The sequence below is a fragment of the Lagopus leucura genome, unplaced genomic scaffold, assembly GCF_019238085.1.
Source record: "Lagopus leucura isolate 7727_CA_CO unplaced genomic scaffold, USGS_WTPT01 Super-Scaffold_100047, whole genome shotgun sequence".
NCBI classification, from domain to species: domain Eukaryota; kingdom Metazoa; phylum Chordata; class Aves; order Galliformes; family Phasianidae; genus Lagopus; species Lagopus leucura.
The window spans coordinates 560,222-621,169 of NW_024962293.1; the positions used below are offsets into that span (position 1 = coordinate 560,222).

Consider the following 60,948-nt stretch of genomic DNA (forward strand, 5'->3'; position numbering starts at 1 on the left):
GGACTAGAAATATGACTAAAATTCAGTGACACTGGGAGCTCAGCTCCCTGCCTCCTTTGAAAATCTTGGCCTTCACTTTAGTCCTAAGAACTTTTTATCGAAATCCAGTGTTCCCTCAAAATGGGAGCCTCTCTGAACCACAGTGGGTGAATCCTCTGATCATTTGCAGAGACACAGAAATGAGCATCAGCTTCAAAGACTGCATGACGGGGTGGCTGCGGAGCATCATTGAACTGTTTGGTCCAGAAGGTTGGCAGAGCAGTAGCACCACATGTGTGCAGCTGTGTATGCTGCATCTGTGTGTGCATGAGAGCCCACGAGCTCGGGGAGCCAACGTCTGGATGACCTGCAGTTCTCAGGGCCTGGGACGTTACTTTTGTTTGTGCTTAAGACTGAACTGATCATGGTCATTTCCTTCCTATCTGGTAGAGGTGCAGGGGATGTCAGCTACCGTCGTACTCAGGCAGACTTTCCCAAATGCAAACCAATGCAGCCCTCTGCCAGGCAATGCTCCTGTTGGTCAGGGACCCATCCCTAATACTGTGCCCTGCCAGCCCCTATGGAATGTATTTAGACAAAACTCCTGCACTGAAAGTGGCATTTCTCTTTAATTCTTTCTCCCCCAAAGTTTCCACTGGATTTCCATTACAGACAGAATATTGGCAGCTGTTCAGATTAAACACCACAGTGAATTTGCTTGGCTCCAAGGAAGACATTTCTGTGTCGAAAACTAAATTATGTTGCTGTTTTTCCACCTGTTAATGTGTGGATTATATAATAGAGATATTTTTTTCACTATATTTTTTTTAATTTTATGATTGCACTGATGTAGAAGGCATCACGATTTTTTCTTTTTTTGCTTCACAGAATGATGCCAATTCTTTCATCAAAAAACAGAAAAAATTGTATTTGAAACCATAAGCATTCTGCTTGCTGCTTACAGAGCAGTTTTCAGTAGTAAATCTTACCAAAATTTTTAGTCTAAAGTCATTTTTAAGGTTTAAATCTTTGGCAATATAAGAGCTCAATTCTAACATTTGAATGGTTGTGGGTAATACTGTTGGAAATGCAGATGTTTGGGTCCCAATTTGTGTGTGTTTTGGGTTGCTTTGATTTCAGGGTAGCCAGCTTGCAACATCTTTTGAAACTCCCAGCTTTGTAGGATGGTGTAGTCAGAATATTTGAAGATCAGCCCCATTGTATAATGAAAGGGCAAGTACAAGTGGTTAGATACCTAAATTGATGGTCTTGCCATGCAAGTCAATAACAGACCATGCTATAACCACTGTGTGATTATGTCCTTCAGTGCACACAAGCTGCACACACTGTAGCAGCACAGATGTCACACACCGAGTCCAGTAGTGCAGCTGGCATTTATATTTTCAGACTGCTATTGAATTCACAATGGCAATTTCTTCTTACGTTTTAATCTCTCCTTAAGCAAAGTCACAGTTCTTACAAATCACCTCTGAGACGGGGAGAGAAATATTTTGCTAACAATTACTGCAGCCGGCTCAGCTGGCCATTTGAAAGTAACTGACATTTAAAAATATACAATAACAGTAATCTTTAAAAATACTTTATTTTAAAAAAATATTATTTGGGGAAAAAAGTCCTTATTCTCTTTTCTTCGGCAGGAAATGCCCCACAATTACTTTTATTTTCTTACTGTTTGTGGGATGAATTGAAAATCATTGTTTTAGATGAATTTACCTAGCAGCAATTAATATTTAATTTCCTTTAAAAACATAGAAACATGATTAAAATGCCCAATGGGGGGCTCATTTCTCCATGATTGAAGTTTGAAATGGATAAAAAAAAAAAGTTGACGTCCAATGCATTAATCCAGAAGTATGAGAATGAAAACTTATCTTCGATATTCCAGAACTAAACTAAGAAGTGACTTAGAAACTGTTTTTGCTTGTTTTGGTTATCGAGTACAAGTGCCTCACATACGCACAGGGGTGGCTGGAGCCCACTGGGGCTGTGCTCTGCAGTGAAAGGCTGAAGCTCTCTTCCCACCGAACTCAGGGCGCCTTGGCTTTGGAACGGCCAGAAGGTGGACTGATATTTGTAAATTCAGTGTTTCATGATTCCTTCTGTGAAAAAGGAAAGAAGGGACTCAAAGATGACAACCTGAGATACTCAAATTCTAACCATACTTATGAAGACATGTATTAATGTATTGCTTGTTACTACAATTATCTGACACTAACCCGCCTGTGGCTGTGAGTTCATATCCAGGAGTTGCTTTGAAGGGTAAATAATTTTACATATGTTTTCTCTCAAAGGCTCAATGGGAGATTTATGAAGGCTGCTGTATTCAGTTGTCCTGCACTTAGAAGCCTTACGAAGATGAATAATAATTTTTTTTCTATTTTCCCCACTAGTACCTGGAGATCCAATACATTACTGAAGGCTAAAAGCTGAAGCAAGTCCTTTTTTATGGCAGTGATTTCAACAACAGTGACTGTGTATGAACAGCTTTCTTTAAGCCAGCGAAGAAGAGCAAACAGCTAGAAAAACAAAAATGCAAATTGCTTATGCAAAAATCTGTCGTGGACATCTGGACCACCCTTATCCTGCTCTGAAAAAGTAACAGTCATGCCTGTAACCAAAAAGAATCAATTGCACTTTGTGTTTTTGGAGGATCAAAGGTCCCCTGGCAGCTCTGAGCTGCGGGATGGGCAGCTCCTCGCAGCGCTGTCTCCTGGGGCAGATCTCTGCCATCCACATGCAGCTGCATCACAAGGAGTGTCAGCAGTCCTGTATCTGTGGTTTCCTAGCATCCGTGCAAGCAGGCAGCTGGAAAGTGTGATGCTGCAGTGGTGATACAGTGAAAGAGATATGCTGCCACTGAAAGTCAAACAATTCAGTTTCTTCTGTGAAAGCCTGATTCCTGAGCACGACGATAGCACTATTTCAACTCACTTGGATAGCAAGGTAAAGAAATGGAGAGTAATTTCTCCTTAAGATTCTAGGCTTTCTAGTGAGGCAGTATGGAGAACAGATTTATAATCATTTTATTTTGGAATATCTAAACTGCCACTGATGTGATAGACTGTATTGGCTGAAAAGGATTGATACGACTAAACAGACAGCCTGATTTAAGATGAGGTATTTCTGTAAAAACAAAGCTTTACAAAACACAACATGAGAAGAAATTTGCCATCTTTATAGCCCAAATACCAAAGAAATCTCTTTCTCTCCAACACTACTGGGTCAAGACATCTGTTTTTCATGCTTAAAATACAAATGGTGTAGCAGCAAACCAGTTCACAACTGTAGGAACTGAAGCCTGTTAGAAAGAAGAATAAAACTGGCTTGTCCTCTAAGGCAAGCAAAAAGTGGGAGGAAAAAGCATCTTGTAATTAATGGTGGAAAATAAAATGAAGTTTTCGCAATTATTTTGGCCATATATAAAATGGACTCCCTCACCACTGAAGACACAGGCAAAACGTAGTCTGGAGCATTCTTCACACACTGGTCCCTACAAAACTGGCAATGATTTTTGTTCATAAGGCTTTCTGCTATGCCATAAAACTACATCAGAAAATGCCAAGGCTTTGTGTTCTTCTGCCCCACACTCCCCTCCCTCTGGACAAGGCGGTGCATCTGGTCAAAGAGCAGTCCAAACCCAAGTCCCTCTTCACCTGTCTGAGGTTACATCCATCTTCCCTCAGGTCTATTCTTTGTATAATGAACTAAGCTGTCTGCAGACTGAATCCCCCTGAGAGTCATTGACTTACAGCTTCAAATGTAACATGGATAACATGAAAAGAATCATCTGTAAAGAAATACATATGGCCCAATTCACAGGCTACCCTGGACAATGTTCCTTTAAGTTTAAAGCCTCTATTGTGCTAAATACCCAGATGTTAACAATCTCTTCTAAAGGCTATTGAATGCAGGAAGGACATGTTTTTAGCAATTAGAAAAATAATAGTACACTTACACATGGCAATATTTAGCAGAGTTTGTTTGGTTAATAGGTCAGCAGTTTGGGACAGTTGATGGTTGTTCTGGGGCAGCAAGGAAGGTTTCTGCAATGCAGCATACGGGGAAGCACACTGAGCTGCCAGATAGCACGGAGTGCTCGCAGATGGAAGTGTGCTCTGTAATCCAAGGCACCCAGAAGGCATCCCTTGTTCCACCCCTGGTTTGATGCACACAGTGGAATAATGTTTCAGGCATACAAGGATATGCCAGAAAGGATACTAATAAATAAGGCTTGAACTGAAGTTTGTGTCCTTAAGTACCTCTCGGGTAGAGAAAGAATTAAGCAAGTGATTAAGTGCTTTCCTGAATGGGGCACCACTCCTGGCTGCTGCTCTCCTGAATAGATGATTCTCATTCTTTGCAGAAGCAGAAAATGCAATGGATCTCACTCAGGGAGCAGGTGTATGCTAACATTGCTTCTAGAGGAGATGTGTCTGCTGCAACGATTTATGATGCATTCCTCACAGTAGCATGAATTTGGCTGGTGGCCTTTGTAATTTATCTTTGCTGATATCGTTATATGCCTTGAGAACATTTATCTTCCTGAATGTGAAGAGTAAATGATTGTTCTAATGAGGAGAAAACAAGCCTTATTATAACAGCCCTAGACTAAGGACCACAGAAAGGCTTGTATTTTTAACACACTCCAATCTGATTTAACAGCTGCCTACTGTTTCTATAGGCACTGAAGAAACAAATGTTTTTTACCTTTCTTTATTGATGGCCCAAGTTTCATCTCCCTCTGTGTTTGCAGAACGGCAGAGGCCACAGACCTTTGCAATCAGCTAGATCTGTGCAGTTTTCTGCATGTAGTGGTGCAACTGACACTTCTTACACTGAAATCTTACACTGAAAATTGGATTACATATAAACATGAAAAGAAGGGCTGTATCCAATCTAAATAATCCATCCACTAACCTCAGTGGTCATTTCCAGCTTTTTAGGATCCATGGATCTTCATGGAGTCCACTGACAAGAGACATGCTTTCTTGCTTCTTTATTGCTGAACTCTTAGATTTAGTTCAGTCACCACCAAGGTCCATGGAAAAGAGACTTTAAATCATACATCTACAGTATTTATAAGATGCTAGCACCTACATTTCTGCAGTCCTAATGAGTGAACACTAATAAACCTTGAAGACGTTTTTTACTTGCCTACTAAACAGACTAGATACATGATTATGCTTGCTTTCACCTTCTAAGCCACATGCTGCCATAAAGACACTACAGCCTACATCTGTACGTACACAGTATTCTCTCTTCTAGCAAGGCTCAGAGTTGGTGGTGATTTTGCAATTCATAAGAATGAAAGCAATTTCTTTCCAGATTGTTATTCTTCTCCCTTCCTGGGTATGGGCAGAAATGGAAGAGAACGGGACGTCCCACTTATCTGAAAAAGCTAAGCCTCACAGTATTTAAATGAAATTTTAATGAGGAATCAGGGCTTTGGAAGAGTCAAGTGTTAGAGCGTGGCTGTCCCGGCTCTCATGCCACTAGAAGGGAGAACAGAAATTAATGTTGGGCTGCTGGGAATGTGAAGGAAGCAGCATAACCACAGAAGCAGCACCAATTTTTTTAATACAGGCCCAGGTTTTGCTTTGGAATAAGAGCTTGGACTCACATGAATTATGTGGGGGCTCGGCCTTGAAAAATCAATGGGTGCTCAGTATCTGGCAGGATCAAGTCCATGGTGAACGAGAAACTCGGCCCAGATGTGAAACAACACTTCTTTCCAGCCCCATGGTGTAACCACCAGACCACAAACGTCTTCCCCACTTTTTGCTTTTAAGAAGGAAGCGTCAGTTTTCAAGCTTGGAGAAACGTGGTGGAGTGAGGGCAGGAAGGATCTGTCATTCAGAAGAAAACCTGGGCTAGAGTTTCAAGATCTATTTTAATTTTAAATTTCCCTAATGCTGATAGAGTCTGGGGGCAGAAGGTTCGTTTGCCTGTGGCTCTCAGTGCAGCATGCAGTGAGAGCTCTCCTCTAGCTGCCTTTTAATAACTAAGGACACATTTAATTTCTTTACGCTTTGGAAAACAGTGGCACCTTGCACAAGATAGAAAGCTGGCTCATTTTTTATGCGTTCTTCTTTCCTCAGCCTCAAAACAGACCTTGAATTAATGTGCATTCCCCATTAGCATGATTATATAAATCACAGCAAGCTGCTTTCATGTCGAGATGTAAAGCCAGCTCTCCACAGTGCCCTGCAGTACGTGTACTCTCAATAACTTGCAAACCAAAGTTGCTTCTGGTATAATGTGCTACACAAACTGTTGCAATTATCTCCAAGGATGTGGGAGATTTATCTCCTTCAAACCTTTGCTCTTAGACATTATGAAGTTAATTACAAAATGTGCCAAGGGGGAGGCGAGGAGAAACCTTGTTAACCTTTTCTTTCTGTGGTTTCCCCCCCTCCCTCCCTGTTGCATTTACATTGGCCTTGAAGCACTGGGACATTTTGCAGATGGTTTTGGGTCTATAAATTCTTATTTAAATCTACATGAGCCAAGTATAACAGGTAGCAGTCCAGACTTCTCCAGAAAAGACAAACCCTAGCTAAGCATGTAAATAATACTTCAGTGCTTTTTAGCATATAAATACATATACTGAGCCAGGTATTCTGGAAAGTTTAAACACATTTTTTCCTATTGTTACTCTTTAAAGTGGATTGGGTATTTGCTAAATGACTCTGCAAGATTTTTTTGAAAGCTCCTTCTCAGTAAACAGATCAAAGCTAAGGCTGAAGGTTGGTGACATGTCCTTCTCCACCAGCTCCACCAGCTGAAGGTGGCTGACAAAGGCAGCCAAAACAGCTGCAGTCAGTGTGTATCCACCACCAGCCTCGAGTGGCAGTGCCCAAACAGCCTGCAGCCAGTCGCAAAATGAGCAAGAGGAAAGAACCTGCCTGATAACCAAGCTGGCAGGAGGAATAGAGGCAAGCAATGTTATGTTTTCTTTACTAATGTTGAAGAGAGTGGCAATAATACAGCACATTGCACAGCAGGGGAAGTACTATTCTCTGCTGCACGCTGCAGCTGAGCGATGTCCTGGGGCTGACACTGATGACACCAGCTATGTGTTTGGAAAATTATATCATCTCGGGATCCAATGTCCCCGTGGGGAAGATAATACCAGTTCCATTTGGCCATGTTGTGAGAGTTAACAAATAAGGGCTCTGTACATTGTACTTCAGATGAAGAATCTTCTGGTCATATCAATTGTTTTTGTTTAAGAGTGAAAGAAAACGAATTTGCACCTTTTATTTATTTATTTTCTTCCGAGAAATTCAAGAATCCTTTTCAGGCTTCTTTATTTTTTAAGACTTTTTCTATCTTTTTTTTTTTTCTTTCTGTACCCACTTGCCAACACTGCATCACAGTGCATCTGTTGGTGAGTCAAAGAGTGTTAAATGTATATAGCTCCCTCCAGAGTTTCCCAGGGAGATCTGGTGAAGTCCTTGCCAGGAGGGATGCGTCGCTTTTCTCCCACAAGCCACCCCTGCCCCAAGTTTTACTGTTCAATTCCAACTGTTCCTGACTGAGACTTGACAAAAGCCGCCGCAATTTGAAAGTCATTCACAAACACTGGGAAAGATGTTGGCTGTGCCTTTAAACTCTGCAATATTAGAAGCAGAATAATATTTTATAGGTGAACATCCATAGCAGATTAAACGATCTGGTTGAAAACCGTCTGGATGTTAAGAAATATCTTTCTTTTTAATATTGTATTTTCCCTCATATTTTTGTAGCAGCCTTGTGCCTAAATATACAGGCTATTCTAGAACGCAGCTAGGGCATATGAATTCCCATCGTCCCATAAAATGCTCCCCCTGAAACTGAAATAGAGTGCAAGTGGTTCTACAGGGTAAACATTAGCTGCAAATGCACATACTCAGCACTTTCAGGACACCCAGCATTTTCAGCTCTGCAAACTCTCTATTCCCTGGTACCACCTCTTAGAGAAAGAATTTCAGAAGTGGAGTTGCTATGGCTTATGGCCATGGATTTTTGGGGACTTGAGTATCTACTGAGAGGATCTCTTTCTTCAGACAAACAGTATTTTCATGGCTGTTAGCCTATTAATCCTTGGTTTCCTGGCCTTCTGCCTTAATGTGTGGTTGCCTATCCCTGCTAGTCTGGCAAGGAGAAGAGAAAATATTTGGCCTTCAGGGGCTAGGCAACTCATTGCCCTCTATTCCTGACAAGAGTGCATGATTGTGAGTTCAAATATTCTGTACCTGTTTTGCACAGAAATTAGTATTACACAAGGTGCCAGGCAAGTGAAGCATAGCTAATGTAAAAACACCTTGGTCTGGTTCCCAGTTACCCCACAGCTGTGTTAGTATTTACAGCATAGTGAGTAAAGTGCTCCTGAAACAGAATAGGAACCATTTATATTCACTTTGAATGCTTGAATCAGGCCACATAGTTCTGTTGGAATTACAGGCTATTTGCAATCATTTGTTTCCCTCCACGTGCTTTGCCTAGTAGGTAGTCAGTAATTATTTGATAATAAAAATTACGGGCATTTTTACATTGCTGGTCCTCTGCAGGAGCTGAAGATTACCCAGCAATTTTTACACAAGTCGAGAATTTAAGCCTGATGTACTGGCAGGCTTCCAGGCTGGAAGATTTGATTGCCTGTCTAAACCCTCCAGCATTTCTAACTGGCTGTGGCACTCATCCTCGTGGGCTGATGCACAGTGGAGCAGCTGTGTTGTAGTGTGCAGACAGACCTGCAGCACCATAGTGGCAAGAGGAATCCTTCCAAAAGAAAACTGCCTGTAATGGTTGCTTTGATAAAGGCCTTTGGGAGCTGCAGGGATGAAAGGAACTATATGAATGAAATCTATCACTGTGCCTCCTTAGTCTGTTTGTTATGGGATAAAGCTTGTGATAGTTCACACCTGTGTGAAAGATGCTTTGAAAATGCTTTGGTTTTACTGCTTCCCTCAAAAAAAAGCCCCAACCTCAAACTATTGCAGAAGAAACGATGCAGATTAGTATTAGAACTCAGAAGATGTGAAGAATCGTAGGAAAAATACAGAGCCAGAAACTTCTGGTTTGCTTCTGGTGGAACCTGTGCCATCTGCCAGCAGTGCTTCAGTGGGCCGGGTCCTGCTTTGTAAAGGTACTGACTGTAAAATTACTCACTTCTCCCTGACATCATTATAAAGGAGAGCTTTTTTTGCCTATGCGTGTGATAATTTATGTATTTGTAAATACAAAAAAACCACAGCAGTTTGGACATTTACCGAGAATGACTGGTCTGGGGAATTGGGGAAACAAAAAGAGATAAAAACATCAGCTAGAGAAAGGAGTGCCTGCATTACAAATGGACTTTGTTATTTTTATCTTGGCAAGTATCATTAAACTCTAATTCTTTAGGCACCCAAGACAGATAAGTCTGTCCTACTTTGCATTAAAGATGTTATGTGTTATTTTTGACAAAGTAATAAAATTGCTGCACTCACTGAGACCTCACTCCAGGGCTCCAACGCCTCTGCTCAGCAAACATGGGAACCGGGCCTCCGCTTCTTCTCGTCACCATCTGCAGCATTACTGCTGTGAACTTGGAGACCAGCTTTTTTCCCCTTACTGTTTCCGTTTATGGAGTGAAACTGCCACTTTCATTAGGGAAAGCGAGTCTGCAGTCAAGGGGTTCCACAGTGGGCATGCATGCATTTTGGTTTGTGCCTCTCTCATTTGCAAAAACCGAGTCTAGTTTTTCAGTCCGGAAACAAGCGCTAAACCTCAGCCTTTAGTGCAGGCACTGGAATGAGTATTAAACTATCAAAGTCATTACCCTTCCCCTCACTGCTTCCCAAGGCATCCCAGCCCATACGTTACTGGGACACACATTGCTTAGCTTTGTTTGAAGGGCAGCAAATGACTGGTGTCACCTCTAGTCAGCATCTCATTTCCTGTTCATTGCTAATCACCAAGGCAGACAAGGAAAGCGTGTTTGATCCAGACGCATTTGAATCCAGATCTGAGCTGGTTATAAGCCTTCCATCCATCACGGCCACCCTGGGGGCCTAGCTCTGTAAGCGGCATCCACAGCCATGAGGGATGTTCAGAGTACGTTAAATTTGTTTTGGCTCTTCAGGGTGCACGCTGGCGTCTCTTGACCTCAGGTGAAGAGAACCGAGGCCTGATGTCCCTGAGGGGCCGTATCGCACGGCGGCCTCCAGGCTGCGCGGGATGAGCCCCGGAGCGCCGCGCTGAGGAGAGCGACTGTTCCTGCGCCCGGTGCGGCCCTCAGTCAGGTGGGCGCGATGCCCGCCGAGGGGCTGAGGCGCGGCCCGGGGGGCTCTCGCTCGCGGGGATCCCGCCCGGAGGCGCCGCGACGGAGCAGCGCTCCTCCGCGTGTGCGATGCGCGGCCGCGTGTGGGGCGCGGGCGGCGGAGTCTCCACCTCTTCTGGCAACTTGAACCTGTGGCTGCCAAACTCCATTAAAGCTATCAGCAGTCGGGGGGGACGCACTTCACAGCGTAGGCGGGATAGGTTGCTTTTTTTTTTTTTTTTTTTTATAAATATTTTTTTTTTTTTTTAACTCCTCTTCGAAAGCTTGTGACTGCTCCCGAGCCGGCCCCGAGCTGCAGCCGCGGTCCCGAGCCGCGGGCACCGGAACGTCCCATGGCCGCACCGCCGCGCGCTGCGCCCCGCTGAGCTCCGCGGGCACCGGCGGCGGTCGCGCTCCTCCCGCCGAGGAAGCAGAGCATCGTCCACCATGGTCCGGTGCTGGTGGCTCGCCGGGCTGCTCGTAGGTAGGTGGCATCTCTCAGAGCGGCGGGGGGTGGGAGAGGGCGGCGGGGAGCTGCTCGCCGCCTCCATCCCCACCGGTGGCAGGGAGCCCCGCGAGGAAGCCGCGAGGAGGGACGAGCTGCAGCACGGGGTGCCCCGCTGCACAGCACGAAGGAGCCTGGCGCTGCCCCGTTGCCCGCTCCGCTGCGGCCCGGGGGTGGTTCCGTGCCGGGGGGTTTTCAGATCTCCGGCACCTGCCCGGTAAAGGAGCGCTGCAGAAGCCGTCTCCCCCCGGCACTCGGCTGTGGGAACCCTCCGGGCGGCACAGGCTGCGTCTTTGCAGCCGCCTTTCAAAAAGGGCTTCGCTTAACCACCCCACAGTTCTTGGAGCTGTTTCAGAAGTAAAGGTTCTGGCTGAAGAGATCGTGTGGGAGAACAAAGACAACAGAGCGGTGAAAAAGGCAAAATGATTTCTGATGGTGACAGAGGGCAGAACCCGGGGAAGGCTTCCCCATCCTCACACGGATGTTGCCCTGGGAAATGTTTGGGAGACCCCTGGTTGGAGCTGCGTGCCCCCAAACAGGTGAAAGGAAGGGGGGACCGGACCCCCATGCCCCTGTGTAGAAGCTGGGTTTCCTTTTCTTCCATTCTTTTCTGCCACTTAGTTTGCTCATCTGAATCTGTGGGCAGCCAAATATCAATCACACTGACTGCCTGTGAAACTCTGGGCTCCACTTAGTGACCATTGCAGAGGAGTTGTGTAGTGACAGCTGTTGGAAATTATTTGCACTGAGAGTAATGGACCAGACTACAGAAAGTCTCAAAGCTTGGTACTGTATGGTACCATAGGGTTACTTGTCTGTTCCCTTATCTGGGATCTTTGTCAGACACGGTTCCCCAGATGTAAGATTCCACAGGTTGAGAAATACATATTCTGCCTCTAGAGATTTCATTAGCTCCAGTTGCGCTGCGCAGAGATCTGCTATACTGCATTATGTAAGGTTACTCATGTAACTCTAATTAGAATACTGCTTTCCTAGATTGTCCTGCAATTTTAGTCCAATCAAATTAAAATCCAGTGCTTTTCCATCTGATGTCAGTGACAGAATTTCCACCAATTTCAGTAAGAACAGAGGTTGGATCCTAAAAGATGTGTTTAAATAGCTAAGTTGGATCCAGAGCTCATTAAAACCAAAGCAAGGTTCGCCAGGGATTTCAGTGTGTGTGAGACTGGCATTGGGAATTTTGCATGAAATGAACATCAGCATGACACCAGTGCATAATTAGTTGAAAAAATGCTTTAGTTAGGTAACTGGACCTGAGTTTACAGTTTCTTCCAGCAAAGAATCACTCATTCTTAGAAATGTCCCAAGAGACTTACTAAGTTTTTACCTAAACTTTCATTAAAGTCTACATTCCAATAACACGACACCGATATTTTTCATGTGTAGCTTCTCCTGTATGGTTTTAACACTTTCAGAGTATATTTTCAGGTTAGAAAATGACTTGTTGGGGTAAGATAACATCAGCAGTTGCATTCAGTTGTAAGAATAGGAAGAGAATCCTCTACACAGTAGCACTGAATTAAATACAGACGTGTGCTTACATGTATATATCCACTGTTAAATTAACATCATTGTCTTTGGTTCAAGTGTTTGATTTGGGCAATATTTACTTTACTAATTTAATTTTTTCAAGTTGGCATTTTTTTTCTTCTCCAGTTCTCGAGTTGGCCAAAAAATCAACAACTAATGTATTATGCTGGGTTGTGTGATTTGACTCTATTTGTTCTTCCATAATTATAGCTTAGCCATGTTCAAAGTATGTGGATATAGATAAAAACAAGGCTGAGATGTGAAAAAAGCATAAGTGAAAAAAAATATCGTGTGGTTTCTATATTTTCCCCACAAGCACAAATTGTTGAGTAAGGAGATTTTCAAAAGCCAGAAATTGCTATGAAGAAAACCAAAGCTGGAATCCAATGCTAGGGGAGGCTGCATCTGGCAGAACAAAGTTTGGAAAGAGATTCTGCTTTCAGTGGGATCCTGTGTTTCCCCAGCATACACAGCATATGTCATCTGCAAAAACAACGCTTTCATGGATGAGATACAATCACCGCTAAAATCAAAATTAGGAAGCACCTACACAACACTCTCAGCCAGTTCCTTTGGTTTTCTTACCTGTTTCTTGAGGAGGACAAAGCCATGAAAACAGAGAATTCCTAATTTCATCATTTTAAGACAGAGCATCTCAGATACAATATTACCACGAAACTGACGGTGAGAAAGTGGGAATTTGAAAGTGTAACCCTATTTTCTGTAGGCTAAGATTGCTGCCAGAAACTGAAAACATGATTCATATGACTGCTCCCCCTCTCTACCCTGCTCAAATTGTGTAACATCTGAGAGGTTAGTAATCTGCAATCTGTTGGGATTTTTTTTCCCTTTAGAGAGTTTGACAGTCTCATGCTGTAAAGAGTGAAATTGGGAAAGTTCTATTTCTGTGTATTAGGAAAAAAAAAATCTGTTTGAAATTCCAAGACTCCAGATTGTTAAGTGATAAAAGGGTTGAAATCTATCATTAGCTTTAGCACTGTGATGGTGTGATAATAAGATCTTTCATGCTGATGTTTTCTCATTTTCATCAAAATCATCATGATTTGAATTGAACTGAACCTGGGAATGCTGCAAATGAAGCTCAGCTCCCATGGCCTTGTTAGAGACAGTTGCATCAGTTCAGTAACGTCTCTTGTCTTACAGTTGCTGTGCTGGTACATAAATCAACAGGAGAAACTTCAGCACTGAGTGTTCAAAGAAGTTTACTTGAGTCTAGCCCATAAATTAAAGCTTTAAACTTGAGTGCAACCATTTGATCAATCACTGGAAAACTTCTGGTTTCTTCTACACTAATATGAAGCACTGTCAAACATACGACATTTTGGTCTTGTCTGCATCAAAGAGCTTTTGCCCCTGTACTCTGGGATCAGCTTATACACCCAGCTTCCCACTGAGAGAAATGCATTTACCTGGGTCATCTCTCTTACTGAAGCCACAGGTGCTGGACACTGGCAGATTATGGCTTTTAAGTATCTCTTCTGACCTGTTAATACAAAATCATAATTAGACTTCATAAAGCTTTTCAGAGATTTTTCAGAGAGCAACTCAGTTTTCCTTGTTTGTTTTGCTGTGAAAAAAGTCCTACATTTTGTTAACTGTGAGTAGCACAAGTCCTGTTATTGGATTATACAGTGTGTAGGTTGAATGTCAACTTTGATTTCAGCATCTGTCGGCTGTGTTTAGGGGAGCTGGAACACATCAAAACTTGGCTGATTTTGACAGGCAAAACAGTAGACTGAAATTTCAAGCTATCTAGAAACCACACCCAGACCCCAAAACACATGTTAGAAGTAACTATAATTCTCTGCTTCAGCTGAACAAGTAAGCTTTTTCTGTGGTCACTTGTGATTCTTTGTTAAATGCGTGCGTAGTTCTGGTGTGGAACATGTATCAGTTTACCACCTATGTGCAGAACGTTTTTTTCTGAGAATACCCTCTGTTATGAGTGCTTTTGAATGCCTTCCTCATCCTCGTGCTTTGCGTGGGCCAAGTAGCCCCAGACTATTAGATCCCATTAGATCCCGTTTTTATTACTACAAACAGTATCCTTGCTGCAATGCCAAGACTCCTATTGTGTTAGGTGCTACATAAGGAGAGAACAAAAGGATCGCTCTTGCTTTAGAGGGTTTATAATCTAATTTCCTGGACTTAGGCTTCCAACAGTGAGTTGCAGGGACATACTGGGATTCCCAGCTGTGTCCAGCAATTAGAACCTACTGGAGTTGTTTATATCTTTATGTGCCTAAATGCCTTGGTGCCTCTGGCACGAATTTCTGAACCCACCGAGGCGATCTTGATGAGGAGGAGGGTGAACAATGAACTTACACAGGAGAGCAGCTGTCTCCCGTGGGAGCTGAGGACCGGGAGTGCTCCATGGCAGTGGGAGACTGAAAGGCCACTCTCAGCATCCCGCCAGCTCCCTGCCAAGAGCGGGTTATTCCCTGCTGTACTAAAGCTTTGTTCAGTCCTTCAAAATCCTGCCAAGCAAGTGGACTTGTGCTGCCTACTAGATTGTGCCTCAAGAAGTTCCCACTGATATACAAGGCACATTTTTTTCACTCTTCATTCAATCCCAACAGAACCTCTTTATTCGCTGTAAGGAATTCCTTCCCTTCCTTGGTGTTTATGCTTTGTGAATATTTATAGGCTGTTATCATGTCCATCTCTCTCCAGTTGTCACTCAGCCAGGCTGCATGTGCTCTGCTCTTTTAATTCTTGCTTCGTAACTCAATCTCTCCCACCCCCTAATCGTTTTCTGTTGTTCTGCTCTCAGCTCCCGCCAGTTCCAGTTGCTCATTTTGCTTGGGGGGAATGCTATATTTATGTTAATATTATGTGGTGGGTGGTCCTCTCTGTGCTTATGGTCCATGTGAGTGATTTAGATGTTTAAAATGAGGTTGGCATTTTATAGCCAAGCCATTGCCTGGTTGCCAGTTCCACTCTTCAAAGCACTCTGGGAGAAAATATGCTTAGCCATCACTATTAAAAGCAGCCACAATAGCCACTGGTAAAGTGTCTGTGCAGGGGTTGGAGGGTATTGCCAAAACTCCATGGATGTGCCACAGATTCAAAATGATGGTATGCCATTACTTTCAAAACCATGCGCTGTATTCTCTGTTAAGTTTTTATCTCGCCTAACTTCAGGAAGATAGATGTCCTATTTCCCATTTGGTTAGAATTGAATTCTGGTTAGAGTTTAACTGAGTCGTGGCTTTACCCCTGGGTATTGTTCAGCATGGGGCTGAGCTGGTTTGCTTTTCATTCTCCAGCTGCTCTCACCCATCTGTCATCCAGGTGTCTCACTGGGATCTCACCAAAACCAAACTAAAGTTCTCATCAGTGTTCAAGGAAGAAAAAGTTGAAGCATTTCCTTTCATCCTTCAGTGTTCTTTGCCTTTTCCTTCTACATTTCTCTGTGTCAGACACCTGTGGCAGTACTGCTCAAGACTGCACAGGTCACAGTGCGTTCATGCTGTCTGAAATAACATGTTTTTTTGGTGATTTACCAAAGCCAAAAAAGAAGGCACGTAGCAGTTATCCCATTAGCTCACACCTCTGCTCATAACCCTCGGTGCTCTGGCTGTTGGTTCCCCTGGCTCGGGTTGGCACAGTGCTGGCAGCAGGCAGGCTCTTGGCTGCATGCAGGCCGCTGCTGCCTGTGGGGGCCATGTGGTGCTGCTCAGCTGTTTTTGACCGAGTCTTTTGACGCTGGCTGGTCTAGGGGAGGAAGAGCACGAGTCTCCTCTTCCTGAGGCTGCCTGATGCCATCTGAGAGCAAGGAAGGAGGGAGAAGTGGCGTGGGGCAGCGGGGCTCATGCCTATTAGGGCAGTGAGCGCAGGGCAGGAAGGGCTCTGCTGGAACTGAAAAGTGTGGCATCGTGACCGACAGTAACTGCAGGAGATCTCTTGGGAAAGTGTACTCACATCTGCTGCCAGAGCTTTTATGTCTCATGCTGCCATAGTCCTCTATGCCAGCTGCGGTGGGCCCTGCTTTGTTTGCTCCATCTGGGGAGAGAACGTGTCATACCCCATTTCTCCTTTGTACTCCTGTATTCTTTCAGTGGAGTATTCATGCCAGTTTATGGGGAAGGGCACTTTCTGAATAAGGTCCTGATGCTGTGTTGTTACAGTCATGGGATCTTTCCTATTTATGACTCCAATGAAAGTGGGATCGAGCCCTGCAATCCTATTTACAGTGTCAGGTCTGGTTTTCTTCAGTGTAAACAGCCAGAGAGAGCAGTTTTAAGAGCCTTTTTATTTAAATATAGTTTATACTGAAGAAGATCTTTGACATGCAGGAGAGAATATCTTCTCCCTTCTCTCTTTCCCTCCTACAAGTTCCATTTGTCTTGTCATCTACCCCTGGACATGACACTTACAGGAGAAATAAATGGTTCCATGATTCCAAGAGCAAAATATTTACTTCTCTAGTGCCTTAAAAACCTCTAGACAGCTCACCACAAGTGCTCCACTATTTTAATTGTGGATGTGAGACAAATCAGACAATGATCACAGCCACAGAAGACAGGGTAGAGTGTCTGAACTTGTTTTCCAGTGTGCTTAAAGTTATGTGGTGAATTTATGTTTCAAAAAGTTCTTCTCCAAAACCCTGAGCTGCTTGGGACTTTAGAGTGAGCTGAGTTCCCTCTTAAGATCTGCAGAACGTCGCATGTGGTCATGTTCTGTACTGCACAAGGGGGTGCTCTGCAGTGATAGCTAACATATCCAATATGTTTATTGTGCCACTCTTCAAAGAACACAAAGAAACATCTGGTGAATTCAAAGCATTTTGCAAGTAGCACAGGCTGAGCATCAGTCTAGTGAAACAGCTCTATATATGCCCATTTTGCTGAAAAATAAGGGATGAATAATAGAAATACTTTTCCAGAAGCCAAACAGAACTCCAGTGAAAGCACTGGCATCGTCCCTCAACCACTTGACCACATTCTGGCTTCAATTCAGGGAGGCATTACTAATCAGGAAAAATGCTCATGAACTGGCTTAATTCGGAACTCGTGCTTAAGTTTCACTGAAACCAATTAGACTTAAGCATATGCTTAAGTCCTGTCCAAAACTGGGTTCAGATTGAATGTAGGCAAAATGCAAAGTTGTGCAGTGATACACTGCTCCACCCCCACTGGGTTATATTTAAGTTTTACAACTTTATAATATCATAAAATAAAATATATCTCTTCCCACAGAGTTGTTCTCTTGGGAATGCCTTATTCTGAGTGAATAGAAAGCACTGCTGACTTAATCTCCACACAAATGCAAAAGAAATTGATCTGCTCAATACAGACATCTTTGCTTTTGAAAAAATGCTTATTCCTTTAGTGGCTATCCCAAAATCCATTCTGCATGCTCTCAGAACAGAAAAATGCTAAGGAAACACTGTTTTGCTCTGTTAATGAAATCTGTGTGGATAAGTATGATTTACTTAAGCAGAATATATTGATAAGTTTCTTATCACCCATTTCATTCCAGTCTGAACATTCCTCAGAAAATATCAAAGGCTTTAGGTCATCTCTAAGTGAAGAAATCTGAAATTCTCCATGACTTCAGGCACTGATCTTATGCCTGTGAATGGGTGACTAACTGAAACATTAGATTTACAACTGGAAATAATAAATTCTGGCCATAGGAGGCAATAACATAACAGATTAAACAATCTAGCTCTGGAGAAGAGTTCATCTTCAGTAACTAATTTGGTGCAAACTCTAACGTATGCATTTTCTCCTCCATTTATAAAGGAATAGATGTGTGACTCAACTTTTTTCCAAAGTCAATCTGCATGGAGAAACACAAACAAGGTTTGTTTCCAACAGAGCATATTGCAGTATTTCTCTCCTGGATGGTATTTTTTTTCCTTCAAAATGGAGAAATGGATCTGAATCTGCAGCAAAGAGTACTTCTGTAGCACAGCTCCTGTGGCAGGTTCTCATTTCAGGCTTGGCCATTGCCTAGGAATCTTTCGTCCTAATTTTACCAAGAATTTACTTTGCGTAGGAATTTCCAGTTCTGCCTTTCTATCATTTGATGCTGTGGGTCTGATTTTTTCTACAAGTTGCTTATACAAATGAGAGTATGGAACAGTTGATTAGTATTTGCTACTGCAGTTGTCTCAAGACTCGGCCCAGTTTCTGCTGGTTCCAGGGATCAGCCTGGCGTTCCTAATTGCCTGAGTACTTGTGCAGCCCTCTTGCCTGGAGACCTTGGGCCAGTGCTTTGGATGCAGCACGCACCAGAAAGCTGGAAAAAGATCCTGTTTTGTCTAGCTGCTGCACTGAGGAGCTCTCTGGAAACGCTTGTGGTTAATCAATACAGACAGACAGGATAACGAGAGAATGGAAGAGATCACAGTTGGAGATTTTTTTTAGATTTTCCTATGAATGAGTATTTTTGTCTTGAAGATGAATTGTCATTAATTCCTTCCCCCCCACCCCTTGCCCAAGAACTCTATGAAGCAGTCAGCTTGTGTCTCTCTTAAGATGGAGACAGGAGCTGTGCTGATGTGCGTCCCCAGGGGCTGAGTAACAGAGTGACACGAGTGACACATGAGTGACACACGAGTGACACATGAGTGACAGCCACTTTATGCTGCTCTTGCAATCAAAATGTGGCCTAACTACAGATTTTAGGTCTGGAATTGAACTTTTCCAAGTTAAAACACACTGTTTGGATCTGGTGGGGCTGGGCTGGAGTATTTGAGAGAGAAAAGCAGCCACAAAATTTGGATACAATCCAGTAGCTTTTGGTTTGAGGATGCATTCAGCTTGGAGTCTTGTGTACAGTTAAGTAAGATAAAATCCCAAGGAATTCCCATCATGTCAAATATTTACATTCTGGAGGTTTTTTTATTTTTACTTTTCCTCTCTCACTTTTTTTTTTTTCCCCCCATGCAGTTTGATCCTGATTATAAAAATTCCCTTTCCTATTGAATGTGTCAAAATCTTGTGATCATGTTGCCACAGTGTCTGTGCTCTCAAATAATGCAGACTTTTCGTGTCTCTGCCAAAAGCAGCAGTAAGGGTTCAGTCAAACACTGAGGCTTCTGCCGCAATAAACACACACACAGCAGTTAGCAAGTTCAGCACGGGGCTGTATTCACTGCTGTTATTTCGGTATAACTATAGACTGCACTGACACCTCCAGAGCCCTTCTGTGGTTGTAAGCAGGAGCAAATTTGGCCCATATGATCTGTTACCTCTAAGCCAAATACAGCTATTTGTGTAGTTTACAGTTTTCTCTAAGATAATTATTTAATATGCTTTAAGTGTGGTTCACTCTGGATTGTCCTTTAACTGAAAGATCTCCAACAGCTTTGCCAGCAGTTAGGCCTGGTGCTAGGATGGGCAGCTGGAGCTTGGCTATTCTGCTGCTGAGTGAGAAAGCAGCAGGAGTGGGGCTCCTCAGAGCACAGCTCTGGCAGCAGTGGGTGAGAGAGCAGAACCACGGTGGTACCAGGCTGCAAACTTAACCAGCAGCCAGGGCTTTGTCATTCAGGTTTGTCTTTTCATGTGAGGGCTCGCAGGAACTGATTTTTAGGAAGCACAATGCAGTGCAAGCAATTGAGAAGGAGCAGGCTATCCCTGCTCACCCTGTCAGGCCCTTTACAGATGATTAAAACAGAACAATTGCGAGTCTGCTCCAGGAAGACCCCTCAGCACCAATAAAGCATCTTTCCAGGCAGTTCCTGCACTGCAGCGCGTGGTGAGGTAACAGAACATCCGCAGTGCTTTCAGTGCCTTTGGGTTGGTCGGCTGCTTGTTAACGCTCCCCTGCTCGGATGGGGCTTTGTGTGCCGTGCGCTTATTCCCTGTGGTCATTCCAGGGTCTGTGTGTTAACATCTGCACACATTTTGAAGGCGCTGTTCCTGCAATGTGTAAAACCTTCCCCCTGTAGAGAAGTGACCGAATTTGTGCATCAGTCTGAAGTTCCATGGCTGGCCGGGCTGCGGGACGGGCAGGAGTGGTGCAGGAACAGCAGCAGGGATGTGGCAGCTTTGCTGGGCCTTCGTTTCAAAGAGGCAAATCTCGCCTTCCTTCCTGAGGCAAACTCATCTGGAGGGCAGCGGGAGTTTGCCTAAGAGTGAATAACGCACAGGAATATGCATTTATGTGCGTGCAGGCAAAGGTCTGCAGCATTTAACCGCGTGCTCACACATTCCCATAGCCAATAACATCCGCTGTTATGGGAAATGAGGTAAGTGACAGAAGTGCTGTCCTTATGGAGGGCGACAGGCGGGCCGCCGTTCCCATGCCGTAGTTCTGTATCGGTTTGCGCTGCCGCAGCGGCTTCGGAGAGAGCGGGAACAAAGGGCTGCGCCGACGGACCGAGCGATGGGCTTCAGGTACTGGAGCTGGGAGCCGGCAACAGCGGGGGCTCCGCGCGTGTGTGTATCGTGTGTATGTGAGTGTGTGTATGTATATGTGTGTGTATATGTGTGTGTACTGACCGCCTCCCCGCCTTCTCCCCGCAGTGCACGCGGTCGCGGAGCGCTCGCTGCGCTGGGAGCCACGGTGCCGGCAGCAGCTCCGCCACCTGCAGGACGGCGCCAGGATCGAGGCGCGGCTCCCGCCCCGCCTGGAGGGCCATTGGGTCTCCACCGGGTAAGAAAGGCCCCGCGGGCAGCGGGAACTGCAGCCCACCCCGACCCGACCCCTCAGCCTCCCTCCTCCACTGGGCAGAGCGGGCTCCACAGCCCCTCCATCCCGTTTTCCCGGTGGGTACAAAGCGTCACGTCGCACCCGGTGACCGCCACCGTCGCGTTTGGCAGCGGCTCTTAAAGAAGACCTCGAAATCTGCCCCTCCCGCCCCTCTGCCCCCCGTGCCCCGCGTTCCCCCGGCCTCAGCCCCGCTCCCCACAAGGCGCCCGTTGCCGTTACCGGCGCTCAGCGCTGCCTCTGTCCCCAGGTGTGAGGTGCGGCCGGGGCCGGAGTTCCTCACCCGCTCCTACCTTTTCTACGCCAACCGCCTCTTCAAGGCCTTCCAGTTCTACTACTGGGACCCGTCCTGCCGCGAGCCCTCCTACTCGCTGGTCATCAAAGGCAAGCTGCGGCTGCGCCAGGCCTCGTGGATCACCCGCGGGGCCACCGAGGCCGACTACCACCTGCACAAGGTGGGCATCGTTTTCCACAGCCAGAAGGCCATGCGGGAGGCGGCCTCCCGCATCGACCGAAGCTCGGGCGAGGGCTGCGGCGGTTTCCTGCCCCCGGGCCGCGCCTGGAGCCCCGGAGCGCTCTACGAACTGCTGAGCGCCAAAACCGAGCGTGACTGCACCGCGGCTCTGGGCTTCGCCATGCACGAGCTGAGCCTGCTGCGGGTGGAGACGCACCACCAGCCCCTGCCGGGGCCGCAGCAGAGCGGCAGCAGCCTGGTGGAGGAGCTGTACCTGGGAGACATCCATACGGACTGGCCGGAGCGGCTGCACTACCGCCCGACGGGCTACCAGCGTCCGCTGCAGAGTGCTGTGGTAAGTGCGGGCGCCCAGCCCGTGGGCTTCGCAAAGCGCTCCTTGGTTTTGTGCTGTGAACACACCGACTGCCTGCACGTTGAGCCCCACAGACCCCAGGAGGAGATGGAGGTTCCCCCATCCCTTCCTGGTTGCTGGAGTGGGCTGCCTTGGCATGGGGCTGCAGTTAATGGCTTTTCTTTGGCTCTGCGTTCTCCTCGGAAATGCAGTTTCCCGGCTTCCTGCCCCACGGGCAGTGAAGGCTTCGGGCTGCACGCTGCTGCCCACTCTGCTGTTTGCCTCCCATCCCTCTCTGTTATGTCCTTCAGTTTCAGAGGAGCAAGGAAGCCAATGTCTGCCATTAAACTGCTGCTGCTCTGTGTAATGCCATTAGAGGAGGAAGTTGCTCTGAGAAATGCTATTACACTGAAACCAAGCGTTCTCTGTGACAGAAATAGAGCTGAACAGGAGCCCTGCTTGCTTCTTGTTTTGTTTCAGATGTTGCAGCAGGTTGCTTTATCTCCAGGAAAGCACATTTTCATCTGAATCATGTCTGATCCATTCAGAAATGACTGAGCAGTGAGATGGGGGGGAAAACCTCTCTGCATTTTGCCAGATGGAACTGAGTTAACAACAAAAAAATTCTTTTGGGTGCAGATTGTGGGGGGCAGCATTTCCCCATGCCCCAGATGACAGCAGCTGAGCTTGGAAAAAGAAAACCACAGAGCAGCACCCCCCTTCCTCCAAAGTAACCTTCCCAAATTGGTTAAAACTGTGTTATCTTGGGCCAAACTCATATATATGAGCAAAACCAGATGGTAAATATAAACACTTCTAAAAGTTAATTTAAACCCAAACTTAAAGATACTGAAATCCACTCTCCGAGTACAGCACTGTAATTAATCAGCTCACAGCTCTCCAATGCACCCGCGCATGATGTCACCACTTGGCGGTCATTAGAAGCTGCCATACATTAAGAATTCTTCACATGGCAGTGAGAAGGCTGAGGGAGTGCGACAGTTGGCTTCGTGTCCATAGTGATCAGTTCATTGGGAACAGCCTTTATTTTTTCTTTTTTTTTTGTCACTGGACTCATATTCCTTTGCCTGTGCTAGTGAGAGCAGCAGAGCTATGCTAGGAATTATTTTTTAACCCTCTTGATGAAAATATCACTCTTTTTCCCTTAAATTTATACTTCTTTTAAAGAAACCCATTCTCCCAAATTACCTTTCATTATCAAAGAATTTCCTGTCTGAGGAGAGCAGATACATTTGCCAACTTCTGGGATTATTTAGCCATAATGTACTGTGTACTGTCAGCACTCATTAATGTGACAGTAGCAGTAAAACAAACTGAAAATGACTAAATTACAGTAGGCTCCAATCAACTCGCATGTAAATTACCCCCTCTCCAGTTAACTACTGAGTTATTTAACCTTGCTGCATGCAGTGGTTCAGCAAAGATTAGCTCGTGTTCTGGAAAACGATACAACATTCCAGCCCTGCTTAATGAAAAGTAAAGCAGTTGTGATGCACGGAGTGCCAGAAAGTGTTCCAGGCTGCCCCAAACCCTCTGGCGTTTGACAAAGGACGGCGGAGGCGCGGGGCTGCAGCAGCTCTTGGCCTTGTCCAGCTCCACTGCTGCGTGCGAAGCCTCAGCTCAGGACGGCACAGAGCTCCTCATCACACTTAACCTACCGGGGTGTCTTGGATTGAGTTTGTTGCAGTCGAACGTGCTGGTGTGGGAGTGGGAGTGTGGGGTTTTTAAATATTGTGAGAAGGGTTTTTTTGGTCCTATCGATTGACATGAAATTTTTCTGTCTCCTGCAGCACCACATGCATCCCTGCCCGGCCTGCGGCGCTATCTACAGAGCTGACGAGCACCACCCGCCCATCCTGCCTGCCCAGGTTGAGCTGCCAGTGCAGCTGAGCGGCAGCTGGGTGAGCACCCGCTGCGAGGTGCGCCCTGCCGTGCTCTTCCTCACTCGGTACTTCATCTTCCACGGCAGCAACCACACCTGGCAGGGCTACTACTACCACTACTCCGACCCACTCTGCAAGCAGCCCACTTTCACCATTTACGCATCTGGGCGTTACACCCAGGGCGTCCCCTCCTCTAAGGTGAAAGGGGGCACAGAGCTGGCTTTCAAAGTCACACAAGCACGGGTGACGCCCATGGATCAGGTGACGGTGATGATGCTGAACTCCTCCGAACCGGGGAGCTGCGGGCTCGCAAGCTCCTGGAGTGCCGGCGTGGAGCAGGATATAACGCCAACCAACGGCTGCTTGGCTTTGGGCATCAGGCTGCCCCACACGGAGTATGAGCTCTTCAGAACAGAGCACGACCCCAAGGAGCGCAGCCTGCTGTATGTTGGTGAGAGGCCCACGGATGGATCCAGCCCTGACCGCCCCGACAAACGGCCCACGTCCTACCAGGCGCCCCTGGTTCAGTGCGCGGGTGCATCAGAGGAGTTCCCTAGCTACTATAGTCTGAAACATGTGGGGAAAGAGGGTGCTAATGGCAGTGAAGAACTGAAACCTCTGCCTGTGGCCCTCTTACTGTTGATAGCAATGCAGGTGCTAAGATGGGACTAACTCTCTATTCAGGTACAGCACAGAACCCAGATAGTCTTGGTGCTAATATGATTTTTGTAACTTCTAACTGAGCACATCTGGAACCAGTTTTACTTAGACTTGGAAACACTTCAAAAGAAAAAAAAAGAAGGCAAAAAACAAAGAACGCTGAATGAAGCCAAGAAGATGTGCCTGACCACGTACTGCCTGATGGCTTTGTTGCCTCATCTCCCCTCGTCTTTGCATACCAATGTAATGTAGTGACATGGATGCACTGCACGTTGCAATCAGTACTTCAGCAATGAGGGGAAAAAGAGCATCAGTTGCAACTGATGCTTTGAGCTTCTGGCACTGCTAAGATTTAATCAAGGGCTTAGTTCAGATGTAATTCAAACATCCAGAGTGTCAGCTGCTGAGTTTTTTTGAGGTTAAGCTCCCTCCGCCACAGTCCTTATTGCTGTTTGTGCAAATTTGATCTGCGGTGTCCATCAGCACCAGATACAGTGTCAGCAAGTGCTCTCACTAAGGACACAGCTAACGATGCCTCTCAGTTTATACATGTTTTCTGCAGTTTTCACATGTACATACATGTGGAGATGCAGAGCAGCAACCCCAGAGCATCACCTGACAGACAGCGATGCCCGACTCATCATAAGAAAAGCTACAGTAAATAGAAGAGGCTCCTGTGCATAGCGGTGCCAACTCCCAGCATTCTGTAGCTGCAGACACTGCATCCTTGCTGCACTATTTTGGCACTGCCAACCGCAGCTCCCACTCACAGGCAGTGAGCAAAGATCACTGAGGTCTTCTCAGGCCGTATATTTTCACTGTCTCCTCTTCTAAGTGCACTGGCTGTTAATCCAGCTGTCGTATCAGTTGGACTGTCACTGCCAGCCCCGTTCACTTGAAGATGGTTTATAAATCTGCCTGCAGTGAACAATGCGCTGAGGAGACGAGTCTGAGCAGCACTGTCAGACTGTCCAGAGCTCTGCTGGCAAGGAGGAGAGAGTAAGAAATTACATTCCCTTTGCTGCAGCCAAGAAGCATATAACATACCTGGGGAAGACCTCTTCCCAGTAGCTAAATCCCCTCCAAATAAGCCTATATATCTTACAAGGGATATTTTTGTTAAACCATCTATGCAATAGCTACTTCTTAATGCTGTTTTTACAAACTTGCAGCTTGTACTTAAATAATTTATGGGTTTTATAGCATCAAAGTACTTTTTGGGGGGAACTGTACATTAATAATTCAGATGAGATGCTTATTAAATGCATACAGTTGTGACACAGATGTTGTCAGCATGTTCACATGTGCCAGGCCCGCGTAAGCAGCCACATCTCTGATGTGCACAGTGGCCAAACTCGGCTCGTCTGCCTTCAATGCCATCAGTGGAGGCTGCTCCAGGGTTCAGCTCAGCAGGCACAGCGCCTCCCTTCGTGTCCAAAGCTTGTTGTGCTTTGTTGCTTGCTGCTGCATGGAGATGTGTGGGCAAACATTTGAAGAACTGAAGTGCACCGTGAGGAACAGGGCTTTGGTCATCTTGGGACACCCCGGGAAGGTGCAGTGTATGATTGAGGCATAGCAGCACTGCCTCTCTTGGAAGCTGCATGCAATTTTTTCCATAGCAGTGCTGTTTGCCATCACCAATTAATGCAGTGTAGGAGGTTATGGTACTCAAAACTGGAGAAAGACCCCCAGCTCCCCCGCAGCAGCCGTGGTGCTCAGCACAGCTCAGCTCTGCAGCACTTCACACTTTGGGAAGGAAAAGAAGCCATGAAAATGCTATCTGCATAAACATTGCAACTTTTATTGTTCTTTTCACAGTTTTGGGAGAAACATTTCTAAATTATACAGTTATTCTCTCAAGAATTTGTGCCTCTTTTCCAATCTGACAGTGAGTCTTGTTTTGCTCATTTTGCTAAGATCAAAGAGAGAGTGGTGTTTGCTATTTTCTGTGCGTGAAGGTAGTCGTGCACTGTCATCAAGACATTCTCAGATAAACTCAGCCAACCAGTTTTCTCTCTCCCTCTATGGCCTTTCACACTCTGCTAGCAATTTAGTAAGTTTTGAATCTCTTTTTGCATCTATCCCAATTATCCAGCTTCTCTCTCAACGTGCAAATATCCAAATTGCATCAAAAATGCCCGTCTCATAGCTGAGACATACAGAAATACAATCACTGCCAGGGATAATTCAAAACAAGGTGACCTTTGTCAGTTTTTCACCCTGGGACTGCACTGGGAGCACAGGTGCAGCTCTCATTCTCTGACTCTGAGCACAGAGATGTTCATCGTGTTACTGTTTCTCTCAGTGGTGATTTTAGGTATATTTTCACCGGTGATTTGGAAGCACTGAATTGTATCAGATCCCTGCAGAAGCCTCCTGTGAGCATCCCTGTTTCACTGCGGTTCTCTTGCAAGGACCACTTCTGAAATGTGCCATTTTCACAGAACGCCAGGCTTTGCTGGGGGCCCAGCTACACCCAACCCACATTAATCCCAAAGAAAAAAGAGAAATAAAGACAGGATGAAATAAGTGACTTACACGATGCTCCTCCGTTAGTGTTCATCTCCTTTTTCATCCCTTTCCCAGGGCTGACCAGCTAAGCAAGCACATACCCGGTCACCCCATGCTGCATGCCACCCTCATCAGCAGAGATGGCCCCAGACATCTCCCTTACAAGTACTGACAGAAGTTTTATAGGCTGAATTTGAAGATGTTAACTTTGAATGTTAAGCACTGCTAATGAATGACATCAGCTCTGCAGTTCTCCTAGCTCGTCACCAGCAGTTTCACCACCTGCATCCAGAAACAACCCTTATCTCCTGCCAAGATTTCCTCGGTACCTCAGCTCTTCACCCCCCTCCTCCCCCCAAGCACTCGAGCCCATTCATTTTTCTTTTCCTTTGGCTATTGCTTTCCTTATTAATTTTCTACACTTCATAACTCTTATCCTTCGTGTTGACTGCTGTCAGTTTCCCTTTTTCTTGTTTTATATTACATCTATTTTCCCCCTCATTCATCACTGAAATAGGATGGGCTTTTTGCCAAAGTTGTTCTCTTCCTTAATTGCCAAACTGTTGAGGTTGGGCCATTTCCTACCTTTCTCATAGAAAACTGCCAGTTCTAATTCTGCTTGCCATCTAATTTCTTCTTCACCAGCAGATTTAATGCTGAATTTGCTGAGCTGTGCCCTTTGGAAGCACCACGTAGGTTCCCTCACCTGAATGCAGGGGGGATCCCCCCAGGGAGCACCAACTCCTTGTGCTCCAATTCCTTTCTCCTCAGCCAGCACAACCAGGACAAAAGCAAATACCTTCATGCCTAACACTGTATTAAAATCAAGGACATTAACAAGCATCTGACTACTGAACTCTGTTTGGCTCTGAAGCACACACGTGCCTTCCTGCTGTAGCTGTGAAGAAAAAGCAAGCTGAGGGCTGTTTGTACCAGCTGGAAGGCAGTGACACAGCCATACGTGTCTCCAAAGCCTTGCTCTGAACTTCTAATGTAGTTAAAATGATGAAAAGTATTACCTCCAAAAACAGAAGAAAAAAAAAAGCAGCACACTTCAAGCATTCTGCATACACTCAGTTGCTTCCTGCACTGCGTCTGAGCATAAGTCTCACACATCCAGCCCCATCATTACTCAGATGCACGGCCTGTGATGCTCTGCTCCTGGGGCAGCACATTGATGTACAGCTGCCAACTCAGCCTTGGTCAGATCTGTTCAACAGTTCCATTAGCAGGAACAAACTTCTTGCACTGATCCACCCTTTGCCCGTGTTTAAAATGCCTCACCATGTTTTCTAATTTGCCCCCAAAACTGAGACAAAGCAGAAAGTTTTAAAACACTTCTGGATAAATCATTACGATCTGATAACTGATCCACACTGAATCTAAAAGCCTCCTATTGACTATGAGCACACTGCACTGAGGCAGCAGGGGACAGAAAGGAGATGGCTGACTGCACCCGGACACCAGGAGCAAACTGATCAGCACGGCAGTGAAACACAGCAGCTGCTGCTCCACCTGCAGCCCCACAGCACACAGCAGTCGGCCCTGACATACGGGTGGGTTCCGTGTTGTGCCACATTGATTCAGGTGACGTTTCAAAAACCACATTATACAGATCTTAAGAGACTTAAGCTGATGCAGAGCCAGGCTGTGCTGTTGCTGGACACCCCCTGGTCAGCCACAGCCCAGTGCTGCACTGGGCATCAGAGCCACCTCTCACTCCCTCCAAGCAGCCAAACCCGCAGCTCAGCTCTGTCATCTCCCAGCTCCTGACTTTGTATGGCCTTAATAAAGTCCTTCTGAAAGTAGCTGTGTATGGATAATTACACGTGGGAGTTGTGCCAACCCAAACAAGAGGGAGTTCAGAAGGCTCTTCTGGTCTTGCGAGTTTCTCCATTGAAGAAAAAAAAAAATTGATTAAAAAAAAGAAAGTATGGCAAAACTGGGGACAGCACTTCCCTGCAGGCTGCTCCTCAGCTCTTTGTAGGCACTTCAGAAGCATGAAAAAAAGTCACAGAATTAGGAACTTATTAAATGAGAATGAAGTGTACCAATGGAGAAATATAAACCGAAAAGCCAGATGTATGATGTCAACTTGTAATACGCAGGTTCAATTAATCCCTTAATTCATTTGTTTTCTTATCTTCTTTTGCTTTGCCATCTGGAAAAGGCCCTTCTCCAATGACACATTATAGGAGAAAGATCCAAGGTTCAAAATCTGCTTCAGGGGAATGCAGCCTTGTTTCTTTACTCACAGACTGGAGAGATTCATGCAGATGCTTCAGGACAAACCTGGGCCTGGACCAGGGGGAAAACATCTCTGTGGGAGCTTAGGACAGTTGTCAAACTTGTGCTCTCCAAGGTAAAAATGTGAAAGCAGTTCTGTAAAAGGAAATGAAGCCACGGGAACAGCAGAGCCAATGATAGTTATAATGAAGTAAAAATGCATATCAGAATGTTTCATGGAAGAGGCTTCTGAACAGCTCTCACTTGTGTTGTTTCAATGAAAAGCCTACATTTATCCAGTAAAAAAAAATAAACTAAAAAAAAAAATCAATCGATAAAACAAATTTCATAGATAAGCAGATTTGAGTAGCAGAAACACAACTACTTTGTCCTCGGAAGCTCATCCAAACAAGAGGCAGCAGTGCAATGCTGTGTCCCTTCAGCACTGACAGCCATCAGCAAAGTGATTCAGAGCACGAGGCAGTGGGGGTAACACAGAAATCGCTGGCGGATGTGGGCAAAGGATCTGCACTGCCCTGCTTGAACAACAAACCCCTCTGTTTGTCTAACTGCCTCTGATGGCTCACAGCAGCACTGCAGCCCATTGTCAGCTCTTAATGGAGCGAACCTGCAGAAGATTTCAGCCCGCAGGAGCAGGCAGCCTCGCTCAGTAGTCACTTTTCTTTCTGAAATGCCCACACACTGATCTATGTATTTCCTCATCAGTAAATCAGACTTGTAGAAATGCTAGAAATTACAAAGAAGAGTAACATCCAGGTATGGCATGTAACTAATCCCAGTCCTACACAGTCACCTTTTTTCGTATTTGTTTCTGAATAATAACAACACACAAAGAAACCCTGCACACACAGATGTGCACACTGCAACTCACCACCTGTCCTTTCTCAACCTGCTCACTTGAGGATCTGAGCAATGGGTGCTGACCCGTTTGCAAACAGAACTGAAAAGCAACTCTGAGCTGCTTCATGCTGCTCATGGTACTGCTGCACAGCACACGAGATCCAGAGGGCTGCTCCTATGTGCTCATCCATTGCAAACAGAGGGCTCTTTGGTTGTGCTTTTCCTCAGTTGCTTTAGATAGAAAACAGAATGTGAGATACGACATGATGGGACATAATGTAAAGCAAAGTAAGGACAGCGTGAAGAGCTCAGAATTCCACAGGTCACTACTGCACCTATGAATGAAGGAGGTGTTCCAATCAAACGATGAAAACAACACTTTTTTTTAAGAGGGATGACACAGAGAGCTTCTTGCATTTGGTGAGTGCAGTGTCAAACACCATGACATTAGAGAGCCCTTTTGTACCACATCACCATGTAAGTATACTGACTGCTAAGTCAAGGTTATAATAAGAATTGCAAGTTCACAAGTGCAGCAACTAGAAACCCTTTACGGTTTATTGGTGAGAAGAAAGTCTAGCAATTTGTAAAGTGAATTTCCAGCTTTATCCCACTAACAGCATTTCAGCAGAAAAGAAGTAACACAGAATACCATCACCAAGCCATTACAATCCTGTATTTTTAGAAAATTACATTATGATACATCAGTCCCTCTCAGCATTACATATGTAGTATTAACTTAACTGGGCCCTCGGCTACTTGACAAGAACCAGCACTGGGTGCCTGGCCTGCACACACCACTGCTGTGCATTCACACCGCACAGCTGCAGCGCACAGGGACGCCATCGCTCACACACGGAACGGTGCTGTAAGATGGGAGCAGCCAAGTGAAAAGAGCAGAAATGGTTTTCTCATTCACTCCTCAGCACGCTTCGGCTCTGAGATGTTTTAGAACTGTTTGCAGAGGCACCCAAATTGCGCAGACAGCAGTGCCAGAGCTCCACAAGGAGAGCACTGCCAAAGCAGCCTCTGCTGGCTCTTAGAAAAACTAACAGTGAACGTATCTGAACAGAGCAGTAAGGACAATAAGTAATAACTTGCTTTCTACTACCCTGTATCAACTACAGTTTCCTAGCAGCTGCTGCTGTGGGAGGACACCAGATGATAGTGTTATCCATGAGCTCTACACTTCATGCCTAAGATACACAATGCCCTCCAGAATATCCACCCCTTGTAACACCAAACAAAAGCTCTCCCAGCAGCAGCATCTAAAGGACGGTTTATAAAAGCTGGATTATTTTTGCAGCATTTCCACAGACTGGCCTTTAGGAACTGCAAGAAAAAATACCTTCACTGTTCTTTCTGTTGCATATGAAAGAAGGGTCTGGCTAAAGGGCAGGTAACAAGGATTCTACTCAGCAGTCATTTAAGTCCAGCAAAAGCAAAGCTACTGTCTAGGCTGTCAACAAAAACTGTTAGGAAAGACCTCGATTATTACTTGTTAAAGCTGCCAAAGATACAAAGTTAATTTAAGAGTCCTGATTAGGGCTGGAGGTGTGGGTCTGCCCCTCCTGCAGACTGCAGCTTTATGGGTACACCCTCAGCTTGCTCAGTCCTGCACATCTCTCACCGTGCCTTTGTAAGGCATTGAGCAGCACACAGAACTCTTCTTTGTGGGACTTCTTTATAAACCTGAGTGCAAACCACAAAGACAAACTTGCTCACAATGACTGGAAGTTCCAAACCATCAGCGTGGCTGTGGAACAGTGCAAGGAGGATGGACGTTCTGTGGTTCTGTGACTTTCTGCTTCATTCAAAGCTGCTGTGCCAGCAGTGATTGCCAGCCATATGGAACAGCTGCCTGGAGTGCTCTAACAGACACACTCACAAGAGATGATCAGCGTAAAGCTTCGATTCTCTGCCCTGAAAAGGTTGGTTTTTTGGTTGCTTTTTTTTTTTTTTTTAATACTTTTTGAGGCTGTTTTTTAGGGCTCTCAAAGCTAATGCTATATACTGTGAAGCAAATTAGGATTTCAGCTCCTCCAATAACATTTCTAGTGAAAACAAGGTATACACAGCCTCTTAAAGACACCGGGTAACTCAGCCTCCCTTCAGTGAAGAAATGTCTCAGACACATTCTTTAAAGCCAACAATTACCTTTTTTTCCATTATTTACAACTCATGTTTCTGAAAAGGCCCTCTCAACTGCTTCTGTAGAAGTCTGCACTCCTCTGCTCCTCTGTCTCATCCCTCAGCCCACTCTGTCACACTGACCTCTGTGCTCTGCTCTCCTGGCACAGCGCTGCAGCCACACTTCAGCTCTTTGTCCTTCCATCCTAAGCAGACAAGCAGGCAGTAACATTTTGAAGTAACAACCCTCTCCTTTCTGTCGCTACTTCCAGAGCTGTGCTCCTAAGGGGAAAACACCAAACAGTTTTTCATCCCCCCAAAGCCATTTTCTTGTTAAATCTCACATGAAGTTTCACTTTTTTGCACTTGAGAAACAAATGGAACAAATACCAAAGGCAATGATGGAGAACAGCACAGCAGGCAGCAGCTGCCCAAACACCCTTCCCAAGGAATCCTAGGAGCAAAAAAGGAATGGAAGAAGCCACGTTCTGAAGATGTTTCTTAACCTTGAATGGTGCTACAAAAACTTTGTCAGCAATTGTTTCTGGGCATAGGATCTAACATTATACAAGGGCTCACTTGCTCAGAAGCTACTTCATCTACTGAGGCCCAACACGTTACAGCACGTGGAGTTTCTGAGTTTTGTAAGAAAATAAACAAAATTACCTTTGCTTCACGTTCAATATGTTAGTAAGCATCTTAACCAACGAATCCAACTAAACTGAGAAATGTGAAGTTCTGCAGCACCTCAGCATCAGCACGGCTCCTGTGAACAACACACAGCACCCTGGTAAAGGACGCCCAGAGTGGGGCTGCTCACAAGGATTTTAAAATGAGGCAGGGCAAAGTCCTCCTGAAACACGGCCACCGGTTTCCTTATGCTAGAAACAAGCTAAGTTGACAGATAATGCTGCTCCCTCCCCGCCAAAACTATCAGAGCATGACAACAGTAACAAAAGAAACATTAATTTGGGGGCTTTATTTAATTTCTTTTTTTCTTCTTCTTTTTTTTTTTTTTTTTCTTTTTTTAGATGCTACATCGTCAAACAGGATTGGTCTTTTTACGGCATAGGACTAGTTTACTACTAATATTTTCTCCCCTAGATAGACTTATTTACATACAAAAACAGTTTCCTGACCACTGTTTTCCCAATGCTCAGATGATCAAAACTCCCAACAATTGCGTAGTGCCCAAAACTACAGGAGGCAGAAGAATCTTGCATCACTACAGCAGCAGATTTTTAGTTCTAGTCACTGGCTTTAGAACAGGTGCCTTTTCATACCATAAAGCATTAGTCAGTTTTGTGACAGGAAGGAAACATGAGATGAAATACATTAAATAAGTTAAATATGCATTAAACATCTCTGAATAACATTTTAATTCAACTAAATGAACCAATAGCAATGCAGCTTGGTCCCTCCATAAGAACAAGGCATTGACTTCTACTCCCAACTAGCGCCACACCGGTCCATACACGCCTCTTCATGATGCCTGGCACATTCAGCACTGCCACATACAACTCTTTCCAGCTTCTCACTATTCATTTAAGTGTCAAGAAATTGGTAACTTGCACAGAGTTGAAGACACTGACAGAAAAACTGTTAAATTTATGAGCAGAATGGTGGGTTAACATATTTTACAGAAGTTATCAACACCTCCTGCCTAACCCAGCTCCAAACATCCAATAGGGCCAGCTCCAGCAGTGGAAGAATCTTTTGTTTTTTCTATTTTTCCTTTTTTTTTTTTTTTTTTTTCTTTTTTTTTTTTTTAAAAAGAGGTCATCCAGCAACATGTACCAGGGACTAAGAATGTTTAAAATGACATATACAATATTCCATTGTAGTGTTAAATCATGATTTTCTTCCCCCTTCATCACTGAAGAATATTCTTTCATTCATTCCCTCATTGTACATTTTAAACTTTCTAGATTATGTTACATAATATTTGTGCAGGGGTAATTTAAAGGCAAGACCTGTGAGATGTCATACATTAATTTTTTTTTTTTTAAACACTGTTATGAATAAATTTAATCCAATGATATGGCAGAACCATCAAACCAATTTACAATTTCCAGCATGCTGCCTCTACAAGGCTATTTTTCCTATAATTACACCAATGACAAAGAACAAAACCACCAAAGCAAGTAGTCTGGAGCTGTGCCCTTCATCCTTGACAACAGCTGCAGAAGCAGATATTGGGTTGTTCGTCTGGGGTGCCTTTCTCATCCGAAGTCCATCTTCTTCCTAAAGGAAGACAGATTAATTACTTCTCCTGAATAAAAAACACATTTGTTTTACAGGTGTTTAAAGAATTCCTTCATGCACCAGCCAGCCACACAGCATCAGAGCTGACAGAACAGAGTTGCTTTCATTGGGGCCTAGCAGTAACAAATTCTACATTTTCCACCAGTGCCGATACCTCTGAAACTAGAGATCGATAATAAATGAAACCAAAACAGGTCTTCAGCTTGGTGATCATGGTTTCTCATCTGTTTGGTTTCACAGGGATGTGCTGGGTATGACCAGAACTGTATTTCTTGTGTTACTTCACTCCCATCAACCGTGTGCTACAGGTGTCATGACTAAAGTGTAGCATTGGCACAACGCTGCCCTCAAGCTCCCGTCAGTCAGAGAGCACAGGGCCAAATCCAACACTGAATGCTTCATCCAAACTCAGGAAATTAGGTGGGGGAAAAAGAAATAGAAATGAGTGGGGATTCATTCCTTTGGGTTGCTATCCCATCAGCTTCTCCAGCTGCATGAGCTGTGTGCTCCTCTCAGAGGAACCATCGATTTCCACACTTTTTTCTGGCTTTACAAAGAGAAACATAAACCGCTGATTGACAACATTAAAACACCGTGCCAAGGACAGGCAACCAAACCTTCCAGTCTGAATCTTTTATGTCAGGAGAGAAGCAAACCTGGAAAAGAAAGAATCTTTACCTTAAACTGTTTATTCTCCTCCCGTAACCTCTGAACTTCTACTTGAAGCCTCTTATATTCTTCCATTACTTTCTTAACTTCAGCGTCATCCAAGGAAGAACTTATTGATTTAGACATTACAGAGGAATCTGTCTTTGTTGCAGTTGTGGATACAATTTTATTTATTTCTATGTCATGCTGTTAAGAAAGGATAGAGTGATTCTGGTTAGTAATTAACACCACATCTGATACTCATGAGGAGTATCAAGTAAAATCTCCTGTTAGTACTCAAAATGGGCCTGTATATAAAAAAATAAGCAGCATTTTTTCTTCTTCAACCTTTATTTCCCCTTTCTGACCTGAACACCAGACCAGCAGCAAAGTGCAGACAGAAGGACCCGTAGTTTTCAGTCCTTGCATGTATGTGAAAGGAAACACCATCAGACCGTGTCCCACAGTAATGGAAATGTGACTTATCTGCTGACATTCTACTTGGAGTCGTGGTGCTCTCCGCACCTCTTCCTCTCCAAGCACAACACGAGCAGCTGCTCCAAGCAGCAGCAAGCTGCCAGGAACCACCCAGCTGCTCTGCTGCAGTTCTCTCACTCTTCCCACTCTTCCCCCCACTGCTGGCTATCACATCTCCATCCTGTTTTTCCGTGGTGACAGAGGAACTTCCAGCCCAAGTCAGGAACCAAAAGCTGCAGAGCTCCAAAACCCCCTCATCCTCTTGGCTTTGGATCCTCTCTCTGTTTTGCAAAGGGCCTGGGCTCTAACAAAAACAGAATGCTCTATCCCCAGTTTCTACCAATCTCTTAAAATGAAGCTCTTATTTATAAGGTATCAGGAACCTGTTACTATCCCTGCTTTGTTTTCTCCTGATAATTTTTACAGATTATAGAAGAAGTTACCCCTAAGCAGAACGGCTGTTAATTCCCACTTAATTCAGATTTCTTTCCTCATCACATCTCTCAACAGGAAAGCTCTCAGCTTTATTAATACCAATTAATGCTTTTTTTTTTTTTTTTTTTAATAGCATTTTTATCCTATGTGATCATTCCCTCAATGAAGAAAGGTCAACTCAAAGATTTCCTTGTGCTTGCGATGCACTCAGGCGGTTCAAATTAGCTGCTAGCAAGGTTAAGCACCACTAAGATTTAAAATGGTTTTATTTTATATTTTAAAAGAAGGATGAGATGCAGGCAGCAGAACAGAGCGCTCTGCTGGGGCCTACATGGCTGCCTGGACACACGTGCCATTTTACATGATTTACTGAGGCATTAAAGTCACTCGATACGCAGCTAAAAATACTCACAGGCTTATCATTTTCCGTCGGTAGCTCAAACACACACCTAAGTTTCGAGTCCATGAGTTCTTCTGGCTTTGCCTCTTTCCACTGGAATAATTTAATATTAAACAGAACAGCATAGTAAGACACATTGAAAAGGTACTGCATTACAGAAACAAATCATACCATCTTAGGAAAAACTCCACAAGCATTTATCACATTACCGTTAAACACAAACAGAACCAAAAATGAAAACCAAATGCACAGCTGAGTAGTAGCTTAGAAGACCAGACACTATCACTCTTCACAGTCTGAAACTCAGGTAACTCATGAGAGAAAAGGGAGACCTCGTGGCTTTTCCTCACTTTGGCCACACTTCTGGTATCGCTCAGCATATCTCAAGTAGGTGTCAAATTATGGGTAACCCCTGTGCAACGCGAAGAACAACTTGAGTCATCCTAAACAGCCGAGTCGTACTTCAGTTCTTCTCTGTGGCTGAAGTCAGAGTTCTATTTTAAGCTTGTTGGCTGCCTGAGAAGCGTTGAAAGCTTTATAGTAGCCCAGTAATTTGTCTCACCTGTTTATCCAGAATAGGAAGATATTTGGAGAGTGGTAACAGAGCTGAGAAGTGATCGAGTGTTACAGGAAAAGAAATGGCATTGGGCTGGAGAGCTGGAAACTGGAAAGGCCATCTAGATCCTTAAAAACATTCTCTGCTAGCAGGATAATATTCTATATGGTATAAAGTAACTCATAAAATTAAAGAGTTACAAAGAGATGCAGGCTGGCTTATTCACCTGGTGATGCAGACATTTCATTGCTATTGCTGTTTCTCTCATTGGATCTTATTTTAAGGCCATTAAACAAACACAGTTCCATAAATCTCTCTCAAAAAGGGAAATTCTCAACTCCACCAAAAGGCCTCAGTTCTGAAGGGCTGTTCAGTAGGGTGTAAAGAACTGGAAAGAAAAAACCTGTACTGAAAAAAACCCCATAATTTTTACAAAAAAATAAACCATCAAAAAACCATGCTGCGTATTCTGTGGCTGTTTTTGTTGTTGTTTTGTTTTAAATAAAGTAATATTCATGCTCTCAAACATACAGGCAGCCCCGGACATTATAGAGCAATGGATGTTTCTTCTTATTTATTGTGTCCTCGACAGTTATTAAATATTCTCTCCAACTAACAAAAGCTGGACCAGAGCAAGCTTCTTTTTGCTCTCCTGTAGTAGTACCAAAATCATATGCTTCTGTTACTCTCACTTGTAATCCACCATACTATGATCTAAGATCTATATAGGCAGCTTATTTATTTAAGCAACAACAAAAGGGATATAGAAAAATTCAGTTCCTGTAAGCCACCTTCCTGGTTCCCACTGGGCAAAGGAGCTGCTCAAGGGAAGAGTCAAGACAGAGAACAAAGGGGTGCAATATAAAAGATACCACAGACCATATAATTAGAACATGTTCAAGTCTGCCTTTAAAAAAAATAAAAATCATATATATATAAAAATTACAACAACTTAACACGTTTCACAGCTTGGTATGCCATTACCAATGGCAGTCTTCTAAAGAAGTAACCATGGTTGCAATGGCAATCTGCTAATGCTCTCAAGGAACATTACAGCCTGGTTTCAAAAGAGCCCTGAAGAAGTGATGTAAAAGGTCTTAAAAATTACAGAAACAGAAATAAATCCATTTTATTTACTTTCAATACTTACTACTGCTTCCATATCTGAAGTATCAACTGGAGCAAACATAGACTGAACCATAAACTTGTGTTTACTTTTCTCATTGGGGTCATAGTCAAAAGGCTGTAGCATCACTGCAAGAAAAACCCCAGAACGTTATGTTAAAGCTGCTCTGATGCACAGCCACACACACACAGATGATTAGTTACAAGATATGAGAAATACAGACATTAACATGACTGCAAGTAGTGCCTCCCTCTGACAAAGGAGCAGCCGAGCCCTACTTAAAATAAATATTAAAGAAGTTAAAAGAAACAGAATTCTTCAGTTCGCACTGATTTCTGCCTGAGAAGTTTGGAACTGCTGAGCACAGTACAGTATTCTGTACACAAGTATGGCAGTATGACAGCAATTTATAGCAGACAGGACAACGTACATATCTCCTGGGGCAGCAGGAAAACCTCTCAATGAAAGAAGCAAGTTTTTCCTCCATCCTTGAGATAGAAGTAACAAGCTGGCACTGTGATTAGCTGTACACAGCATAGCTGATGGCTGCTGAGAAAGGCTGCAGGGCCAGGAAAAGCCAAACACTTTAAACCTCTAGTATGGCTCAAGGTTCAGGATGGAAATTTCCTCTATGAAGTTTGAATATCTCATGATGTTTATTTGAGTTCTATTCCTCCTTCAAAAATAAGTTGCTGAGAGTTTGTTATCAATATGCAGCCAAAAGGTTATGCTTAAATGCTATAAAAAATCGCTTATGAAAGGTATAAAAATTTTTATCTCCATCCAAAAACCACAGGAATTCTGTTTTTTTTTAATGCAGAAAATAACTGTGTTTGGGGGGCCAAGACAGATTACAAAAATCCTCCCCTCCAAAACATTTAAAATGAAACTGGCACAAACTTCAACAAAAATTCACATTTCGTGGCCTGTGAGGCTCTCAATTCAATCGCTATGAAGAGAAGCAGTTCAAGACTTGGGATTACTTTCAAGTACCAGTGTTATTAACATGCACTGAAATTCACACACACTAATTGCAGGGATCTGAAATGTACAAGTGTTATCCAAAGATCCCATTTATTGCAGATGAAGAAGAGCCAAACCAATCTGCCTCCTTCAGTGAGCAGAATATGCTCTGCCTGTGCCATTTTTACTGCACACACAATCTGTGGCCATCAACAACCACATGCCTTTTAAAGCTGCAGAAAAAAGGAGACAGCAAATTGTCTCAAATGTGCAGTGAAATTTATTATACACTTTAACTTGCCTTAGAATAATCAACTTGTAGTCCAAAATAAACACTTTCATTTCAACAGGCTCCACGTAAAACTCTTCTTCCAAACAGAAGTGACTGAACTGTGATGTGTATTTCAGCACTGCACATCACTGCAAAGCAGCAGAATAATCTTTTTGCCCCTAACAGGCACCTAACGTTTATTTCAAGTCTACATGATGTGGAAGAGCCAGCAGGTACTTGAAGCTATCCACTGCTTAGGGAACTTCTCCAGATCTGCAGTTGTATCAGCTTGCTTTGCTCAGTGCAAGCATAAGCTCGTTTGGAAATCATTATTTCCCCAGTGATAGTGCTGAAGCTGTTCTTGAACACTGAGCAACTGCTGCTCTGAATTCCACTCACTGAATCATAACAGCAAGCAGCTAGAGAGGGCTTGACAGTATCAGTGTTGTTAGCACTTGTATTTTTAGATCAATACACGAAAGCCACATCGACACAAATTATTCAGCAAACGTCTTCTAAGCCAGATGGGAAGCTCAAAAATACTCCCTTTGTTCAAGAGGAAACCAAATCATTCAAAACCATTCAACACACACTCGTACTATTGGGAGTTTCTGTGAAAGAGCAGTTCCATGGAAGTGCCCTAACTGTGACACAATTTACTACTGTGAGTACAGCTCCTTTGCTTTAACTATACTGCATACCTTACATGAGAACTATGTGAAAAAGGTTCTAAATACCTTTTCAAATCTTCTCACTTGGTCCAAAGCTCCCATCAGGACGTGGTGTGAGAAATTTGTTAACAGGAGTTTCAAGCAGACTAGAACCAGCATTCATCAGTCAGAGGCTGCAATGCCCATCTCCTCACCTCCACTGACTGCCCTACAGTGGTGCTCTGTCACAAGATAAAACTGCAAAGCCATTGGGAGACCAACGGAATAAGGAATAATGTCTGTTGTATTTGCAAGCCATATTGCCTCTCAGAATTTATCTGAAGTATCAACCCCACACACAACCTGTTCTGACACCAGTCTTCTCACACATTCCCATTACATCTCCCACATTTGATATGCAAGGATCTGCAGACAGTGAAGCAGTTGTTGATCAGCTAATGGTGAAGTTAGTAACAATATCAAGGCAGGGGAAACCTGAGGCAGGGAAGATGTTAAGCAAAACTGTGGTAAAAGCTTGTCAGGATCCGACCTTCCCTTCCAAGAGCAGGAAAGGAAAAGCCTCCCTGCTCAGATCACCAGCAGCCTTCCTCTGGTTTCCATCTAAATTTATTAATGGCCTGTTCACTTGGTCTTGGACCAACAGTGTGCTTGCGCTTAAATATCCAAGAAGGGGAAGAGTCCTTTACTTGTATCATTCCAAGTCATCAATCACAGTAACTCCTGGCCTCTTGGTAAACTAAACAAGCCAGACTTGGGCTATCCTCTCTGAGTCAGGGCCCCCATTCATTCTCTGCACCTGTTCTGGCTTGAATTCCTCTGTATGAGTTACTCTGTGTATACAACCATGAAATCTTATCAGTGACAACAACATTTACACTCTTATCTCTTCCATTACCCAGTTTCCTAGTTTGTTTTCACTTACTGCATTTGCCCTATTCACAGCCACATGATGTCAGCAACTTGGTCATCTCTGATCAGTTACAATATCCTAACATCGCTCACTTTGTTCAGAAAGCTTGCAATTATAGAAGAAATCCAAGTACACAATTCCGCAGTTTTTATGACAAAACTCATCCTGTTTCTCTTACTGAAGCCTTCAAGGACACTCGATTCTTGCTGCGTATCTTCAGCCACTGAATTTTACATCACTGTAAGGGCTTTTAGCGCACTCTTTTTGAGCAGCAACTGCTTACAAAAGCACTGAACAAGATTAAGACCAAACATCATAGCAATTTCTATTATCATTTGAAAGCCATACATCCACCGCAGCACTGTTTACCCTTATGCAGCCCATTTGGTCTGTGAGCGTCTTACTGTCTTTTCTACCTTTATTAACGGGTTTCCTACATGATGTTGTATGAAATTCTCTATTGTCTGGCAAGATCAAAACTTCCACACATCTCAGCTTTACCCAGAAGTGCCACCAGCAATGTGGACTATCTACATCAGGGCACACTGACCAGCTCTGCAGGAGGCGAGCAACTGATCCTCATGTCAACAGAAGCCATGGCACCACGTGGCTTGTTCCTCATTTACACTGTTCTTCCTGTAGCTACTTGGATAACACAATTGCTGAATCTCCAAGATAAACTCCTGCAAAGCAAGCGGATCAGACCAAGCCCAAGCTCAGCACTCACTGTGTTGTCCAGTGAGGCCTGGAGGAGCAGCATGCAGCCAGGGGCAGCACATGGCTGGTGGCTGAGGAGGGGCAGAACTGCTGTGGGCAGCCCTGTCCTGAAGGAAACACAACCCACTTCTTCCTAGTCAGGTAACTGCACAGAAGATTAATGGTCACCCCCTGCAGGGTGACTGGCAACACAAGGGTGACTTCACTTCTCCCCATGTCCAGCATGTGCTTGGGCTGCCCTGCGATGCACACAATGCATCCTTCATCTCTCCCACTGCACACCTAGCTGCAGACATCAGCACCTGCTTCTCATTTCTCACTCTTCCTCTGGAATTCACTTAGGCCTTTTATTTAGATTTCAACCTCTCGGAAGTCACAAAATCAGCTGTATTTGTTCAAATAAGACACATTTAACAAAAACAGAATGGGTGCAAACAGCCTTCTTTGCCAAGCGCTTACGACCAAACGCAATCAAACGGTGACAGCACACATACACTTCCTGACAGTTACATAAACTCAGCTGTTAAAATTACACACCATTATATAACAGGTGAAAACATGGGCTACAAACCTGACATTGCAGCAAGCAGTGCGTGCCGGCAGAGACTTAAATGCTGGTATTTAGGAGCAGCTGTGATAGGGCAAAAGCAGCCAGTATCCAACACTTCAGTAGAATAAAGAAAGCTTTGCTTTTCTAGCATTTTATGTGTGTGAAATGAGCCAACACACTAGCATGAAATAATGTTCTGATAGCAGCCTCTAAGGACAAAATACCTTCTCATGAACTCTGACCAAAATAGGACTCTCCTGTGGAACTGTATGTAAGAAAGGCACCCAGCTGCTATGGTGCAAGGCTGCCCCGAACCCAACCATCAGTAATACTCCAGGAAACAAACAAACCCTCACATCACTGTACTTTGGCACCAAATATTTTTTGCAGGCAGGAGGTGCACATTTCCTTCCTTTCCAAGAGTATGAAAATAACTCTGATCTGTAAGTTAATGAAAGCTCCCCTTTCGATTCCCAACATCCAAAATATTCCTTCTGCTGATCACAGTCAAAGATGCTGATACCTTCAGTACCAAAATTAAGCCCCGTGCATGGTTTGAAGAAGCTACCAGGACTGCAATGTATATGACTACTAAATAGAAATTCAACCACAAAACGAGATGACAGCAGCTTCTATTTAGAATGGGTTAGAAAATGAAGAATTAACATCCGTAACTCCAGAATTCTGCAACATATCTACCTATAAATCTACCTGAAAGTGCCACCTGAAGAACAATGGACGTGAATTGCTTGCATTTAATATGTAGCATTAATAGAAGGGCTGGTAATTTAGCACAGTTTATTACCACAACTAAGTAAAGAGAAGCATGAAAGTGAGTACAACAGAAAATGTAAGCTCTGTGATTAAATAAGCCAAAGTAATTTGTAAAACTGAATCATAAATCGCAAATCACTACAATAAAAGTTGTACATAAAAAAAAGGAAAGTTTTTTCGAAGCTTTGTGAGCAAGAGCAAAGCACAACTTAGGTTAAGCACAGCGATCTTTCAAAATGGGATACTTGAGGTCACATCTTAGACTGGTTCCATATTCCATGTGGCATGCTGCTGGGAAGAATGGGGCTGGAAAAGCACATAAGATACAGGTTCACACAGCACTTCCCTATCCTATGTTCTGCAAGGTGGAGCAAAGGGTCACTGCAAGCAAAGTTTAAGAAAAAAATGTTGAGATCAAGAAGACATTTTAAAAAGCGTGCTATTTGCTAGCAAAGGAAAAGAGCTTTTAATTTTGAAAGTTCATCTGAGAGATGCAAAGCATTCCCATCTTTATAGCATAAAGATAATTTGTAGCTAGAAACCATGCTCATTTTCATTATTGCTTCATTGATTCCAGTGCATTTAATATGCTTGCCTGTAGCTAGTATAGATGACAGACAGCTTTACTTGGGAATCTTCCCCAGTTTTAAAGATTTCAATTCCTCTCTAGAGATCTTTTTCAATTTCATATTAGACATTTCAGAGCTTTCTGCATACGTGCTAGCCTTCCCCTGCAGCAGAACTGCTCTGCCTTCCCCTTGCTATCGGTACCATGTGGCACTGCTTACTGCCTCACTGTGACACGCTCCAGAAATTAAGTGCAAGTGAGGCAAACTCTGCAATCAGAGGCACGCTGAATTGGACACAATAGAATACCAAACAGAGAAGGTCAGTGAGCATGCAAATGCAGGTACACCAAAACTATTCCCCCTTGTCCTGTCATTGTCCACCCTTGTATCTCACTAATAATTTATTCCAGGTCACAAAAGCTTGGTAAGAGCCTAACTGATAGGTTTATCAATTATTGCCATGCATAACACCTGTTCTGATCATCTTTCCATAGGCCAGTAACTCATCTGCTTCTATTATGCAATATTAAAATTTAATTAAAACAGTAAAAACAGATCTTCAGAAGTCATTCCTGTAACTCAAAAACCAGACCTTATTTCTGCAGGCTACCACTATGAAACGCTTTGAGAGAGTTTTTTGGAGTATAAAAATACTCAGTGCTTCATGCCTTCAGTGTAACCCACTCCTTTGTTTTTTCCATTACTCAAGTTTGGCAAGTGAAGAGCTACTGACTCATTAGAGAAAATCATTAACCTTTCATATGAAATAGCAAAGTTTTAGTCACTTGACGTTTCTAGCACCAAAGCATATTATATCTCCAAGGAACACAAAACAAGCATGGTTTCAAAATAAATGTTTTCTTTACTGGTTGGTTATATTGGATAGTCTGGCAACCAACTATCAGCCTAAATTGGCGTGGCTGCAGTCCACCCAGTTTTATTCCTCCCTCGATGTTCCCGTCCAAGCACTCGTTTGATCCTGCACTGAGCTGGTTCAGGAAGTCAAGCTGGCAAAAAGCAAACCGTACAAAAATAATCCCACTGGGAGGGCAGGGCTGCAGCAGCACTGCCTTGGATAGGCTGGCTAAGGCTGCTATGGAACCATATAAATTATTTATATATTCATCCTCCCTCCCTCAAAACAATATGTCAAAACAACCCCATTACTGCTAAAGCAGGAATAAGGGAAGTAAAGATATATGAAATGGCTGCTCCTCCATGAAATCGTCACCCACTTTTACAAGCGTTCCACACAATACTTTTGTCTTGCAAAACATTCCAAGAAATAATTCATTTGATGAAGCCATTTTCAGTTACCAAAGAGCTGCTTACATGACTTACCAGAAACATTAATTGATGTTCCTGCATCAATAATTCCACTGTTAGGCCTTACACAGTATCTACGTGGTGCTGTGGTCTTAACTTTGAAGCACACATTTTTGTCTGTAGGGTTGCCGAGTTTCAGGTTCGTGGTGACAACATCTGTGAAAGGACCTGAGGAAGAGCAAAAGCAGACTTTAGATTGCACCAGAAAGTACTTGACAAGCAGAGGATAAGCAGGGCACAAATCTCTGCTCACAAATCTTATAAAGTAATTAGATGTTCAACTTCCATCTATGGCACGTACAGAAAACCACACGCGAAGTCCAGGATGTAGTGAAGCTGCTGAGCATGACTGTATGCTCACAGTACAACAGCTCATCAGTAACAGCAAACAAATCATTTATACAGGGGGGAATCATTTATACATGCTACCAGCACAACAACATGGTATTCAAATGAAGCCAAATTCTCTGCTGTATCACTTACTCCATTCTAACTGCTGAATCACCCAGGCTTGCAGAGAAACCATGCACACCTACGTACAGACAGCGAGCAGGGGAGACCACTGAACTCTACAAATGTCAGCACATAAACTGTACCTTACATTCATAAACTGCACGTGCAAGCTGCACCTCCGTGAAGCCTTCCACCTGGTGTTTAGAAAGGCTGTGCCAAAACCAGCAAGATGAGCATCCACTGTGCATCATGTGTGCTAGTTTTTAAAAAATCATTCTGGTTACAACAAATGGTGCATCAGAAGAGACCTGCATTAAAAAAATCCAGCCTCACCGAGAGGGGAAATAACCATGTGCAAACAGGGCAATTCTTGGATGCCGACAGCATGGGCAGTGATTTCTGCATTAGCAAAGCCACAATCAGACCACTGTCAAGCTCTGCAACACCACGCGATAGCTCCTCCTAGGCTCACTACCTACTTGAAACTACAACAACAAAATCCCCACGGTTAGGGGAAAGGCTCATTACTGATTTTCTGTAAGACACAAATTAGGCAGGTGTTGTGTGACTGCACTCAGATTGCAGAGAAATACAATTAAAGAAATGTAAACGCTCTTTGATCAGCTGTCTTCTGCAGAAAGAAAGTTACCTGAGAACTGAATAAAATACCTTCACCTATCCTCAGGAATAACAGCAAACTTGAAAAAGAAAAAAACAACAAAAGAAATTCTACCAATTCCTTTCCTTGAAGACATGACAGCCCCAAAGTTTAAAAACTGTGAATGATGATCATTTTAATAATTAATAGTAAAAATAAATACACGCATGGTCACCCCCTGCTCTCTTGATAAAACAAAATGGGTTCTCACTTGCAGCACGGATGGCTTAAATTCACCTGACACCATTTTCTTTTCTACAAATTTTTTCTTCAAAAAATCTACAAGATTCATCTCTTAAGATGCCACTGAACTCAAACAGCAAAGCACTGCTGTCCTGCTACCTTCACCTAAAAACACAAACCAACCAAACAGAACCAAACCACCATACCGCTCAGCCAGCAGCATGGCATCTATCTGCCTGCTCTCTGAACGAGCCAACTCAGCATTCACGATGCCATCTGGCAGCAAAGAAGCTGAAGCAATAAAACGCTCAGATTCAATGATAGGGACCCAAACCTGTGCCTGGTGGAACACCGAGATGCAAACAAGAATGAAATACAGCTGTTGAAGTTTTGTCTGTGTTCTGCACGCAGACTCTTTAGGTCGGACGGAAAATAACTGAGCAGAAGCCAAGAGCTGTTAAAGAAGTTAAACAAGCCCAGCTATCAGAAAAATCCAGCAAAACATTCAGGGATGTAAAGACGGTAGCAGATCTTTAAGGTAGACCTAATTGGGTCTAACATTTCAGAAGAAATTACTTGATGCCTTAATATTATGAACGTCCATTTACAAAGATTACAGTGTGAGCTATTCCAGCAGAGAGGGAGGTTCGTCTGCACACAGCCCTACGTGTGCAGCTGCATCCTCAATAGAGCTTTACTAGTCTGCATGCTGGGACAGATTTCCTGTGGGAAATACCGTGTTTTCACTTGGCTGATCCATGAATGCATGCGGGATTTGTGCGCCACAGCACAGAGCTGCTGTTTTTAATAGTAATATGACAATAATTCTATGTGTAAAATAATTTCCAAATGGATTTACTTATTGCTAACACAGACCATACCAAAATATTTGGCAGCAAAAGCTTCCAACAGACTGAAATAATTTCTTCTTGTCTGCTTGTCTTTTCCCTCTGCTAAGCTACAGAACGTTTTTTAGATACGTTTCCCCCAAATTACCGGTCTTACAGGTCAGCCAGCACAACTGCACCACAGGGCTGACATCTGCTTTCAGCAAACCCATATTCAGTACGGCACCGCAATTTGAATAGCAGAGTGAAGCAAATAGGACCAGACAAGTGCAGAATTAAAGCGTCATTACAGGTGTTTTGAGGTACATAAGAGAAGGAGCAATAGACTACGGAGTAAAACCAGGGTAATCAGGGCACGGCAGTGAAATACTATCGGCCTGCTTGGCCTGCCTTCCAGAACCGAGCACCGCAGCCTGCCAGCTCTGAGGTGAACCCCGAGCACCTGCTGCTCTGGGACTGAGGCCTGGGTCAGCCTTCCAGGGGAGGCTGGCTGTGGGAAATGGGAGATTGGCCTTTGCTTCCTGCAAGATGTATGAACAGCAGCTGAGGTCATCTGGCTCAGCCCAGAGGAGGCTGAGGGAGGCTTCAGGGCAGCTGCCGCTCTGCTCTCTGGTGACGGCAACAGGCCCGAGGAAATGGCATGGGGCTGTCAGGGGAGAGGAACGTGGGGACTGCAGAAAGGCTCTGCCCCAGAGGGCGGTGGGCAGGGAGCAGCTCCCCGGGTCAGTGGCACAGCCCTGAGCTGCTGGAGCTCAGCGAGCGCTGGGACACCAATGTTCCAAGGCATTGGGTTTGGGTTTTGGGTGGTGCTGTGTGGAGCCAGAGGTTGGACTCAGTGGAGTCCCTTCCAGCCGAGGTACCCTATGACACTGCGTCTGGGTTTGAGCAGGTTTTTTTCAGGCATGGCCTCACACCTCACCCACAGCTCTGCTTGTCAACGCAGGGCATTGCATCTTCTGGAATCGGCTCAAAACAAAAGAATCTTTTTGTGACTGTTCTCACTATTTCTAGAAAAGTGAAACTTCTGTTTCTGTAAAACTAACCCGGTAGGGTTAAGGATAAGAAGTTTTCCAAATGTCAGTTTGCATTTAGAAAAAACGAACACAATAAATCACTCCTGTTTATAAAGATTGTGAGAAAAAAGTGCCACTGGTGCCAATGCAAGGACAAAGTCATGGGAGACTCGGGCTGTGTGTGCATCACCTGGCATGGGGCTGCCATGGGAGTGAGCAGTATAGAAGGAAGAATGTAGCAAACTGAATTTGGCTGTTAAAGGTTGGAATATTTCACAAGGACCCAACTTCATCCTGCAATTAGAATGAAGTCAACTTCTGTTAATGAAGTAGCAGACATCTACTAAATAGCAGGTACTAAAACAAAAACACAACAAACCCAAACCCACCACAGATGCCATATTCATGACAAACAACAAGTATAACGGTTTTCCAGGGGTTACTTTTCATTAGGGCTTGTTTCAAGCTACAGCTGTGGCTTTCCAGCGAGAAGATACATATACAAGCTTTCATATTTGAAGATCACAGCATTATCTCAGAATTTGCCGTGCTCCATTTCAGATTCAAACACCAGAGCTGTACCAATCTTTCCTAAAACTGTCATCCTGCAGTGCGCTGCATTGTAATACCCAGATCATTTTAGTAACAATACAAATGCCTGAGAATTAGGTCAAAAGAACATGATGTCAATGCTATTTAAATTTTAAATAAGTCTCACTGCAATAGAAAGAAGTGCACGTAATTGAAACAGCAAACCCCAGCTGATAACTCTTTAGTCAGCACAGTGCTTGCTTTAAGTCTCTTACCACTCTGCCTGCAGGAACCATGTTACACAGCTACACCCTTTGAGCAGATCTGTATCACAACTATTCTCACCTTAAGCAAAATTCCTTACTTTAGTCCGCCAAATAAACCATCCTCATACACATATATTTCCAGTGCAGCAAGACTACTGCTGTAGCATGACTTTGTGTGTTAGCATAAAAATCAGAGGCAGAGCTTAGATGGCACGTGTTTGGGTAGTTCACACTTAGCAGATTTCAAACTAAACAGATACAGTTCTCCGCAGATCTGCATGTGCAAATATTACTACTAATACTTCTTTATCATTAACTGCAAGCATTAGTTGGGCCATAGTCCCACAGTCAGTTTATTCATGCACCAGCCTGTCTCACTGCTGCAAAGGGAGATGGCCTGACCTCTCATTTCTACCAACTGCTTGAACGGCGTTCATCTGCTGCACCAAGAACTGAGCCAGGAGCTGCTTTAGGCTGAAAATTACTCCACTTAAAAGACAGGGAGTGAGAGAGGGGGCAGTGGGGAAGGGAAAAAAGAAATTCATTTTTCAGCAGTGCTCAGACACTGGCATCGGGGCCCTGCATCTTCCTGCACAGCAGACTTATGTCAAATTAAGGTAACAAGGTCTCCTACTTAGTAGGTTAAAACCCAGGCATACACTTTGCAGTCATGCTTCCTCTGTAAGTGCTGGCATAGTTGTTTGAAGAATGAAGGCACATGCTTTTGTACTTCAACCTGCAAATTCTTATCTGCTTAACGCTGAGCATCCCCCCAAAGGTATGACATTACTCAACTACCAGAGCAGTTCAGAGCAAATGCACTGAAGTATCATTTGATACAACCGCTGGTGAAAATGGCAATCACTGACTAGGAAGACTGCAAATAAATTCCCATCAGCCTGCCCATATTATTCCCAGAACATCCTAGGTGCACTTTCAACACCTGGCCCTACACAAGTTTTCACCACTCCAGCTCAGCACCACACACACGCATTAGAAGGCATGGTACCCAGATGCAGTTAGAAACAAAACTGGAACCACTATGCAACAGCAGGAGAGAAGAACATATTTCACCATGGTTTAATCCCATTGATATGTCAGAGGAAAGTCATTAATCACCAAACAGATTAATTAACCACAGAATGGTAACCAAGCAATCTTTAGGGAGCAAGATGGTGAAGAGCAGTAGAGAGGAAACCAAGGTTGTTTCATGCTATTCTCAAGAGCACAAGCCTTACCCTGTGTGACTGAACTAGGCGACGTCCACACGGAGCTATAATTCATTTACTGACACAGCCACATGCTCTGCATGTACAGATGGTGGGGGCTGAGCACCATGCCTCAAGCCCCATCCCACAGCCTACTCACAGCACAAAGCAATGCACACCAGCCCCCCATCTTCCCACTTTATTCAGGGGGCACCTATCAGCAACAGGGAGATAGTTAAAATAAACACACCAGTGGCAAAACTAAATTGAGCAACAGGGCTCAATTCCAGCTGTAGCACTGCCTTACTATGTATTTATTTTAAAAGTTACACATGAAGTTGATGACCTTTAAAGAGAAATACTGAAATGAAAAAAGTTGAAATGTCAAGCAATGCTTTTTGAGCTATCAGCCAGGTGTTTGTGAATCAAGAAGACCTAAGATCCAATCAAAGTCTCATACCACCTTACTCATCCTTAGACAAATCACTCGAGGGCTTGATCTTTTGCTATTAAAAGCCTTAAGAGTTGACAGCAGTTCCAAAACAGAAGCAGGTTTGGACCCTTATAGTTTCCCTCTCTGTGAAGTCAGGAGAATACTTACCTAATTACAGAAAGTCTTGTGAAGATTAGTGTTTTAGAAAGCACTGGATGCCAAGTTTTAATCACCACCACCATCTGGCTCTGGAGACATTGATAATTAAGTGAGCATCAGCAACTTTTGAAATCAAAGAAGTTGAAGAAAGAAGCAAGAAGTGCCTGTGTTGCATAAACATCTTTATTTCACAAGTCGCTCACTGGAGGACAGAGCTAACCCACATTTGGTCATTACTTTTAAGACAGAACTCAGGCTGCTCTTCACCCCTGTGTAAATTACTCAAACTTTCAGTCCTCACTTGGATTTTATACAGAAGCCCCTAAAAAGCTGTGCCCTTGTGGGATCACTTTTGTTCCTTACTATGACCATCCTCACCAAAGAGCCCTCGAAGCAAAGTAAATGTAGTCAAGTGGCCACTTCCACTTTTGCTGTGCTGTGAAAGTCATGATGAAAAGATTATTTTTAGTGCCATCCAAATCACTCTTCATGCAATAATTTATGCTGTGAATTTTTTTTTTTAATAACATGTAATCAATAAAATTATCTAAGAGGAGGAAAAAAGGGCACACAGGACACCAGCAAGAATAAATGATCAAGGTGGCAAAGACAGGTCAAGGTTGGCAGTAAATTACTCCATTTGGATGGATTAATCAGGGTCTTTCCCTGGCCTATTCTGACACTACCTACTTTTGCCAGAGCACGCTTCACTTTCAATAAGAAAAGAATGTCAGAAAACAAATACGAGACTGAAGACTATTTTCAGAATATCTATTACTGTGTACTTTTTGCCACCTCCTATTCCTCAGAGGATTATCAACAGTTTGACTTCTCACTCTCAGGCCACACACCAGGTTCCAAGCAAAATGGAAGAATATGCCCTGCCTGTAATATTGCCACCGGTGTCATCTGCAGGTTTTCGTTCCCCCTGCTGACCTCCTCAGATTTTTATTAGACTCAAACATGTTTACAGAAACCTCTGGCAACAAAGTCATACAAGAAGAAATAGTTACTCTATATCCTCACCTTAAAGCAGGTTTCTGCACACAATTAAATAACCAAAAGACTGACAGCAGCTGGCTAGCTTTTAGAGATATATGTGTTTCAAATGTGCTTTCATATCCCTTTAGAACTGAGTGCCAAGCATATTGTGTTACCTTGTTCATTCCACTCACCAATACCACACATAACAACTCTCTCCAGATATGAAAACAGCTCAGAAAACAGGGCCACACTCGTCTTGATGGAACAGCAACATCTCTTTCAATAAGCATGAAATACTAAGACCTGTGTATAATAAGATACCTAGTTACTCTGCATAGCTAGAAGCCTCATTCATACAGTCACAGCTGGTATCAAAAGGACTCTGAAACAAAGCACAGCCCCCTGGGGAGCAGCAGGGATGCAGCAGCAGAGTGCAGCACGATGGTTTGCTGTGCAACTGCCCCAGAGCTGCACTGGCTGCACACTGAAGGCGCTGGGAAGCACCCTGGCAAGAGGCAGCACCATTTTATCCTCCACGCCTCACCCCCAAGCACACTTTTCCTCACAGATCTTGTCAAGCAATTTTGCCGAGTCTAATTTAATCACTAATCTGTAGTTCAGATGCACAAGCAAATGGTAGGAAAGGAGCAACTCAACCACTCTAATTTTGTGCTCATAAATACTCTTCAAATAGACAAATCTGATGTGTAACTTACATAGCAACTATGCAAATATGTTAAGCGCAGAATTATGCTTAAATTGCAACTTCCAAAGAAAAGAGCAAAATTAGAGATTTTGGGATGCACAATGAGCAGCAGCTTTTCTAAGTTAAAAAAACCCAAACCCACAAAAATTAAATAGGCAGTGAGATATTAATTAATTACATCTATAAATGTGGAGGAATCCTGAATTTAGCAACATACTACTCTGAAGAACCATCTGAAAACCAGCCCATTAACTGTGCTTTAAAGATCAGAGCAAAAAAACATAAATTGAAGCAGAAGGGAGAACTTAATAAAGCAAAAAAACCCCTATGGTTTATATTGTTTGGCACAATATATATGTGTGAAATTGCATTCTGCAAACCTAAGCTCCCACAAGCATTATCTGCATCCCTGTATGAGTGATATCAAGAAGTACAGTGTAAAAACAGCTATAAAAACATTGGAATTACTGCCCTTAGACCTTTGTTCCTGGTCTGGTGAGCATGTAGGAAGGCCACAGGAGGAGCCACTGCAAACCAGTGAAGATTATACAAGCAAACATTCTGGAAAGATGCAATATGCAGTGAAAGTAGGAAATCTCCATATCTGCAAATACAAGCAGGTGAGGGGCAGCCCACAGAGCTGCAGGGCTGGGCTCCCGTGTAAGAAACAGCAGCAGCACCAGGAGGATGGAATAACTGGTTAGATGAAAAGAATGGTCAGAGAGAAAGCAAAAAATTCTGCGGTTGTTCTGTCTTATTTAATTAAAGAATTACACAGTCATTTTACTTGCCTTCTAAAGCACAACCAACTCGAATTAAGTCTCTAGAAGTGTTTGTGAAAGCACAAGATCTGTCTGCATAGCGAGTCCCACACATGATTTTACATTCCACATTGAAAGTAAATGGATCACCAGGCAAACCTCCCCCTCCTCTGTTCTGCACCCCTCGTGGCAACCAACCAAGAAAACAGGATTGAATTTAGAACGATGAAATCTTTAATCCACAGCACCGTGGTGTGAAAGACTTTGGTTAGTGCTCAGAAAACTAGACACTGAAATAGTTTAGCATAGAGACTATTTTCATAAAGTATTTCTAATGACGTGGGATAATGTCCTGCAGGCAGCAGAAGCGCCCAGTTTGTAGGAATGTCTTCGAGGCCAAAAGAATTACAGTGGAGGTAAGCAATTTCCAGAAGAGCTGTAATGCAAGAAGGGCACATCCAGTCAGCTCTCAGTCTGGATTGCCTGGACAATGTAAACACTCCATCACTTCCATCCATGTATGCTTCAATCCTGCATTGAATTAAACACGGAAATGGAAATTTGCTTTGCATACATTTTCTATGCAAGATTGTGACAGCTGCTCCAGACTGATGGCACAAATCCCCCTTTATGAAAGGTGGCCCAACAGACCGCATCTTCCAATTCAGCAACAAGCCAGACATACTAAAAAAAACATCCTATTTGCCTTCTGTAGACATCTCAGTCTACAAAGCAGGTATAAAAGGATTTATATATTGAATAAATATTGAATCAAAAGCCAGAAGAAGAGATTTGGCATGAATGTGGTCATTAATTCAGATAAATTGGTACTTAAATATTGATATACATAAGCAAGATAGGCTCCTTTTCTGCCTCACTTCTCACACAGCAGGAGGCTGACAGCATTGGGTGCTGTGCCTGGCAGCGCTGCCAGAGCGCCTGCCGTCCTTGGAGGAGAGCAGAGCAGAGCAGTGCTCTCTCCGGGTAGGACTCCTGGCCTCGCCAAATCCTCACGTAAACCAGCAAGGATTTATTTGGAGAGAAAAAAGGGCTCGCAGCAGCGCAATGGTAACATGAAGGATCACATCCCCAGCAAAAACAAAGATGAAATTTAAGTCTGAAGCAACAGCTGTTACCACAAACAAAACTGTTGCAAACATCATCAATAAAGCTCTCAAAGACAGCTAACTTCACTGGCAAAAAAAAGTAGAAAAGTGTTACTATACCAGCTAGGAACTGCTCTCGGCAGTTATGAGTCCTTCCAAGCACGTGGACCAATGCAGTAACAAGACAATAGAAAATGAATGTGACTGCAAGACGTGGGCAGACTTAACAAGGGTCATTTGATTCCTGCATTGTGTCCAGCTCAGCAAAAAGCTATGTTTAGAGGCAGGGGAAAAGCAAAGAACAAGAAAAACTCCCAGGTCCCCCAGTTTTCTTTAAAAACTGCATTATAACATACGTAGAAGTTAAGTTGCTCACTTGATCCAAAGCTGATTGGACACAATACGTTCCAGAGCCAGGAGCGTACAACAAATTATGCTTGTCTTAAAGCAGGCATTTGTTCACAGATGCATGCTGAGCTGAGCTCATGAAGTTGGATCACTCACTATGGAGATGATGCCATTTTTCCAGCTGAGTTTCAAAACAGATCCAACAATCTATTTAAAGGTTTACACTCTGATTTTTACAATCCTAACTCTGAATTCAAGTACAATTAAGCAAAATTCAGCTTTGCGTTCAAAGGTAGCAAACCCATTTAAAAATAAATACACCACTGCATGAGTACTGGTAAGTTTTTAATTTGTAAAACTCAAAAAGACAGGAGATGCAGTAATTCATTTCCAGTGAGAAGAAATGATCAGACAAACCTGTGCAGGCTCTCACTGCTCATTCCTCTTCCCCAGGTGACAAAGCAATGCACGCAGGCAGGGCAGCAGCTGGGAAGCACGCAGTCAGCTTGCACCTGCTGTGACACACTACCTGTGCCGTTATTTCAACATGACTGCCACATTCCCAGGGCTCAAGGCAATCACTCTCTGCCTTGTATTTATATATACATATTCAATATTATTACCAGGCATTTCCTGAAGCAATGAACAGGGGACATGTGCCAACATCCTGTCTGGACAGGCATTCCACCACCCTGAGGAGCCCTCAATAACCAACTGGACAGCCTTGTTCTTCATGTGTCATTGTGGTGGTTCCACAGCTGAAACTGTGCAAGAGTTTTCAATACAATCACTTCTTAAAAGAACAGTCACAGGACCTTCCTATTAAAAACTTACCTGAAAATGGGTGCACAAACATCTGGTTCCCAAGGAATAGGAAACTCTGAATGTATTGCCCCTTACAACAAAGGCAAAGAGCTTATCGTATTAAAAATGCAAAACTTCACCAACCTGGGAGAAGTATACTCCAAATGAAAATTGTTCAAGCTGCCTCTATGGCCACAAAAGGATCTTCCTAGAAATAGTAATATTTTGCTCCCATTGCTGTTCGTTACTTCACCTGCGGTTCTTAGAATCAGCGCAGTACAAAACAATTCAGAAGACCTCAACCCATAGACACACTAGCTGAAACCTTCAAGTTGACAGTGAGAAATGAAAGCAGTCTTCGGAGACCTAAATACATTAATTAAATTTAATGGAAAACGTGGCTAAACTTCATCTGCTCCACACATCTCAAGTAATCATTAGTTGGGTCTCTAACCAAAGGCACATCCTATTTTAAGGTTCAAAATTTTGCTAGCCCTCTCTTGTGCAGCTCCTCACCCCGTCCCTGTGGAGCAGACAGTGTCCTGCATCCACGCACAGGGCACCAGCCAGCTAAGGAAGCACAAAGAGGCACTGTCTCCAGCTTACTCCACCTTTCCAGAAGCGAGATGCACCATGAGACTGGCACTACGTGCCCCCTTCTTGCCTTTATCCTCAGCTCTTTTCCTCCAAGCACTGCTCTTTCACAGTGAAGAGTCTATGGAAAGTGATGAAGTAATTATAAAATTAATACATGTGAAATTAGAATAATACAGTGAGATGCAAGCCTGTCCAACTATAATGAATGCTTAATAGTTAGAATAAGCTATTAATTTTGCCGAAGTTGCAGTAACAGCTAGCATAACATGAACTGCAAATATTTAAACATCACCAGAAAATGAGTAATGAAATACAGATTCACACAGATTTATGAAGACTGTTACTGAAATACTGTGTTCTCTTTTTAAGTGTAAAACTTGGTTACATTCAAATATGCAGAAGGATGTGAGGGTTTACTCCTATTTGATCTAACACTGACTTTATTAGGAACCAGGCAGAGGAGAGGGCAGCAGGTTTTCCAGCAGAAGAGCAGACAGCCATTGCACAGCCTTGAAGAGCAAGGAAACCCAAGCACCGACTGCCATTACGCTGCAAACACCAGAAGGGCTCTAACAGTTAAAAGGAAACACTGCATAAATTCTCAGCTTAAAAGATGCATATTAATTACACTAAAGAGGCAACTTCTCACAACACTGTCAGTATTTCACATCCTTAAACAGAGCCTGTTCCAGTGGCAGCGACGAGAAATCCCTATTTATCCAACCCAGGATGAGAACAGAGTCAGATCCCCACTCACACAGGCTGCAGCAGGACAGCAGAGGAGCTGCACAGTTCGACTGCAGCGCCTTTGAAGTGCTGAGCCTCTCTTCTGAGATGCTGACAGCACCTTCACACCAGGCCAACCACACTCCAAGCACTGCTGGGATGAGCAGCCTCAGCTTGGAACCTGCATTCAAGGCCAGGCTGGATGTGGCTCTGGGCAGCCTGGTCTGGTGGCTGGTGACCCTGCACATAGCCAGGGGTTGAAACTAGATGATCCTTCTCAATCTAGGCCATTCTATGATTTGATTCTATGATCTGCCTGACAGGAGGTCTGCACACCTGCACTGCCATGCACAGACCTGGCGACAGCATACAGATGCACAAGAAGGAGCTCCATGCCATGCAGGCTGCCCCAGGCTGCAACGAGCACTCCAGGAAGGCCCCAGGGCCCAGCACAGCCCTTCCTGCTGGGGAAGCAGCACTGCAGGCCTGCAGCCAGCGCTGCATGGGGAGCGCTGCCCATCCCGCTCTATTGTTGTGCCCTTTTCCGCACAGTCACACAGGGGCGTATCGCATGCATGCAGGTGGAAAAATCACACATTGGAAACAGGAAGCAGAATTTCCAAGAGGCAGCAATTTATGCTAGTGAGGGAGGAACGAATCCTGCGCTGGGCAGTACTGCTGCTTGCCACTTGGGGAGCACTGCAACAGCGAGTGCTGAGTCATTAGTCCCAGCTCACCTGGAGCAAAGCCCTGTGTGCAGGGAGCAACCTCCGCCAGCAGCACCTCAGGTGTGAGAGCACTCTGCCAGGCTCCATCACGGCACTGCGCTGCAAAGGATGCAGCATTCAAGCAGCTAAAGATCCAGACAAGTTCTAAAAGGATTTACAATCTAACAGTATTTTACTTGCTGGAATTAAATCTATTCCAGGTGGGCCCATGCTACTGGAAGGATGGATGTGTTCCTCCAGGAACAAGGCGGCATCCTACAGCTGCACCCTTCCAGCATGGCACTGGAAGGAGCGGTTTTATCTAAATGTGCCCCACAGAAGGCACCAGAGCTGCACATCCCTAGCTGAGCCTGCAGCCAGTGCCTCCTTCGGCCAAGCCCCTGACTACTGCAATCTAACTTACAATCCTTGGCAGGTTGTTGGATGCTCTTTAGTCCTAGATTAACAAAAATGGAAACATACATGCAAACACGGAACAAATACAGCCTTTTTCATCGCTCATTACCAATAAAGCCCAAACAATAGCCCTGTGGTTCAGCGCTTTCTCACCCAGGCTGCAGGACTCTGCTGACCAACCAGAGCAAGTCAGCGCTACCAGCATCACAGAGCACAGCGACAGCAGAGACCTGCGGCCAGGAGGGGCACATCCTGCAGCCTGTCACTGTGCTTCAGCACACGGCCGTGCTATTTTGGAGCACACGTGTTATGGCGGAGGAGGCGGAGGTGGGGAGGAAAGACAACCCCTGTTCATGTTCACATGCTATGAAAAAGATGTTCTGGCACAAATGTCTTCTTTGGTATTTCTGCAAAAAGACACAAAGGCAGCATTTTGAAAGAGAGCTCCAAACACACTTAGAAGAATTGCTGAAAATGAAGGGGTACAGAAGATTCTTAAAAAACACCTTCAAATCCTTTTTTAATTGCAAGCGCTGACTGACAGACTGCTGCAGTCCTGTATTGGGACACATTATAGAATAAACCCTCGCTTTGGGATCTTATTCCTGCATCCTACTGTCAATGTCACACTTTCCTCTTGATCTCATATTTAAGAATCATACTGTAACAACAACAGAGCTGCTAACAGTCTGCTTCTTCCAACCCTCTGCATTCTGACCAAGGCCCTTCCCCACTCCTGGTGCTGTGGAACCCGGCCTATGGTCTCACCATAGCAGCACTGCTGCCCTGAGTTTCCCATGCACAGCAGCACTGCCGACATCTGTCAGTGTGCATCGACTCGCTCTGTGCAGAGCGATGCTCTGTAAATAAATGCCACTATTTGCAAAGGTGAAAAAATCACAGCTGCCACACTGCCAGGCAATGTGCCATCACAAACTGCAGGATGGGGATTTCTTAGGGCAGAAGTTGCTCGGTGAAAGCTTCAAATGGGTCCTTCCTGAATGAAGGACAGCGGTCAGCACTCCTGTCAGGAAGGACCGTAGGGCAGAATTTATGGCCAAGGCAGATGAAGGCTATCTGCAGCATTAAGCCTGTCTGAACATTAATATTTAAGCACACATTAAAATTAAGCCATTTGCTACTTGCAGCTAGTCAAGCTGTGCTTTACATTGCAAGGAATATATGTTGCTGGCTGAAGGTTGGGCACAGAAAACCTCTGTGGTTGGTGCATTTAACATCAGTGGCTCCCGACGGCAGAGGCCATGCAGGCTGACCCAGCAGCACTGCCCCAACAAGCAGCAGCTAGCCTGGTTCTGTACCTGCTGTGCTGAAAGCAAAGCCCTGAACCACAACTGCAATCTCACTGCTGATCAGCACCAATTCAGGACCCACCTTTTGCCCACCTGTTTGGATCTGCCTTCTGGTTGGAACTAACGTTACTTGCATCCAGAACAAGACAAAAATCAGCCCTTAACATAAACAATACTGGAACAACAGTTTACTTCTTAAGCATGTTTGATTCTGCTGCCATAACAACACGCAAACACTTTGGCTTACCACAAGGACATATTCATTCCAGCCAGCATTTATTACCAGGCTTTTCTGATGAGCCCACTCTGCACTGTTAGTCCTGATGTATTTATTGCTAAAACCAGGTAGAGACATCCCCTAAGCATAAAGAATTACACGAAAGCCTTTTAGATAACGAGTACTTTAACCAGGCGCCAGCATAAATCACTATTTTTAAATAAAGGCTATTGGCCAGGTACCATACAAAGCTGTGAGTAAGTACCTCTGACTCCGGGAGCATAAATAAACTTGCCGAATGCTTACTGGTAATCCCTGAGCGTTGTGTTACAGCAGCACTATCTGTCAGGTTACAACCCTGGCATTTCGAGGCCAGCAGTAACTCAAATCCATCCGAAATCTTTATTTAACAAAAAAACGGAGTTCTGCGCGGGCAGACCGCGCACAGAGAACGCACCTCAGAGGCTCGCAGCGTTATTACGGCGCTCACCACAAAGAATGCAGCCGGGATCGCCGCCGAGCCCGCGGGTTTCCCCGCACGGAGACGCCACAACCACGCGCTCCCCGACAGCTCCCGCGTCCCGCAGCGCCTCGGGGCCGGATCTCAGCGGGCAGCGGCCCCGCGCTACGTCAGCTGGAAAACCTTCTCCTTCCACCCCACCTCCGCGGAGGCCGAGGCCCCTCCCGACGCCCGCGGTTTCCTTCTGCCCCCTCCCTCCCGTTTCTTCGGGTCCGCCTGGGCGGCCGCAGCAGCCCACGCCCTACGGGGAAGGTCGGCCCGGGGGAAGAGCGGGGCCGCGCCGCCGGGAACCGGGCCCCGCGGCCGACCGCCCCCCCCCCTCCCTCCGCGCACTTTCCCCTCGGGGCGCCCTCGGCCCCGCGGTGCAGCCCGCGGCACGGGGTGGGTGCGGGCGGCGGGGGCAGAGGCCCGGGGCGGCGGGGAGCCCGCGGGGCCGCGCGCCGGGAGCCGCCTCTCCGCCCGGCCCCGCCCGGGGATGCGGGGAGGCCGCGGCGCTGAAGGACATTTTCACGGCGGCGCCCGGCCCCGGCCAACGGAAAATGGCTGCCGCCGGAGCGGGGCCCGCGAGCGGCGGATCCGCGGGGCCGGAGCGGGGCGGCGGTGGAGGGCGGCGGCCGCGTACCTTTGAATTTGAGCTCGTGCTGCGGTTCGAGGCTGAGGACCTGCTCCGCTTTCGCCATGTTCCTCTTCCTCCTCCTCGGCGGTGGCGGCACCAGGCGGAGAGAGGAAGGGCCGGGGAAGGAGGGAGGGGAAGGAAGGAAGAGGGGAGGGAGGAAAGGAGGGCGGGCGGGGCGGTGCGCCTGGGCGCTGCGTTTCACCCCCCGCCGAGCGGCCCTGAGGCGGCGAACGGAGCGGCGCTGCGGGCGGCGGAGCAGAGCTGGGCCGGGCGGAGGATGGCGGGCGGCGCCTTGGAAGGGACGCGGAGCGGAGGGGCGGCGCGGGGCGGGGATGGCGCAGCGCGGAGCGGCGCGGGGCGGGCTGCGGATGGCGCGTGCACCGCCGCGGGGACGGGGGCGGATCCCGCCGGGGCGGGCGGAGGGCGGCGGGGAGCCGGGCTGGGGAGCTCGGCGTGCCCGAAGGAGGCGAGGGCGGGAGAGCGAGAGATAGCCTGCAAGGTTCGTTATCACCGAAAACGCTCGTTTCCGGGCGGTGCGGGTTACCGGCCGGCTGGTTGAGCCCTCAGTTCCGTACGCGCAGCGTGCGCCGTTCGG

At 44.9% G+C, this 60,948-nt stretch overlaps 2 protein-coding genes across 2 annotated transcripts; one reads left to right on the forward strand and one right to left on the reverse strand.

Annotated features, from left to right (window-relative positions):
* The first annotated feature begins 10,693 nt into the window (after positions 1-10,693).
* Positions 10,694-28,715, forward strand: APCDD1L (APC down-regulated 1 like). Its single transcript, XM_042884983.1, has 4 exons — positions 10,694-10,769; positions 20,843-20,972; positions 21,277-21,835; positions 23,644-28,715. The coding sequence occupies exons 1-4, from the start codon at positions 10,733-10,735 to the stop codon at positions 24,406-24,408; spliced, it is 1,491 nt and encodes a 496-aa protein (XP_042740917.1). The 5' UTR covers positions 10,694-10,732; the 3' UTR covers positions 24,409-28,715.
* Positions 26,176-60,503, reverse strand: VAPB (VAMP associated protein B and C). Its single transcript, XM_042884984.1, has 6 exons — positions 60,360-60,503; positions 44,798-44,950; positions 38,056-38,159; positions 36,362-36,442; positions 35,068-35,244; positions 26,176-34,368 (listed from the first exon to the last, which is right to left on the reverse strand). The coding sequence occupies exons 1-6, from the start codon at positions 60,415-60,417 to the stop codon at positions 34,210-34,212; spliced, it is 732 nt and encodes a 243-aa protein (XP_042740918.1). The 5' UTR covers positions 60,418-60,503; the 3' UTR covers positions 26,176-34,209.
* Between the last annotated feature and the right edge of the window lie 445 nt (positions 60,504-60,948).

Bases quoted from the DNA above. Each gene is read 5' to 3' on its own strand.
- APCDD1L (XM_042884983.1), top strand. From the start codon at position 10,733: ATGGTCCGGTGCTGGTGGCTCGCCGGGCTGCTCGTAG. The intron at 20,973-21,276 runs GTAAGAAAGGCC...CTCTGTCCCCAG, and splicing joins GGCCATTGGGTCTCCACCGG to GTGTGAGGTGCGGCCGGGGC. The intron at 21,836-23,643 runs GTAAGTGCGGGC...TGTCTCCTGCAG, and splicing joins GTCCGCTGCAGAGTGCTGTG to CACCACATGCATCCCTGCCC.
- VAPB (XM_042884984.1), bottom strand. From the start codon at position 60,417: ATGGCGAAAGCGGAGCAGGTCCTCAGCCTCGAACCGCAGCACGAGCTC. The intron at 44,951-60,359 runs GTACGCGGCCGC...GCTCTTCCTCAG, and splicing joins GCACGAGCTCAAATTCAAAG to GTCCTTTCACAGATGTTGTC. The intron at 34,369-35,067 runs GTAAAGATTCTT...GTCTTCCTTTAG, and splicing joins AGGAGAATAAACAGTTTAAG to GAAGAAGATGGACTTCGGAT.